Source organism: Cyprinus carpio, chromosome B1, assembly GCF_018340385.1.
Source record: "Cyprinus carpio isolate SPL01 chromosome B1, ASM1834038v1, whole genome shotgun sequence".
Taxonomy (NCBI): domain Eukaryota; kingdom Metazoa; phylum Chordata; class Actinopteri; order Cypriniformes; family Cyprinidae; genus Cyprinus; species Cyprinus carpio.
In genome coordinates, this window is record NC_056597.1 from 19054909 (window position 1) to 19126997 (window position 72089).

Below are 72089 nucleotides of genomic sequence, written 5' to 3' on the forward strand. Positions count from 1 at the left end.
GCTTTAATGAAACACATTTGGTCAGGTGATAATAACAGAATAAGGCTGGAGAATCAGAATCGCGGGTGTGAGATCGTTACCGAAACCAACATGCCCCACACAAAAGGCAGGGGGTCCATTTAAAGAAGTATAGCTCTCTAGTCTAAATAACGACTTACGTATTTAAACATTTTAAATTTGATATACACTAGTTTGATTACAGTTATTAAATGGGATTATCTTATGAGGAGAAAAAAACTGGTGGGGGCGTTGTTGGAGTGCAAAAAGAACCTTGCGTAGGACCTAGAATTTATCATCTTTTATCGCAACGAAACACGCATGGAATTGATTTAATACAAAATCAGACCATACCAGCCGAACATTTCAATTAATGCAAACCTGCAATAGTGTTTGCAATGCATCACATTCGGTGCCTTAATTCAATTTTTTACGATTTAACAGTTTTGACTTTTCCATTATGTTCGACACAATACGTATTTCTTCCATGGCATTTATCAAATAAATAAACAAACAAAATATGGTAATATTAAATAGGCTATATACTGTAGCATATGGGAATATCGTGCCTTTAAGTTAGAATTTGGATCATCTGTTTTAAAGAAATTTATATGATGAATTATTTCAATCGTCTTGACTAAATCTGTCTAGTTTCGTCTCGCTTACAGTAGAGGCTACTACTGTATTTTGTCACTCTTATCACTATCAGGTTTTTATATCACGTTTTTGTGTGAAAATGTAACGTGTGCCTATATGTAACGTTCGATACTGGAAGTGCGGTGTACTGTTGCTACGGTTACAACTTCAGAGGAACGCGATTTCTGTCGCAAAGTTAAACAATGATACTTCTTTTAGGTACAAAAAATTATTTAAAAATGCTATTTTTTTATCTATGTGTAAAATGGGCTTAATGTAAAACCTAAGCTATCATTTTATTATTATTATTATTATTATTATTATTATTATTATTTAGCTAGGCTGTTTTCACTCTGTGTGCTTGATTTGTGTGTATTATAGATTTTTTTTTTTTTTTTTTGTATTAATCCTTTTTTGGCAGATGCATGAAGCGCTTCAGAAGGAAAGTCTCAATAATTTCATCTTGAACAGACAAAAATGAGCTTCTCTGACGCACCTCTATTAGCTACTCTTAATGTTAATTCACATTAGTCAGCCATCTATGAAGGGCATGTTCAAAGCCTTTAGGCTACTTCAAAATATTAAGTGAAACATTCTTCTGTTGCGCATTGAGCGCCAGGCTTGTAGATGAATTGTGACAATTTAATATGATAGCCTACCTGTGCTTTAGGTCCAATTAAACAATGAGGACCCATCCGTGCGCAAATGTGTGTAAGCCTGTGTATTTGCACAGTGACGTTGAATCGATTTGACACCTCGGGATGAGGCAGATCTTATTTTTCACGCTCGTTTCAGGCTGTTGAAAAATAATCTGGTCTCATTAGTCGACCGCCGAACTGGTCTGATTTATCCAGCCTGTCAGTGACCCTGTAGTACCGCGGGTCCCGAATCAATCACCGAGCTTGAACGTCGAAACCTGAGACCAAAACGTGCTTGATTTATCCACCGAATTACCGAGGCCTAAAGACACGACCGAGGAAATTGTGCGCAACTCCCTCAAGCGGTGTACCATCACAGGCCCACCCCCACTCAAAGGATCTCAAAACAAATTGTTGTGTGTCTTACAAAGTACATTAAACAGGCAACTCCCTGTTACATTAAGAACGTTTCAGATGCATTAACAAAAATGTTTCAGAAGTTACCAAAAACATTTAATTTTCCCCTGCTGCTAACCAGACCAAAGTGAAACTGCATTAGTAACCATAGTAACCGTACAACCCTGCAGCACTTTTAGCAACAGATCAGTAGCCTATGGAACGGTAGATCAGTAAGAAGTAACATTATTTACATAATAACATATTTTAACACAGTTATTTCAGGGGAAATCCAAAAGTAAGGGAGAGCAGAGCAGGTTTTGTGTTTGCTCCAATTTGGTGTAAATATGATGCCACATATGCCAGCTTTGAGCCCTATAAAGGCCACTATGTTGTAGATTGGCTTTTGTGCAAGTGGAATGCGTAATTAGTTTTTAAAGTTTGTAGCTGTCATTATTATAATTATGTAACATTTGTAGTTTCATATTTCTATAATTTTATGTTGTCATCGTTTCTAGTTTCATGATTTCATATTTAAAATATTGCTTTTCATAACTTTATTTCTGCAGTTGTAATGTTTTATGCTGCCTCTGTGCATCATTAAACAGTCTGTGTTAATGCGCGTTTTAATGGTATAATTGACAATTTTGGGAGGTTGAGATTCTGAGTAATATTTGTACTTTATGTATACTTAAAAAATAAATACAAAATAAAGTGTGACATTGCACAACTAATTAACTCTTGAAGGTAAATGGCCGATGAAAAACTGACCACATATACACGTTCTTAAGTGTTTTTTCTTAACATAAATATTAAGAAAAAATCTTCATGTCTAGAAAATCATAACATGGACATGTTATGTGTCAACTACCTAAGCTGTCTTGCATACAGCTTCTTTGCCGCCTTTGCAGTGTAAACGCTGCAGTCTGTCCAAAGAAAGCAAGAGCGAGAATAGACGTTGATAATTAACTGTGCAAATGTTTTTCTTTTAAATAAAATTGTGACATGCAATTAAATGAAAAAACTCAACAGCATTAATGAAACTTGATATTCTAGTTTCAAAACACGATGTTGTGGGCCATCATCCACGTTAAGGTTTTAATGGGTGGATTTTAAAAAGACAACTCGGTTGTTCGTTGTCTGTGCGGGCGGCTCTAGGGTGGCAATCCCTCCCGGGAGAAAAGAGGAAATGAGATACGGAGATAGAAGGCTACGGGAGGTGGTAAATTAGCTGCCTGATCCGCACTCATTGGCGCATACACTTCCCCCATTAACTCGCCCTGACAGCCACACGCGCGCTCTCCACCACCCCCTCTCCACTCAGTACCCAGGGCATGGCGGCCTTGTAGATTTATCATGCGGAGAAATGAATGTATGATGATCAGTTAAATTGAAAATCAGCAGCCGGCTGTCGATGAGAAGCAACACCTTCGTAATTAGCAAGAGAAATTGCGGCTTACGGTCAGATAATAGCGTAAAAACAATTTACACTCCTCCATTCTCCGTATATAATGAGTCTCAGGGCTCAAAGTGAAAACTTTTTACTCCCTGAATCTATAAGACGAGTTCATAACGTGCACAAGACTAGATTTCAGCACTGGGGGCCGGACCAGACCTGAGGAGAGCCCGTGGTATCATCAATTCATTTAGTATAAATCAATTCATTGTTTGTCTTAATAAATTATGCCTAGTTCTTGCTGGATTCCCAGTGAGTGGCTGTGCATTGTAATGAGGGATTGTCAGACCTTCAGGATCAACTCATAGAAAATATGCCACTGTAAATAGGCTATACGCTCATTTCTTCCTACATTCATAACTACACTAAAACATTTATGTTTCTCCTCGCTGAAGTAGCACATCCCCCCAGAGATGATCGCTTCTCTCATTATTTTTCCTATAAGCTAGGTCTCATGCAGTGCAAATAGCAGTAACCCGAAATAAGAAATTATGTAAATGTTATTAAGGCTGGAAGATGTCATTCATAGGGTAAAGCTCGAGTCGCTCCGTTTACTTTTCATTTATTTGCAAATGCAGGGGCTCGGTGAAGATGACCGAAGGGTGATGGTTTTACACTTGTATAATACTGCCCACTTGTACAGAATCTAAACTGTGTGTTGAGAAAATCTTTTAGGAAATGTGATAATTAAAGGTTTTGCTTTAAGAAGTATAGGCTAGAAAAAAATCCATTGCAGACCCATGCTTGGTGCGTCTTTCCTTAGACACCCCTCTTTCATTCCGATCACCATATATTTATTAATTCACTTATGCCTGCTAATATTTTCCAGCGCAAATGCTTCAGTGTGCTATTAGTTTTTGACCCTAGGTAACATTATTAGACTAAATTGGTCTAGTGTGTGTGTGTGTGTGTGGAGAGAGGGAGAGAGAGACAGTTGTGTATGTGTATGTGTGTGTGTGTGTGTGAGAGAGAGAGAGAGAGAGAGAGAGAGAGAGAGAAGAGAGAGAGAGAACGAGAAAGAGGGGAGCTGTTCTTTTATAGAGCGACAAATGATCAATAGGCCGATAAGGCAGGAACATCAATGTACGCGACAGAACAATGAGGGATATCATCGAACATCTATCTTAATATTGCCGCCTACGCGTGCCCTGACAGGCCCGTGCGCCTCATGAAAATTCCACCCAGCGAATCACCCAGGCTTGCCTCATGTGCACACACACACACACACACACACACACACACACACACATCCTCACGCGTACGCTCGCAGCTGCCTGGGCTATTATTTCCCCATTTCAATCTGACTCGCCAGCCTTTCATGCTAATTCTATTATTGTTGGAAGTTTATGTGATTTCATATCGCAGGAATCGGTAATGTATAATAACCCTTCAGGCTAACAGAAGGAAAAAAAACCTATCCTCCCAGCCGCCACCGGGAAAATAATTACTTTCATATCAAAACTCCACAGGAGCTGACCGGGTCCTACCGCCCGCGGCGTGAGACCTCATTTTAACTGGAGGTTTTGAATGAATGAATTTGTTAAAGCAATAAACACGAGCCTGCTGAACAGCAGCTTCTCAAAGAGATAAACAAAATAGACATGCTAACTGTAAGCACTGAGGTGGCAATACAAGGTCTTTTCTTTCACAATATTTTATTCTTATTCTTATTATTACTTATCAAAATGTTAGATATATAAATATTTTCGATACTTTATCATTTATACAACGTTTGAGGATGTGTTGTTCTTGTCTGCTGCTCATAGCTAACTGGTTTCCTTCAAGTTCGCAGAGAACTGGAACAGACATTTTAAGCCGACAGTTCCCCTGAATCAAGAATATCCGTTTTTGAAAAGTATATATAAAAAAATGAAATTCAAACAGTCTTGTATACAAAAACGTATGGTTATCAGCTTTGGGATTGTGACAAGTCACTTGGCGCCACTGCTTCTGGCCTATTTACATTTCAGTCCATGTCAACATCCTCTCCATCTGTATTTGTGTCAGCAGAACTGCGGGGTTTCGTGTCTAAATATTCAGACAGGTTAGGAGAGATGCTTTCTTTCTGGCTAGAGTTTGTGACTGTGGACTCGGAGTCGTTTTCAAACTCCTTTTGTGGCGAATTAGATTCTGCATAACATTTCTCTGAGCTTGTGTTTGAAGTTTGCATGGAAGAGTTATTGCTTCCTCTTTGCAGCTCGTCGTTTGTGGCACCGGTGTCTTTACACAAGTAGCTGATATTTTTCTGGTTTGAGGTGTCTGTCGTGGAACAGTTGTGACCCGAGTTTCCTGAATCCTGACTCGGTTTCATCGCTGTCTGTGGCACTATGAAACCCAGCGGCTGGGTAATGGGATACAGAAGGAAATGGCCTTTACCGACCACTGGTCGCTGCGGCGGTAGCTGAGAGAAATCCAGGGTAGTTTTTCTCCTTGGACTTGAGTCGGCTAGTAAACTCTCCACACTAAATGGGTTGAGTTTCTGGAGCGTGGAGGCGCGTGTGATGCCGTTCGCGGCGCACAGTGCAGAGTTCCGCGTGGAGTCCGTGGGCTCCGCTGTGTCGTTGACTGTACCGGCTCTTTGGTGGCGTGGATGTTGGTCACACATATGTTCTGTTTGCTGTCGGTGCGCGCTAGACTGAGGCCCGGTGTGCGGAGTGGACTCGCCATCGGTGCTCTGCGATACTCCACTGTCGCTGTCAGATCCGGGCGTGTGGAAGAGCTCACCTGCTAAGAGCTTGTTCTGAGATTTCAGCAGCTTGCGTTCCTGTTTTCGCTTCTTCTTTTCCAAGCGCTCCAACTCCCGTCGTGCGATCTCCTCTGGGTCCATTGGTTCGCCGCTGCAGGTCGTGGGGTGAGAGTTGTGAGCCGGTCGACCGGGCCCTTTCTTCGTGTTCTCCTTTTTGCGCCATTTAGCTCGCCGGTTTTGAAACCACACCTAAACAGGAAAGGTTGTGAATTCTTTACTCAGTTTCATAACCAGGTAGGGTAACACTTTCTTTTAAGGTGTCCTTGTTACACGTTACGTGGAATTACATGCAAGTAACCCCAAGTTAAACCCTGATCCTAACCCTAACCATATAAGTACATGTAGTTTAATTAATATCATTCAGTACTTAAATGTACACCTTAAAAGAAAGTGTAACCGCAGGTAGGCATATATCAGACTAATGTAGAATAAAGAACATCGATTGGCAAAATTATAATGACAAATTTAAACAAATGTTTGAATAAATGCACCTGAAATCTATAAATACTTCGATTCTTTATCACAATATTATCATGTCAATCACAAAGGATAGAATGGTGTCTTTATATTTAATTGTATGCATTAAATAAAACAGCAATAGCCGATTTCTCATAAGAAAAAGAAAAGTCTGAAAAGTCTGACAAGATGCTAGATTTCTGAAACGTCTTGTGTTTCTATTTGATATGCATCCAAGGTTCTCCAATAATATGCCACGACTTGGACAGGGAAAATGTTTTCATCGAAGCATATTTCATAAAGCCCACAGCCACAGATGCGCTTGTCTTAATTGTCAATTGATTCAATGTAATGGCTCACTCTCAGTCTTTCAATTAAGCCTGGTTCTTGCGTGGCTAATTTGGGCCTGTTCCCCTAAAGTTCATTTAGGCGCGTATAAGCGCTAGGACAGATTTGGCCCAGAAGAGGCAGAGAGCAGCAGGCTCGCACCTCACACCCAGGCCCCTCACATGGCGACTGCCGTCTGTTCAGCGCTGATAACATGAGAGTTAGCATCCACCAGCAGGCTAAGACGCATACTAACATAGAGACATCGAGGCTATACATGACAATAGCTGTGTATACACATAAAATGTTAATGTCGTTAAAATCTGTGAGCACACAAGCCTAACGATAACGCAGGCTAATCTTCCTTAAGAAATAAGAATAATAGAAAGCTAAGCTTTTAACTCCCCAAACAAGACTGCTTCTCATCCAGCGTCGAGTTTCTACAAAAAGAGAAAATGCAGACAAAGGCTGCACGTCCAGCGCTTACACAGTATAATTTACAACCCACTGACCTATTTATGTTTAGTAAGAATTGGTAAAACTGATCACAAGTCATTGTATTAACTACAACGTGAATAAGGGTGTTTTAATATTTATATAAAAAAACTGAATATTAGTATCGTTTTTAAACATCTGTCAGCATTTAGCAGAATGAAATTATTAAATTGTTTATAATAATCTGTTTTAGAATTAATATGCATTTACTGCTCAGCTGGTGATCAGACAGCTTGAATAAAAATGTTATGCAAATCAATCTGTTATATGATCGATTAATGCTTTTAGCAGATGAATTATTGGTTGAACATTTAACATCTAGACCTTACCATTATTTTAAAATAAACATCTACCCTGTTGTCATGCATTTGGAAAAAAAATAATTAGGCCTATTTAAATTTTTAGCATTGCAAATATTACATTTTAAAAAATATAAAGCTAATACTAAAAAAATAAAGTGTATGATACATAAAGCGTGGCTATAGGTAATACTGTGATTAATAATAAATAGGCCATTATAATAAAGGTCAATGAAAGATTTTGTTATGACAAAAACAAACCATCATTTACCTGAACACGTGACTCAACAAGGTCTAGACGTAGCGCGAGAGCCTCGCGCATGAACACGTCCGGATAATGGCTTTCGTTGAACGCTTTTTCTAGTTCCTCCAGCTGCCAGCCAGTAAAATTTGTACGCGTTCGCCTCCGTTTACAGCCAGGGCTTTCCTTGTCGAGGTCTCCGGCATCTAGGACCACAGAGTCTGTCAGAACACGCGCATGCAAAAACATGAACATGCACATACGCACTCCAGCAGTTCTACTTGGAACTGTACACTTACAATTTTGTTGACGTGAATTATTTAAAACATTACTATTTTACAACAATCCAGTTGTTGTCAAATACAATTCTACAATAAAATGTCACACAAGTGCAGTGCCTGATGTACCAACCCGTCAAGTGTAGCCTACTTTTAAAAATATAGGTCACAATATCCTTTTGAATGACAATAATATGATTCTTAAAATACAATGGGATTATTGTTTAATGTCGCATTTTATTTCACAGTATTTTAAGACGTTAATGAAGCAGCTATTTAATAATCCTGATATTTACAAAGACCAGAATTGCAAATAGAATTTACACATAAATCAAACGGACTTGAACACACGAAAATAATCTGTGGTTATCATGAGAAGAATATGACATTTCATTATTATCAGTGTATTATCTGTCCAAGTAAAATCGTCTTACTTTCCAGTTTTCTTGAACTCATGAAAAGTGAAACAAAGCTATTTATAAAGTGTGTGATTTAGGCTGGGGGAAAAAAGCATTTCATGTTTTTTGACGAGAGGCCTCGTGTAAATATATTCCTAAAACTACTGACAAACTGTATAGCCTGCTATATTCTACATGGAATGGATGAAGCGGATAACCATTCACTTACCGCTGAGTTTATACTGGCTATCCCCGTTTACACCACAACCAGATCCGAGCAATGGGTTGGAGTTTGCAACAGACGCCGAGCATGATCCGTTTAGTAATCCGTCTATAGAAAAGGGTACAGCGGCCGCCGACTGTAGCTGGTGTCCGGAGATATCGAAAACATGATGGTGACCGAGGTGATAGGGGAAACCCATTCCAACCATGCCTCCCAAAGAGCCTCCAAACTGGGCATGAGGATGCTCGAGGATCCGGCTATCCATCATTGCATCTCCGGAATCAGGGAAGCGTTTCTCTGGCCAAAACGAGCTCCAACTCTTCTCTCAGAGCGCATGCAGCAGCCGTGAAGGGACGGACGGCGTTGACATGCTTTGCGCTCCCGATTTAGGAATAAGGAGACCGAGGCAGGCGCGCGAGGTTTTCGCTCTCTCCTACTTTGTCAACATCAACTCTCCTCTTGTCCAAATAACTAGCTCTCGCGCTAGGGAATTCGCGACCAATAAGAAACGTTAATCTTCGGTGACGTCAGAGCCACGACACAAACGTTTTCCATATCGATTGCTAATTATACCTGACATCCACCTCAATAAACAATACCAGCGCTGTCACAACACGACATGAGACATCACAACTAGGCGAGAGGGAGGAGGCGAAACCGGCAAATTGACTGATTCCCGACTAAATTCTAAACAGCCGCTACATAAACACACAATGATTCTGTTCCAATAGCTAATTGTTCTGCTCTGAACGTCACATTAGTTCTATAAAAGCAGAATAACACATACTAAAAACCGAAAACGTCAAGTACCCCGTGTCAGCTACTTTTAAAGGAACGTCTGGCGAATGCGTAAAGTGATGTTCTCATATTACGCGGAGGCATCGTGCCCTGAATAGAGTGATCCTAGAACGGACGAAGCATGCATCATCACCCACCCTGTTGCGAGCTGTCAAGATGAATTTAAAACTACAAGCACCTCAGCCTTTCTAATATCTACACGCCAGCGCGCTTCGCATCGTTTCAACTCATTTCCACAGTTCTGATTACTGTGGCCATGATCTTGGCAGGTGTTATGAAAAAATATCTGAAGGTGGAAACAAAAGTGAGTCTGATAGAATATCTGTGAGGGGGAAGCTATATGAAAACAAACGTGTTTTTATAATCTAATTAAATATATTTCATATAAATTAACCCACCACTTAATAAAAAAAAAAGAAAGAAAGAAAAACTGACATCACTGAAATCTTTAAGCCATTTCTTGCAAATAATCAATTATGCTTTTATTCCACTGATCATTTGTATCTAAAAGAGGGAGATGTGGTGTGAGAGGGTCATGTTAATCAATAAAATAAAATTATTCACATTTTAAAGAATAAATGGCTAAAACATTGACTTCTTTTAAATATAAAGGACAATATTTCATATAAGAATGTATGTGAATTATACGGTGTAGCCTACAGAACAATATAAAATGAAAACTAAAAGAAATATATCTTCTTTTATCCGACTGTGATTTTGTAATGATTTTAAACATTTAAGTTGTTATGTATAATGAAGGTCCCCTGCCTCTATAAATGGTAGATGTAAACGCTGTTCAGCACATGTCCACTTTTTTTTCTTTTTTTTTTAGATTTAAAAAGTGTGTGGTGTGTGAACGAGAGAGAGAGAGATGGTTCTGAATACAGGATGGTAATCAATCCTGTTCATGTATAAAGTAAGTACACGGTTCTTTCCCTCTCCCTGCTCTCCTCCTCCATTACCGAGAATTAATTCCACTTTATTTATCCAATTTCTCCAGCTGCCAGAATGTTAATTTGAGTTGAAATTTCTCACCACTCGCTCGCTTGCGCTGACCCTCAGCAGCACCCGGATGGCGTGTAGTAATAACCTAAATCTTTCAACAGAGAGGCACGATAATTGTTACCTTATTAGCATGCAAATTGTTTAATTAATATTATTAAAAAGAAGCATATAATCCGTTCGTCACTTGACCCCGCAGTCTGCTGGCTGGCCGCCTCTCTGCATTTCAATGTGTTCATTTCAAACCAGCACTTTCCAAAAAAAGAAAAGAAAAGAAAAGGAAAAAAAAAAGAAAAAAGGCCTCTCTACAAGCACCAGTCTTTTCAAAGCACACATTCCCTGCGTGAGCGCGCGTTTGATGCTACTTGGTTTGTATCTCTCTCCTCCACTCTTTATCCCCTAAACATTTCATCACTTCGCATACAGGAATTATGGAAATCGTTTCTTTCTGCCCCTCCCCAGACATCTAAGTTCAATAATTGGCTTCTTGTCGTTTGCTTTTTGAAAACCGCTTCTTGAAAGGGCACCCCTCAAGTTCTGAGCAAGCGGTATCCGCTAGACGCACGCGGCTCCTGGGTAGACAACCCTTGACATGCGGCCCCTGCGAAGCGTTGCAAGGCGCCCGTTGTTTTTAATCCGGCAGAGTGAGTGTGTCAGATGTGCAGGCTTTAATTAACTTGATAATAATACGTACGCAAGCCACACAAGGGCCAGGGTTCAGTGCGTTTCCACTTTTATCACATTTTCGCTATCTGTAGGCCTTACGGCGATATTATATAAAAAAAAAAAAAACTGGATATAGAATCAACACGTGTCAAAATTAAATGCAACGCACTTTAATGCTTTTCCTGAAGATTTCATTCGCATGTTTATATGATCTATCCATTCTGCTTATACTGCATTAAGAACACTTAATCTGTGGTCAGAGTAGGCTATAAAATACTTTCATATTTACACGTATGAATAAAAACCATTTTAATAAGTTAAAGGGGTCCGACGTGTTTATATAGTTATATGTAGCCTGTTAAATTCAATACAAAGTTCAGCCAGAAAGATGAGAAGGTTTGGGCTGTTCATAAACTCTCAGCACCCTGAAGCTTGAAACGGGGTATTTTTAAACGATAATCATAAATAACCATTAGGCTCGAATAAAACAGTTTAATTAAAATCAATATACTACTTTTGAAGATCTTAATTACTAAATTAACTTAATGTGAATTCATTTGTAGCTATCAAAACTGAGCTGCACATTAGTCGATGCACAGATAATTAAGAGTGTGAAACGTAAATTAATTGTTGAAAGTCATTTGATCCACAAACGGAACCAATTAAAGTGTAAAATGATTTTCCTTTCTGTGTTTGTGTTTCACTCAAGCACAGAGTTTGGTGTTTTAGTAGGAAATATCCCACCAGGCAAATTTCCTTCTAATCCCGCTCAGCTAATCATGCAATTAAAACTTTCCCGCGCACTAATTATCTGCAATTGTTGGTCTGACTGCAGAGAAAGCAGAAAGTAAAAGCGATTGATTCCGAGTTTTAATTCACTGCGTTCCTGGTTGAGAGAGAGAGAGAGCAAAACCTAGTTCCCCTTCAAATTACCTTATTCAGCCTTAACCTACAATGCCCTTCAGAAATCTTACATTGGTCTGCATTTATGAGGTAGGGCAAAATGGAATACTTTTAATAACAATAACTCAAGCTTCTATTAGAGTAATAATTTCATTTCAATTAAAACTGACTTATCACCTTTTGCTAAAACGTGCTTAATATGCCAAAATTTTTCAATGCTTGACAGACCCCGAGCAGGGGTTGTCTAATTGTAATCAGCGAATCGAAGGTGCTTGTCGCTTCCCTTTGCCTCGCGCTGGTATGCACGGAAATAGAACTAATTTACTTGCGTCCCCGGGGAAATCCACTGAACAGATTAACATTTTCAAAACATAGTAATGATATCATTTGAGCAATGGCGATGACGCCAATTTTTCGGAGCCTTTGTGAGAGTAATTTACATATTTTTACAGTCCACTATTTTCACCCGTTAATCACTTTGAAACTGAAGGACACATTAATGTAGCACTTGCACGTGGGAGTGCGCGCTCCTGTGTGTCTTTGTGCCCATGCGCTCGCGTTCGTGCTAAAAGCGTATTGATTCCATCCATCTCTATGAAAAGTCAGGAAAATGAGCAGAAAAGACCTGTGACACGACTTCATTGATGATCAAGCACACAAGTATAACAGCTGTCAAAAACTTCAGCTGTCATGTGGAAAAAGAAACCATTCCTTTATCGCCACCTAGCGTCTTGTGATTTTATAAAGGATAGCATACCGTACTGGAAAGCGCCAGGGTGTCAAAACGCAAGACAAATAAGGATCTCCAAGACAACAAAAAAGACACACACACGTTTGTTTCTGTAAATTGTGGGGACTTTCCATAGACTTTTATTACTTTTATACTGACCAAACGATATTTTCTATCCCCTAACCCAGGGGTCTCCAACCCTGCTCCTGGAGAGCTACTGTCCTGCAGATTTCAGCTCCAACACCAATCAAACACACCTGAAGCAGCTAATCAAGGTGTTCAGGGCTACTTGATAATTACAGACAGGTGTGTTGGAGCAGGGTTGGAACTGAAGTCTGCAGGATGGTAGCTCTCCAGGAGCAGGGTTGGAGATCCCTGTCCTAACCCAACCCTAAACCTACCCCTTACAGAAAACCTGTTTGCATTGTTAGATAAACATCATATATTATTTCTAATCATTTTTTTCCCTGGTGGGGATCGCAATTTTTAATAATAATAATAATAATAATAATAGAGGTAAGAATAGCCTACATTTTTAAAATGTTATAAAGAGTTAAATGATAAACTTCCCTCTTATATTTTTTTTTATCTGTCTTTGCTGGTTCGTCTGGCCGGAGGAGAACTGGCCCCCCGACTTAGCCTGGTTTCTCCCAAGGTTTTTTTCTCCATTCTGTCACTGATGGAGTTTTGGTTCCTTGCCGCTGTCGCCTCTGGCTTGCTTAGTTGAGGACACTTCATTTCCAGCGATATCGTCGACTTGATTGCACAGATACTATTGAAACTGAAGTGAGCTGGATGATGACATCACTGAATTCAATGATGAACTGCCTTTAACCTAAAATTGTGTGTCTACTATTGTCCTTTTGCATTGACACACTATTTTTCTATTTTGATTCTGTAAAGCTGCTTTGACACAACCTGTATTGTTAAAAGGGTTATAAATAAAGGTGACTTGGCTTGACTCAGTAAGGCTTATTGATGGTTACAAGAATTGCTGGGAGACATAACGAGGTAGACTATTCCAAACAGACAACTCGGGATCACCCATCTCTCGCTCTCTCTAAATAAACAAATCTCCTACGCGTCACGTGACTCGTGTCATCGCCTGGATATCAATCAGGGTCTTGATGTGCACTGACCGCGGTCTTTCGTGAGGGCCCTGAATAGTTAATATCTCTTTGTTATCCACGCTGTTCTAATCCCCCGGTGGCTCGCGGGCTCACGGTTGTTAGGGTCTGGTACAATGAAGCATGGGAGGAGGAGCGTCAACTATTATTTTCGGCCGGCGCGGCCATCTGCTGCGCGCAGGAAACCCAAAACCCCAGAGACGCCCCAGTATCCACACTGTAAACTAGCGAAGATGTTTTAATTAAGGCGAGGCAGGTTAACTCTGCTGCTTAATGAATTGCCTTCGTTGGCCCCTTGTCGTCCAGAAGTGCTTCTTGTCTCGGGCTCCTCTAAAAACACTGTAGAACAAAACTAGTTCTAATCCATGAGTAGCCTACCCCAGAACTGGACATTTGGGGTTCTTCCTTATTTAAGACGCCTTATTTATATAATCATCATAGCATCAGCTCATTACTAGAGGTTCTCAGACCTAAACTTGGGGTGTCCTTGTAGGAGGCACCCAAAATGTGTAAATCATTTTAAAGATTTATTATGTCCAAACTTTATAATACAGTGGGGAAAACTGACAGTAAATTTCACAAATAATCACAAAGAAATGGCAGGTAACACATACAATTAAACATGAAATGTTGAAGAAGACAGGTAGATTTTTTTTTTCTAAAAATCTTATTTTTTAGTGTACCAAATCTTGCTCAGCCTCGCTGCAATAAATGATAATACAAAAGGTGCAACAAATGTTTGCAAATGAGGTGCAAATTGTGCGACAGAATAATTAGATCAATTAAATACATACATAAATTTTTGATTAATTAGGCTACTTGCAGAGGACTCTCATGGTAGTCACAGCGCTTCCTAGTGGTGATCCGAGTTATCCTCCCTAAACTTTACATCGGCCTGTCCAGTAAATTATGATGATACCGCTGATAGACTTTATAGCAAAGCATATGATAATATTGCACACATTTATCCTGCTAAAACGTGACATAAGAATACAATTAGCAGCTGTGGGAGTAAGTATCTTGCCCAAAACTGGTTGAAGCAAATTCTATACCGAAAGTCAAACGTAAAGTTACTTGCAAGTACAGTATTAAGCTTTTTCTTGAACCACCCACTGGTGGATGCATTTGGCCGTCGTGCTCCGATCTAACCGGTTAATTAAAAACAGCTCATGTTTGCTCAAGTTAATAAAAGGACTAAATTATTCACTTTGGGGACCTGAGTCCCAGAGCGCCTTAAATCATCCCGGGACAATATTGTAACTCTCTCTGCGCTCTGATGAAACGCTGAGGGGTCCTGTCACTGGTCGGAACCCCCTCCTCACTTTCCATCTGTCCCTCTTTGTCCTCCCTATAAAGCGTGTGTATTTTAGCTCATTGTCTTTCACACATTTATTGACACCTTTTTTAATTCGGCGCTTCTGTCGGCCTTCTCATGCCGCGGGGCGCCAAACTCTTCCGCTCCATTAGCTCATTGAAACAGGAGTCTGGTTAAACAAAAGAGATGCAATCTGATCCTGTGTCCTCTCTCTCCCTGTCTCTCTCTGAGGCCATACATGTCTCTCTCGCACAACACGGGTTTTCGCGCCCTGTTTGTCAAAGAGACTGGCCCGTTCGTTCGCAAGCCAGCGGGGAGGGGGATCTTATTAGCATTAAAAGCCTACACCGTGAAATTCATTTATAATTGCTAGAGAGAGAGAGAGATAGCGAAAGCATATGCGTCCCGAATTACGTTTGAATAAGTTTGTGATATGTTAACATGGAATGGAATGAGACAGACTGCAATTATGACGCCTTTGTGACTGTCAAATTCGATTCATAAGAGGCTCGTTCCACGGTGAGCGCCCGTAGAGAAGAAGATGAGGTGAATCTTAATGTAGCTAAAGAGAAGGCTTAGAAATCTCCACTGGAGGACCGAACAACAATGTTATAAAGTCGATCAAATGGCCTGCCTTTATTGCCAGTGTTTCCTAATGCTTGTTGAAAATGGCTTGTTGCTTTAAACCGATCTTGTCCATCATTCATATTAGAGAGACAGACACAGTGGTGGTGATGATGAATCAGGTGTGCAACCACAACAAAAAATTTCCTCCCCTCAACAAAAAGGGTTTGAGATGTGCAAAATATACAGTGTTGGACCAGAAAGAACTAGCACTTATATTAAAAAAAAAAAAAAAAAAAAAAAAAAAACACTTCCATAGAAATCCTCATTAAGATGCAGGAAGTGTCTCCACGCATTTCTGTCTATCTGTTGCAAAGCATGACCTCAGGTCCAGATTATCTTTATTATTTAGAATTTAGAACCTGTCAATGTCAGTTTCTCTTTAAAAGTCCCTTTTTTAATTATCCTAAAAAATAACAATTACAACCATTTAAAAGTACTCAATTTGATCTGAAATGCAAAAAGTTAAGTAATTTTCACAGACTTCATCTGTATGTATTCTGACACCCACATCTCAAATTAGCAGTTGAACAAACAATTCCATTCGGTTTTAAGAAATCTGCTGCCATCTACTGGTCACCTTCACAACCAAACAGAAGAGGCTTGACACTAAAAGAGTTTTCTTAAGTAATATGAGTCAAATCAGAAGTCAGTTTTTTCTTCTCTGACCTGGACCAAAATCAGTCTAAACTGAACCATTTTTTTACATGATACAAATATTTATAAAGATTAATAGTTAATAACTTAATTAATATGTAATGGATTATTAAATGTATTATTATTAAGGGTTTTTCTTATTCTTCAAATCGTAAAATTAGAATATTTAAAGACAGAGAGACAGCTTCTTCTGTTTGAGTGAAACAGCATCTTAGACCATAACCACGTCAAACACTACATACAAATACAGTTTATATTGCAGCACATATCCTTATACTTGCAGTGCATGTATTTAGCAGTCTTATCTGTAAGTAGGATATTTAGTGGTGAATGTCTTAAAGGTATGATGAAATGGAATATGGGAATATGTAGTAGGAATATGATGCTGCTAAAAAGAACATTATTTTGTGTATTTGGTGAAATGTGTTTATGCGGTTTAAGGTTAAAAAACACTTTTTTTCCACATACTGTACATTGTAGTTTCTCCTCTATGCCCCGCCTTCTGAAACGAGTCGATTTTTACAAGGCTCATCGTTCTGAAAAGCGAGGTGTGCTCTGATTGGCCAGCTATCCAGCGCGTTGTGATTGGCCGAATGCCTCAAGCGTGTGACGGAAATGTTATGCCTCTTAACCGAGCAGCAACCTCCCGCTCTCTCTCGTGAAGCCAACAACGAAGTGACTAAAACTGCAATTCATCGACTGGCCGCTTGAGGCTGGCTGCAAGAGGGAGTCAGTCCCATAGACTCCCCATGTTAAAATACCCAAATTTACAGCAGAAAAAAACATGTTTATAGCCTGGTTTAAATAATGATTTTGGTCTATATAGCTAATTTTGCCCTTCATGACAACTGTGAGGGGGGTGAATTTTTTTTATAACTCATCCGTTTAAATTATATTAAAACCATAAAGTTCTGCATAATTAAGGGCGTGACCACTTGAGTGACAGGTGGATTGCGCTGCTGACAATGCCGTCAGGCTAGGTGGGCGTGGCTTCAGCAACCAGCTCCTGCCATTTTTGATTGTCCGGGAGAGTCGCACGGTGACGCGATGCCAAGATGGCGACAGCCTGCTCTGCACACTTTGAGCTTCAAAAACACTCTTCAGGAGTCTATGGGTGACGTCACGCACACTACATCCATGTTTTTATACGGTCTATACTCTTAACATATTGTGATGCCTTGTCCGGCTGGAGCGACGAGGCATAAACATAAAACCCATTATAAACGTAATATAAACATGATGTCTAGTCGTGCCTTCTTTTGGAAGACAAAAACAAAGAAGATTCACTTTCTCAGCAAAACAGCGTCACACACCGGCTTGAGTGAGCAGTGTGAGCCGCGGCCGGCTTGAGCGAGTGGAGGCGGGCGGCTTGAGAACAGTGCGGCAGGCGGATTCTACGAAGGAGCGTACCTTGGGCTTGCAGCAACCACATGTGACGACCCCGGGCTGGACTCCGCTTCATCCACGGTGAAAGCCAATTCGCCGATCCACAGTGCAAAGTTGATGTATTTCCTCAGCGACCAGCATGGATCAGCTCCAGGCATGACGAAGCGGATATCATCCTCTTGTGGAAGGCCAAACAAAGTAGTTTCGCTTTCACAGTGAAACACACAGCGTGTATACGACATGGCGGCAGCAGCAACAACAATACTACAAATAGAATAAAAGGTACACCTTCTTTCTTTGCGTGAACATCTGGGTGGCGTTATGCAAATCTTCCCACATAGTGACGTAGATATATGGGGGCGTGATAGAACAAGCCATTTCGGGGGGCCTGGACGAGTGTTAACTTTTATAAAGAATATCTCTTTGGATTTGAGACTTTAGTCTTTGCAACTTCACAGATCTTTATTCACCAAGAGCTTGCAACACCCCAAAGAGAAAGGAAAATTTGAAATCGCATCATATGAACCCTTTAACTTCAATGGCCTACATAAACTGACGGTATCCATTCAGTACCATGGACAGCGCCACTGTGTTGCTTTAGCACGAAAGCACTGCGGACATTGTATAAATCCAAGTAGCGTACAATTAGGCTGTTAGGTTAAGAGCATTACACGATGCCGTGTTGGATACGAGATTTATAATGGAGATATGGCAAATGAGAAAAGGAGGATTTCATAAACTCGGCAGTAACAGTCTATTAGTAAGCTACTGTTCTCCAACCTCACCTGTTAGTATACATCAGTTTAACAGTAAAAACGTGAGACAACAGTACAGTACAATAATCTTCCTTTCCTAATGAAAATTCAGGCGCAGGTTGATGACGACTAAACTGACTAGGCAGTGGTCCGTCCAATGAGAGCAGTGAACAGTGATTTTGGAAATAGTTGTGGGTGTCCATATCAGTGATGAAATTTCTCTAGTAAAAATGTATCGCTACTAATAGAATTGATCGTCAATACTACATCGAATACAAAGGCTTGTGCTCGCCAAGGTGAACCATCGACTAATCCATATTGGAGATACAAACCCACTGTCTCCTATTTGCGCTTTGCATCTGAGAACGACAAGTGCCATGATAACTCGAGCGAATGCTTTATGGAGAATATTCGGCTATCGGCGTGAGAACGGCTGCGCGATTCACCGAGGGCCGCGGAGATAGAATGAAACGAACGCTTTCGAGGAGACTAGATGTGGAGACTTCATCAGAACATGCCATACAAGACAGCATATCAACGATTCACCATTACATGACATGGATAAACATCCGTGGTATGTTTTATTTCTAGCTTTTTCTACAGATGCAGTGTTCATCAGTAGTTTCCCAAACCGGTTCTAGAAGACATTTTGTAAAGCACACAGATATAGCTAACCGTTAGTGCCCCAGCAAGCTTAAACGCTCTAAATTGTATTAAGTCATAAATATTTTGTGCTAAGGTTTTTATCGTACATAGTCAATATGACAGATACAAATATTTCCACCCTACGCCGCAGTTGCGTCATGGCGTAACGTGACGTTTTAAAAAACCTCACTATCACTTTTAATCTGGTATTATATAGTATAGGTTTGACTACAAATTAAACCCCCAAAAAACATGGTTACTATAGTTAAACCATGGTAACCACAAATTAACCATGGTTTTGCTACACTAGTTTAACCACGGTAACTTTATTTGTAGTAAAACTGAGGTTATAAAAGGGCAATCAATACGCCAAAAAACATGGTTACTACACTTTACTAAAATAAAACCATGGTTAATTTTCGTAAGGTATACTTACCAAAAAACATATTAGTAATATGAGCGCCGTTTTAAGACTTTGTACCATTGTGTGCTAACATCTAGCCTACTTTCATATGCGATTTAATTTGTAAAAGCTGTTGATAGTTTCTCGTGAGGTTAAAAAAAATGCTTTCTTCAGTTTTAAACAATTTGCGTATGTTACTTTTTTGGTAGTTGATGTTGGCAAATATGATCAAAAAGGAAAAAAAAAGCCCGACAAATGTAGTGTAAAGTGGTTGTTTATTTTTGTATTTAAACTATGCTTTTGAATCATTTAAAAAACCAAGGTACATTTGGTCAAGTTTCGTTTTCAAAACACGTTATTGATGTTTTTCGTCACCTAAAAAAGAAAAATAGCCTACTCTACAAAAATAACAGCAACCAAAACGTTATATACTTCCCTTCATCGTTACTCCAGACCTGAAAAGGTTTTGTCAGTTGAAACGTGCAAATTGTCAAGTGCAGGCCTCCAGAAGCATGGGATAAACGCTGCGTGCGCTCACGTACCTTTGAAGACTAACACTTATTTCAATTGGCTTCACAGGTTCATAATTAATCAGTCAAACGCGCACCTGTTCGGGAAGAATCGTGGAGTGTTGCTGTCGGTCTGAGCAATGGCCGCTCCAAGAAGAATTCATCTCACCGCACTCTCAAGCAATGCATGCTTTCCTCTTCCCAACGCCAGTGACCAGCCTGTCAAACAGGGCTTACCTGGATCGCCACCACCTCCGCATCCTGCAACAAGAGTGGAATTAAAACTCTTCGAGTCGGATGAACAACGCTGCCCGGAGTTTAGCTACCCGGATTTGATCAGCGCAAAAGTAAACAAGCATTGACACTGATGTATTTTCTGAATTTCACTTGCTGTGTTAATCATGATTTTAAGTCAATATAAGCAACATTTCAAAACTGTTTGCGAGTATGCAAGAACAGAAGTACTGAAAAATATAAATGCTCTGAGTTTGTATTTAACAATTTTCAATGAAAACATTTTTGAATTTCGTGGGGAAATAGTCACAAGTCTAATACTTACATGGAAAATTGCTTTTTCCAGAAGTGTTAACAGTGGTGTCAAAGTAAGCATCTACCTTGTTGTTTAAATTAAGTTTTTAACATGTAGGCCTATATATCGTTATCTAACTGTGAATTCAGCAGCTGATATGTGTATTTTACCAGTAATCAATTAAACTGGTTTTAATTGCTTTTTCAAGTTTTTAGTCAAGTCCTTGAGGATTAAACCAGTTCTGGTGTCTTGTTTTCTCATTTTGGAAACCACTGAGAAAAAGGAACCACAAACATTAGATGAGTTGGTGGAGGACAATGAGCGAGATGAGCTGGAGGCGCTTGCAAAAAAGTTTGACACAAAATACGTGCGTATGAATTCTAACAAGCTTATATTTCTAGCTTGATCATGTTAGTGCTGTGGAGAGTGCAAAGTACATTTCAAAGGTCACATCAAAAGTTCACACACACATAGCAATTAAAAAACACAAAAGTGACGTGACATACAGCCAAGTATGGTGACCCATACTTAGAATTTGTGCTCTGCATTTAACCCATCCAAAGTGCGCACACACAGCAGTGAACACACACACCGTGAGCACACACCCGGAGCAGTGGGTATCCATTTATGCTGCGGTGCCTGGGGAGCAGTTGGGGGTACAGTGCCTCTCTCAAGGACACCTCAGTCGTGGTATTGCCGGCCCGAGACTCGAACCCACAACCATAGGGTTAGGAGTCAATCTCTCCAAACCTTAGGCCACGACTTCCCCATACATGCATATATTAAGCATATATGTAAAAATTTAGTGATTTCTGGTTAAAGCTATTCACTAATATCCACCATTTTCTTGTTTAGGGTGGAGCTGGCAAAAGGAAAACAGACAGGTTACAGGATCTGGTGGATATGGGCTTTGGTTACGATGAATCTGATTCATTCATTGACAACTCTGAGGCTGTAAGTTCAGGCCAGATGATAACACCACCTATATCAAATTATGAATGTTTTACTCAAGTCTTCTTTTTCTCTGCATGCCGCAGTATGATGAGCTTGTCCCAGCTTGTCTCACCACCAGATACGGAGGCTTCTACATCAACTCTGGAACTCTGCAGTTCCGGCCAGCCTCTGAGAACGAGAATGATTTTGAGGACAGTGGTTTTAAACCTAAGGTGTGCCGTGTCCTTTCTTGCAAAAATGGCAGTGCCAGTTTGTGGTGTACAGTTTTTTTTCAGCTGCATGCAAAAGATTGTTTAAGACACCATACATTATTATATCTTATTTGCTCTGATTCCTTTCTCAGAAACGAAAGCTTAAGCAAGGAAAAGACAAGAAGATTGGGAAGAAAAAGAAAGAGGAAGACATGCTCACTAGGGAGGAAGCCAGAAAAAGGTTTTTGCTGCTGGATAGATTACAATGTTTACTACTCTTAATTTTTCACAACATCATCCTTTAGAAATAATCATAGTTTTCATTGATTCTTTCATAAATGCCCTAATTGTTTGCTTTTTCCTTCTTCTCAGCACCCCGCCAGACAAATCATCTGCAAAGAAGAAGAAAAACAAGAAGCCGCTAAGTATCGATAAGATGCTGAAGAAGTTCCACAAGGAAAAGCTTCAGCAGCTGCAGATGTTCAGCGCTAGAGAGAGAGATTCACATGCTCTCAATGACACCGTGCAAGCTGAGGTTCAAGAACCGCCCATGTCAGCTGACCCTCTTCTCACACTCATTGGTTCTGCCAGTGCAGATGACCTCCTTCAGGCGGTCAAAGCAGCAGAGCAAGACTTTGACTTAGACAGACTCTTAGGGGAGCCGCAGAACATCTGCTCTCCAAGCCTGGAAGATAACGGAGAGGCTCTGCTAGTGTCCATCACTGAGAAACCCACTACATTACTTCCTGATGGTCTGCCACCTACATTAGAGCAACAAATGAAGGAACTTTCCCAGGTATTATTTGCTCTTACAACGTTTGAGTAGTTTGCAGGAATATGCAACTTATTCTCATGCATTACTTATGTTGTTTTTTAGGCTGTTAAGAAAATTGAAGGACAAAACAAACTGGAGATATTGTCTTCAGAACTCAACAGTGTTCTACTAGAGTAAGTTACATTACATTTATTATATAACGGGTAACATTTTGCAAAGTATACTTTGTATCTTATATTGATTCTTTCTCTTTGTATATTCAGTGTGGAGGTGCACTCTAAACAGCTTGGTGGGAAAGTGCGCTCCAGAATCTTCTCATACTTGGCATCACAGCTGTCCTGCAGCAAAGGCACTCTGGTTAAAAGAGCCAAAAAACTCCACAGTCTACAGCAGGTCTGTGAACTTAAAAAAAAACTGCATGACCCTTCAGCATACTGATATGACTGTACTTACTTTCTTGTTCCTGGTCTTATTTTACATGATTCATCAGTGCAGTTTAATCCAAAATCTTTAACTTTGATCATAATCAATCAAAATTAATTACAATTTTATAATAGATTTGTTTAAAGGTTTGAGGTCAATAACTTTTTGAAAGAAATTAATACTTTTAGTTAGCAAGGATGCACTGAATTGAAAAGTGAAGTCACAGTACAAAAGTACAAAAAAATACAAGACATTTCTATTTCATATAAATGATGTTCTCTTGAACTTTCTATTCATCAGAGAATCCAGAAAAAACTGTCACATTTCTACAAAAATATTAAGCTGTTTTCAACATCGATAATAATAAGAAATGTTTCTCAAGCAGCAAATCAGCATATTAGAATTCTGAAGGATCATGTTACACTGATAACTGGAGTAAGGATGCTGAAAAACAGCTTATTTTAAATTGTAATGTTATTTCAATATTGTACTGTCTGTCTGTATTTTTGATTAAATATAGCCTTGGTGACCATAAGAGACTTTCAATATTTTTTTTATTCAATATTAAAAATTTAAGTGTGTGTGTAACTGAACTAAAGTTGAATGTCTCTGTAAGCTTAATGTGCTGGTTATGTGTGTTATCAGGATGAACAGCTGCGGGAGCTGCTGAAGAAGCTGGGGAATGCGGTTGCCAGGTCCATGCCAGAACAGATCACCCGTTTCCAGAATCACTGCCAAGCTCACTCTGAAGCCAGAGCTGCCAAGTAATCAGTCATTTTTAAATAATCACTTTCACTGTATCACTGTATTTTTACTGACTTTTTAATTGGTTTGCGGTTTTCTATTAGAATGCAACTTCGGTTTGATTTGTATGTTCTTTTTGTGTTTTAACTCGAGGCTGAGAAAGAGAGAGGGATTGATGGCTCTGATGAAGAAGAAGAGGAGAGGGGTGGAAAACGAGTGTTTGGGCCTCGCAAGAGGTTCAGATGGAATGAAGAGATCAGGTGTGTGTGCACACGATTATTAAAGCTCTCTTGATTGCTTCTAGTAAATGCTGTACATTCTCATTACATAAACATCGAATTTAATGAATACCAGAACTTGTAATAAAATGAAGTATTATTCAATTATGTAAGCACTGGTCATCAGTATAAACAAATATCACTGTATGAACTTTTACAGGGAGTTGCTCTTTGAGATTGTCAATTTGAAGATGATTATTTATGATTCGGAGTCGCCCACATGCTCTAGTTTGGAAGAGTATCTGAAAGCGTTCCTAGAGGCTGATGTTAAACCACTTTGGCCTAAAGGATGGATGCAATCCAGGTATACAAAGCAAATTATTAAAACTTTGAAATTTTGGACATAAGTAAACTCTCTAGGGCCAAGTTAAGTTGTTCATCATTTACATTTACAAGAGACAAGTAATTCACAATAAACTTGTCTGTTGCTCGTAAACACTGAAAGCTGAGTTTTCAGCATCTTCAGTGTCACATGATCCTTCAGAAATCATTCTCATATGCTGATTTGCTGCTCAAGAATTCTTATTATAATTAATGTTAAAAACAGTTGTGCTGCCTAATATTTTGGTGGAAACCATCATACATTTTTTCAGGATTCTGTGAATAGAAAGTTCCAATGAACAGCATTTGTCTACTGTATTTACTGTCACTTTTGATCAATTTAAAGTATTAAAAACTGCATTAAAAATCAGATTGTTTGCTTTTCAGATAAGCAAAAAAAAAAAACTCAACCATCAGTGTTCAGGCCTTAATAGGCATGAAACCTTGCTTGGGGGTTAATCGTTATTAATAATTTTATAAGTTTCTGTCCTGTTCTTAATAGGATTCTGCTTATAGAAACCCGAAAAGCACATGGCCACATCACTGGTGTTGTGTAAGTATGATTCTACACTACTACACATTTCCTAGATACTGTATTTATCCAACCCTTCTGAGGAACATTATTCATAATTATTTCTAACTGTTATCAGAAGTGACAAATTAACGTGTAAACTTAACAAAAGTTTAATTCCCCTTTTTCTTGATTTTACAGGGCAAGGAAGAAGCCAGTAGGTACAACAAAACTAAAAAAGGTACATCAGAAACAAACTGCAAACCCCAGCATTGGAGTACACTCTTGCATGTTGCATTCTTTAGGAAAATATAGGTGGAAGTCTGATCCTAAACCTTGCTCATTCAAATGTTGAATGCACAGGTCAGCGCCGCCCCTGAGGACAGTAAGAATAACCCAGAAATTCAGGGCCCACCAGCACTGAAACGCAAACGCCTGAGTGTACCTGTGAGCATGCAACCTGAAGCCACGCTGAGCACCACTGCCAAAACGCCATCAAACACGCAAGCATCTGACACCTTCTCCACCCATCCATCTAATCAGGACCACAAGGAAGGTAACAAAATTGAGAACCATCATACCAGCACTCAGAGAAGTCCAGTGACGGCAGAGGGAGCTGGGTCAGTCCAGATGATGTGGACCAGGTCTGTTATGGATTCAGATTCAAAGCGGCTCCAGACTGGACAGAGGGCGACTCCCAAACTGACGCTGGTGGCGCCGCCAGATGGTGCTGAGGGTGACTGTCCATCCGTGGTGCAGGGAGTGGCCAGGCTGCTCACTACAACCTCAGTGGGTGACACACCGGTTTCTATGGCAGCAGTAAGTCATTTAAAAGAAAAACGCAAAAAAGACACACATTGGTTGCTTCCTAGATGTAGATCATATCATTTGTGGTAGCATAAAAATCCTTCCTAAATATTTCATCTAAATATGTCCAATATGGGATATTATCTTTTTTAGTTGTAATGCAACTTTGTAATAATAATGATAATAATTATATTTTACATTTATGCATTTAGCAGACGCTTTTATCCAAAGCAACTTACAGTGTATTCAGGCTAACATTTTTATTTTTACCTAACGTGTTCCCTGGGAATCAAACCCACAACCTTTTGTGCTGCTAACGCAAATGCTCTACCACTGAGCCACAGGAACACTATATAAATGTTAGTGCTGTCAAACGATTAATCGCATACAAAATAAAAGTTTTTGTTTACATAATGTGTGTGTACTTTATATATTTATTATGTTTATATAAATACACACACATGCATGTATACATTTAAGAAAAATGTTATGTTTATATATTAAATGTATTTATATATGATATAAATTATATGAATATAAATATATACATGTAAATACTTTCAATAATATAAATATAAATACTTAAATGTAATATTTTTAAAATATATGCTGTATGTGTGTGTATTTATATATACAGTCGTGGCCAAAAGTTTTGAGAATTACATAAATATTAGTTTTCAAAAAGTTTGCTGCTAAACTGCTTTTAGATCTTTGTTTCAGTTGTTTCTGTGATGTACTGAAATATAATTACAAGCACTTCATACTTCAAAGGCTTTTATCGACAATTACATGACATTTATGCAAAGAGTCAGTATTTGCAGTGTTGGCCCTTCTTTTTCAGGACCTCTGCAATTCGACTGGGCATGCTCTCAATCAACTTCTGGGCCAAATCCTGACTGATAGCAACCCATTCTTTAATAATAACTTCTTGGAGTTTGTCAGAATTAGTGGGTTTTTGTTTTTCAACCCGCCTCTTGAGGATTGACCACAAGTTCTCAATGGGATTAAGATCTGGGGAGTTTCCAGGCCATGGACCCAAAATTTCAACATTCTGCTCCCCGAGCCACTTAGTTATCACTTTTGCCTTATGGCACGGTGCTCCATCGTGCTGGAAAATGCATTGTTCTTCACCAAACTGTTGTTGGGTTGTTGGAAGAAGTTGCTGTTGGAGGGTGTTTTGGTACCATTCTTTATTCATGGCTGTGTTTTTTGGGCAGAATTGTGAGTGAGCCCACTCCCTTGGATGAAAAGCAACCCCACACATGAATGGTGTCAGGATGCTTTACTGTTGGCATGACACAGGACTGATGGTAGCGCTCACCTTTTCTTCTCCGGACAAGCCTTTTTCCAGATGCCCCAAACAATCGAAAAGGGGCTTCATCTGAGAATATGACTTTGCCCCAGTCCTTAGCAGTCCATTCACTATACTTTCTGCAGAAGATCAATCTGTCCCTGATGTTTTTTTTTGGAGAGAAGTGGCTTCTTTGCTGCCCTTCTTGACACCAGGCCATCTTCCAAATGTCTTCGCCTCACTGTGCGTGCAGATGCACTCACACCTGCCTGCTGCCATTCCTGAGCAAGCTCTGCACTGGTGGCACTCCGATCCCGCAGCTGAATCCTCTTTAGGAGACGATCCTGGCGCTTGCTGGACTTTCTTGGACACCCTGAAGCCTTCTTTACAAGAATTGAACCTCTTTCCTTGAAGTTCTTGATGAACCTATAAATTGTTGATTTAGGTGCAATCTTAGTAGCCACAATATCCTTGCCTGTGAAGCCATTTTTATGCAACGCAATGATGGCTGCACGCGTTTTTTTGCAGGTCACCATGGTTAACAATGGAAGAACAATGATTTCAAGCATCACCCTCCTTTTAACATGTCAAGTCTGCCATTCTAACCCAATCAGCCTGACATAATGATCTCCAGCCTTGTGCTCGTCAACATTCTCACCTGAGTTAACAAGATGATTACTGAAATGATCTCAGCAGGTCCTTTAATGACAGCAATGAAATGCAGTGGAAAGGTTTTTTTTGGGATTAAGTTAATTTTCATGGCAAAGAAGGACTATGCAATTCATCTGATCGCTCTTCATAACATTCTGGAGTATATGCAAATTGCTATTATAAAAACTTAAGCAGCAACTTTTCCAATTTCCAATATTTATGTAATTCTCAAAACTTTTGGCCACGACTGTACATAATAAATAAATATACACATTACACAATACACGCATTATGTAAACAAACTGTTATTTTGGATGCAATTAATCACGATTGTTAACAGCACTAATATTAATATATATATAATTACAAAAAATACTAATACTATTTTAATATATCTTCTGTATCTTAAAGTGCTATTTTCTGCATCATTACTCAGTCTTCGTTGTCACAGTTCTTCAGAAATCTAATATGCTGATTTGTTGCTAATGGAACATTACTTATCAATGTTGAAAACAGTGCTGCTTAATTTTTTTGTCTTTCATTTTTTAAAACATTCTTTGTAATAAATAGAAAGTTTAAAATAACAAAATTTATTGAAAATCTTATGTAACAAATTTGAAATGTTTACTGTCAGTTTTGTTCAGTTTAATGCATATATTATTATAAATAACAAAAAGTTAATCAATTACTTATGGGCCTAAGAGGGAAAGGATTAGTTTTTAAAGATTTACTTTATAGTTGAACTGAATATTACTTATATTTTTCTTTGCTTGTATTTCAGGCAGCTGGTGAGATCTCCTGTGGAAACCCAGCGCTTCCCACTCCTTCTCTATCTCTCCTTCCATCCTCCTACCCCACCACAGTACAGCCAGGTGTTTTACCGAGCTTTGCCCCCCTGCATGCTCTCCCTTTCCCTGGGCTCAGCCCTGGCACCAAACTCCCTGGACAGCCTCAGGCCTGTAATGGAGCTGTTTTTCCTGGCCAAGCAACTGGAACTTTCCAGCATGGTCTCGCACACGGTGAGCAGATATTGATCCTGAAAATAACCATGGAACTTGGTAAGCATAATCTCCGTTTGTTTAAAGGTAGAGTGTGTTATTTATGCTTCAATTACTGCACAAAACAATTGATTCTGAAACTATTCTAGCATTTCAAAATGACACACTTCACCTTTAACTACATACAGGGGCTTAATAAATTCATAATCTGTCTCATATACACCAAAGATTTTGTATTCTTGAGCTGAAGCACAACTCTTGTGTGATGTTTAAAGCACTTTGCTCCATCGCTGTAATGTTACATTTGTCATCCTGGTGTTTTCTTCTTCCTCATCCTCTCTTTCCTATTTCAGGTAACTCCATGCTGTGCTCTAGCACGCTTCATCTTCTGTCTGTCCCTGTTTCTTCTCCTGCTCCTCTTCATTCTTTAACACCATGGCTCTTTGGTTTAGGTAACTTTACACACCTTTGGGAAAGCCCATAGGGACAGTTGAAACACCCTCACATTGTTTGTGTTCATCTTAATAAGGGCTGCAAAATATATTATTAGAAAAATATATTATAACAAAATTTCTCATTTTAATATTTTATTTATAACAATCTTAATACATTTTTCAAGTTTTTCCAAAAAAAAAAAAAAAATTGTCAGTTTTTCCAATATTGTGCAGCTCTTGTTTTGATGTTTGCTTGCTTTATGTATCTTTTTTTTCTTTAGCTGACTGTTTTGAGTTTATCTTTTTAACTTTATTTGAAGTGTGACCAGTAATGCATGAGTCTGAGTTTTAGTTTAGCTGATCATCTCAGTGTTTCATATACAGTTCCCTCCACTAATATTGGCACTAGGGATATGCCGGTATCAAATTTTCCTGTTGCGATTAATTGATAATGGTTTTGTCACGGCATACGGTATTAACAAGCGGTTTAAGAACTTTGAAAATGATTTAAAACTTGACTTAAAAAGAATTTAAAAATAGAAAATGATTTTACATAAAATATAGTGCAATACATAAAATATAGTGTAATCAGTTCGGACATCGCATAGTGCTCATTCAATAAATGCACAGCTAAACAATGAGCAATAGCTACATTTGCTATAGAAGTTATTAATCTTTGTTAAAAAATACAAGTCTTAGTTAATGTTAGCTCATTAAATAGCACAGTTGCAACTTTCAATTTTAACAATGTGTTATTAAATATTGGAATACCTAAGATTAATGAATGTTCAGAAGAATTTTTCATTGGCAGTGTGTTAACTAAAGAAGCCCTAATGTAAAGTGTGAATGAACAATAAAGAATCAAAACACTTTCAAACAATATCTAGGGCATGTTGTAGTCCAGATTAAATTAAAAAAAAAAGTTTGAAAATAAATAGCCAATTAAGTCTAAATATTAAAGTATTTGGCTCAGTGATGAACACCATAGCAAATCCACAAATCTGAATGGCTATTTACAATTATTTAAAAATGGTTTAGAAAGTAGCAGCTGCTTTATTTATGGGGTTTACAGGGTAAGGGCTGCGATTTAGCGCCATCTGCTGTCAGAGAGTGAATGTGCTTTCATTCAGCGCGTCTCTCACGTGTTCCTCCATGTGCTTCTCTTGCGTGCTTGTTTACATCAGAGCGCATGCTTCTTTCAAGCAGCATACAGCGGTGTTGTGCATTTTGAGCAGTTGATGGGAAAAATATTCTTAAAATGCATTCCAAATTCTGAATAATTTGTAATATATAATTATTCACGGTATTTAGAAGAGCCCACGATAACAATATCGTGCATATTCATCACCGCGATATAGCGCATTACCGAATACCGGCACAAGTCTAATTGGCACCCTTGGTAAATATGAGTAAAGGTGGCTGTGAAAATAAATCTGCATCGTTGATCTTTCTAATCATTCATTCAAAAAATTCTCAAAAATTCTTAACTTCCATTGAAGTAAAACAATTGAAAGTGGGTAAAAAATCTTATGATGAAATAAATGCTTTTCTCCAATGCATGTTGGCCACAATTATTTGCACCCAATTTTCCCAAAGATAACAGCTCTGAGTTTTCTCCTATAATGCCTGAAGAGTTTGGAGAACACCTGATAAGAGATCAGAGACCATTCCTTCATCCAGCATCTCTCCAGATCCTTCAGATTCACAGCTCCATGATGGTGCTCTATGGTCCAGATGATCAGTTATTTTACTTCAATGATAGGTTCGAATTTTGTGAATTTTTTGAATGAAAGATCAAAAGGACAATGCAAATTTTCACAGCCGCCTTTGCTTATATTTATCAAGGGGACAATATTAGTGGAGAGCACTGTAATGTTATAGTTGAGAAATACAAAGAGACACGATTTGGTTAAATAAACCATTCATTTCATTTTATTTTTTTTTTTTTTTTTTTACATGATAAACTAGACTGTATGATGTCATTGTTCTAGTTTTGTAGTGTTTTAAAATCAACATGAAATCCAGATGGACTCCATTTACTTGTAATACGTTTGCATATTTTAATACATGTTCCTGGTTTTACTGTGCCTTATTCATTTTCCAAATTGATAAATTCATTGAATTAATTTAAGCCCTGCCATATTTTAAATTATGAAATCATATGAAGGAATTTTGAATTATAAAAGTAAAATGGGTCATGTGTGTCGTTTCATGTTGATTGGTTAAATTAAGCCAGCATTACATTGAACAATCACATCAGTGTTATTTTGAGAGATAAAATAACATTTTGTTTTTATGACAGATGGAAGCCAGATCCACACAGATGGTCTAAACGCTCGGAGAAAACTACATTAATGGCCATTAGAATGAAATGAAAGATGGCTGTTACCTAAAGCAAAATTTGCTACTTTTTGTAAGATTATAAAGATGGGGCTGATAGAACTGAACATGAGTTTGAATTCTAATTTAAAAGAGCAGATTATGAGACATTTCGTTTGTATATTTTAGAATCAAATCTCTTTCAAAACGAATGTTTGTTTTGGAGAAAAAAACGCACTTATTGAGAATGGACGTAAGGACTATAATGCAAGTCTTTTGTTTTTCACAGTATTGATTATAATTTGAATGATATGACCAGCCATGTGACCTCAGTGCAGTGATGTTCACCCTTACTTTCAACTTCTAAGGCGGATACTTGAGTAAATCCTTCTGTATTCATATACCTTCTCTCTCTCAGAGGTGATCTACCAGTGAAGATCCACAATCCACATAATTTATTTATGAAATGAAACAAATGATATTCAATTCCAGGTGGTGTGGGTTTCCACACTACAGTGTTATTTTCCAAATACATGTTTGCAATGAAAATTTAAAGGAGCTCAGAATCTGTTGTAATAGTCGAAGCTAGAGACTGCACTTTTTCTTGTTTTGTTGTTGGACTGGGTGATGAAAATGATGCCAGTGTAATGATCTCAGGGCTGTTTCAGTACAGTGGCCGAGTTATTGAGTAATGCTGCAATATATGTAGAGAACATGCACTCGCTTTTGTTTTTGAACATATTGAAAAAATATTTGAAGGTATAATGTGGAAATAAAGTTTCCTAAAATATTCTATTGTATTGTTGGAGGTCAGATTTTTTTTGTAGCCCTCTTTTTTTTCCTCTACATTTTTGAACATATGAATGTTGAGAGTGAATACAGTCTTGACAAGCCTCATTTAATGTCTATGCAAAGTTGGGTAAAAGCTCAGCAAAACTGATGTTAAAGTGCTGTTGTTTAATTACCTCTACACAGTATGTGACCTCTGCTGAAGAAATGAGGTGAGATATTGACTGAACTTTATTTGATCTGATAGTTGTATATTGTTTTTACCATATTATTCCTTTTAAAGTGATGCAGTATATCTAAACATTACCATGTACAGCTCTTCTGTAAATCTGTAAAAAAAAAAAAAAAAAAACACTTTCTGAAACTATACAATAGTTGAAAAATTACACCTGAAAAATTATAATGAAAACTTTAAAGACAACTGACCGAAGCAGATGTTTAATGCATTTCCAAGAATCTAATCTGATAAATGAATCCTTAATTAAATATGCAGATATGCTAAAGACTCATAGAAATATTAGCTTCTTCAGTCAAGTAGCATTTAAATGTTAATCTGGCCACTGCGACAAATTGAGCAGAGCTAAAGTTTTAGTATTTCAAATTTAGTTCGAAATACTTAAACTTAGTAAAATATTAGCTTGGGTTATCTTAATTCACTATGGTTGGGCTATTTTTAGAATATAAATTTATGAGTAAAAGTTCTGTGGTTAGTTGTTCAGTTTATTCAGATGTGAACATTAACACACGTAGGCCTACAGCAAGGTCACCAAATCATTAGCAAGCATTACAGATTCTTGAAATCAGTCACCCCCTAATGACTTTAATGTTACCCAGTATTTCAGTATCAGACATACAGCTAACAGTAACACTGACTTTTAATGAACAGTGACCTCTTTTCACAGATTTGTCTAGATCACTGATATTTACAGTCTTAATGGAGTTCAAACTTTAGTGTGACACCTTTGCCATGTGTAGGCCTACTGCAGGGAGAAGGTATTGCTCTCCGTCACCCTCAGACTGTTAGACTTTTATCTCTTTTTGTATTGGTTGTAAACGTACATGTTGCCAAAGTACACACTGATATCACCTATAGACACAAGCCTTATAATGTAGCGCTTCATACATTCTCACACACTCAAGGGTCAGAGAGTCCGTTTCAGCTTCTGAAGGCAGTATAAAGTTGTATGTTACGTTGTGCCTGATCTTGTGCGTGTATTTACACGAAGCTCTGGTGGAGAGCGATTCTGATGCAATCCTCGAGGACAAATACGTTCTAGTGCTGACAAAAAGCAATTTCGAACGAGCTCTTAAACCGCACAACCAGCTATTGTTCCATTTCTGTAAGTATATCTTCTTGCATGTGGGCTTTTATGGCTTTCCTGTCATAAGTCCAGCTCAATCAACAAATCAACACTTCAACTCGAAGTATAACAGTAAGCTACTTTTTTGTAAATGTAATGCTTGTTTTTCTTTATTAAGATTCCTCCGATGGTTCCCAGAGATTTTAACATGAATTGAATAATGGTGGTGTGGTGTTCTGCTTGGATTTAAGGCTGGTAATTGGAAAGTTGCTGGTTCGATTGCCACAAGAAATGAACCGTGAGCTATCACCATTGTGCCTTTGAGCCAATCATTTAACTTAAGGGGGGTTGTTTGTTGCTTTGGATAAAAGTGTCTGATGAATGACTCTTTACTTACTAATGAAGACACATAAGTGCATAAAGAAGACTGGAAGGCAAATTAGAGTCAGCACGTCTGGGACTACAACAAAAGGCCCTTTTGTACATTTATGCGTTTTGCCTGAGCTATTTGCAACAAGGAGTAAACTGTTGCAGCTTTTTCTTGTACCTGCTGTAGATGTGCCTCTTTCTGGACAGTCCCTTGGCGCCATCCTTGAGTTTAGAGAAGCAGCCGGTGCACTGAAGGAAGCAGAGTCTGATGTGAGACTGGGAGGAGTGGATGTGAAAAAGGAAAAAGATCTTGCACAGGAGATCTCCCTTAACGTCACAATAATACCATCACTACAGCTGTTCCTGTCTGGAGATAAGAACAACCCTGTGTACTGTCCTGGTAATGTTGAAATATGTGCACTGACAACTTTCTGTCCTTATTTACTGACCCTTGTGCCTTTCCAAACTCAAATACAGGGATGAGTCCCTTTGAGGATCAGTATTCCATAATGTTTGTTGTGTGACTCCACCCCCAGTGCTTAAGAGCTCCGCCTCCATAATAATGTGGCTTAAAAGAAGAAAAGGGCCAAGCGCTGACATCATCAGTAATCTCACACAGCTGGACATTTTTTATAGGTGAAGATGAGTTTGTAGTGCTGGGATTATTTAAGGTAACTCAGGAATTTATTTTAGTGAATCTGTCATTTTAGTTATTTTCAGTGCATTCATTCAAGTGTTTGCAGAAGTCCTGTAAGGCATCATGTTTTATTTTTGTCATAAAAAATATATATTTCAGTTACATACTGTTGTTTATAATGTTTTTTTCTTACAGTGGAATGGTTTGCAGTTCAAATTGATTAAATTATTTCAGTTAAAATGATTCAGCCATAACTAAAGATGTTTTCTTGACCTGCAGTTCAGTGGTTTTTCATTTAAATAATTGTTGATGTTTTAAAGTGCCAATATAAATTTGTTGCAACAATTAATGAAATCTTATGTATCACGTTTTTCAGTAATTATTCTTGTCAAAAACAGGAGAACAAGCTTTTGTCATCATAACTAAACAAACAATTTGCAAATTTGATAAAAATATTGCAAAATAATAATTTCAATAAAGGAATCATTCATGAATCAGGCTTAACTGAATATTTTAAAGCATTAAAATATCTTGAAAAATGCAAAATCTGATCAAATTATTCGAAAGAATCAGTTCAATGGAAGGACATGTACCACAAAGATGTTCTTTTATATTGTTGTATTACCCAGTATTAATGATGATCCTCATTCTTTATACACTAAAGGATCTTGAGGAAGGCATAGTGAAAGTGTTTTATGAAACGGCCGCTGACATTGCTGACCTGCCCTTTGGAGTTACAGGACATGATGAGATCTTCAGCAATTATGAGATTAGTGGAGATACTGTTCTTCTCATCAGGAAGGTAAGAATTTCACTTCCCCCACATATTGCTAAAATGTACTAAAAACCAGTAAGTTGGCTTCTTTTTACAGCACATAATGAATTGTCTCTCTCGTCCATGTACATGATTTTCTTAAGTCTGAACCTGACGAGCAGTTTGAGATGAAAAGTGGCACAGTGAAGAAAGATCTTGTTCAGTTCATCAGCTTGTGACCGAGTACAATGGCATGGTAACCTTATTTATGTATATTTTAATATATAGGCATTATGACATATAGTAGATGTATAAAAATAAACAAACCTCTTTCCTTTATGGGTTCCTTCCAGACAGCATCTAAGATCCTGAACTCAGAGGTGCTGAATCATTTTCTGTTTATTAATAAAACTGAGGAAGGATTCGAAGAGATATACCAGGCTTTTAAAACCACTGTGGGAAAGCTCAGAGGGAAGGTCAGTGCCCATTTGGCTTAAACCACATAAAATCCAGTACTGCAAAATAAAATAAAATGATGGTACACATTAATGTCAACAATAGAAATATCCACAGGAATGCTGTATGATATTGTTTTTATTAAACTCTCTCGTTAGGTTCTGTCTGTGATGATTGATCTGAGTGAGCTACTGAATGGCCGTGTTATGGAGTATTTCTGTGTGAGGTCAGAAGAGGCTCCTCAGGTCCGTATGGTCAATCTATCAGACAACGTTTAATACCAGCTGCCGTCTGATCAGTGTGACGCACACACTCTTTTAGAGTTCTGTCTGAGTTACCTGGATGAGAAAGCTAAGGTGAGTATAGAGAGATAAATGAAAAAAATATCTTTTTATACTTTCATTTTAACACTGTAATTTAACTTGAATTACACAAAAATTTCTAAAATCAAAATGTAAATAATTTTAATTAAAATAAAATTGACATAATTAAAATTAAAATAGAAATTAATGTAATATTTGTATATACAAATGAAATTTTTGTGAATTATAATTTTGTTTAATGTTTTGTTATTGACATAAAATTGACATTACGGCCAACGATGTAAACCTTCATCTTGGAGAAAAATACTCATCGATCAAATTATTTCCCGCTGTTTATTCAGAGAGGGTAAGCAGTCTCTTACATCTAACTGTTCTCACATATTTGAGATTTAAAATTCCATATTGATTGTAAATCCATATTTAGGACAGCCATGTTATTGTTAAGCTTTGTGCTAAATAAATTAGATATATATTGTATTGTTTAGGACTATCCATGACTTATTAGTAGTATTTTATAGTCATTATACTAAAATGATTACCAGCTAGTGCCATATTCTGGCAAGAGGAAGCTGAAACCTATAGTAACATTCATTAAAAAGGAGATTGAAAAAAAGCCAAGACGGACAAAGCCAAGGTAAGATAGTTCCTTTTCACATTAATAGGCATGGATTGTTTTATTGAATTATTTATTGCGCACACTCATGCTGTGCTTGTGTATATGCCACAGGAGGAGGAACGGAGGAAGAAGTATCTGAATGAACAGAACGCTGCGGTGAAAGAGGAACTCTGATCATTCACTGTCATGGCTAGAACTAAAGCACTTTTATTGATTTGTTTGAAACTAAAATTTTATTTGAACATTTTAGGTATACATTACCATTCAAAAGTTTGGGGTCGAATAGTAGTATCGTATGCTCTCAGGGGCTGCATTTATTTGGTTGGAGATACAGTAAAAATTAATAATTTCAAATATTTTAAAATGTAACTAATACCTGTGATGCAAAGCTGAATTTTCAGCATCACTCCAGTCTCGAGTGTCACATCATCCTTTAGAAATCATTCTAATATGGTGATTTGCTGCTCAAGGAACATTTCTTCTTGAGTTGTGCTGCCTAATATTTTTGTGTGGAAACCATGAAACTTTTTCAGGGATAGAAAGTTCAAAAGAATAGCATTTATTTGAAATCTTTTTGTAACATTATAAATGTATTTACTGTCACTTTTGATCAATTTAATGCATTCTTTTTTAATAAATGTATTAATTTCTTTAAAAAAAAATAATAACTGACCCCAAACCCGTTAATGTACTCTGCACTTATGAATGAATAATTATCTTGAAAAAAAATTCAGTCTTTACTAATTGAAAAATGTAATGCATTGAAAAGAAAATACTGACAGTGACATATTGACGCCACTGTTCCTTCCTTGGAACACTTTTGATAGATGCTGACCACTGCAGACTGGGAACACCCCACAAGAGCTGCGGTTTTGGAGATGCTCCGACCGAGTCGTCTAGCAATCACTTTTTGGCCCCTGTCCCATTGGCCCATTTTTCCTGCTTCGAACACATTAAATTTGAGGACAAAATGTTCACTTGCTACCTAATATATCCCACCCACTAACAGGTGCTGTGATGAAGACATATTCAGTGTTACCCACTTCACCTGTCAGTGAACATCATGTTGATTGTGGCTAGAAGGGGCCTAAAGCTCCAACCGGAAACTAACAATGAAATGTAATTTTATTTCTATTATTATCTTTTTTTTTCTTTACGTCTACACCTACCCTAACCCTAAGGGGTAGGTTACCCCTTACAATAATGCAAAAATAGTAATTATTGTTGTACAGTGTCACCAAAATACGCTATATTGATGTGCGCATGCCCAGTAGCCACAGATGTCTCTCTTCTAGCCTTAACCCATATAATGTTAAGCCTGATCGGGCTGCGTTTACACTTGGCATTAACATGCGATCCGATAAAGCAGATCGGCTCGTCCGTCAATCAGGACACTGCGCGTTTATCTTTATCTGGATAACCGATCGAGTCTCGCAGCCCCGAGGCGAAACTCTGCTTTTTTAGGTAGCAGCACCTAGGTGGCGCTTCGGTCAGTGGACAACAGCACAGATGCACAGAAACAGACAAAATGACAACGAAAGAGAAGTCGAAATGGAATAAAAGAACGCAATGTTCGGCAATCAACTGCAAAAACTATCAGTGCAACAGTACCAATCTTGCCTTTCATCGTTTTCCCAAAGACCCTGACAGGTAATTATTCACAAAGGTGTAAACACAATGTGTGTTTAAAAGTGCTATGCCACTGCGCTTTTTTTGTTTGTTTGTTTGTTTGTTTGTTTGTTTTTAGTAAACTTAACGTTAATTTCTTTTAGAAACTGCAGGTCCGAGCCATAGAAACCACTATAATAATTTATATAGATATGATACTCCGTTAGAATGAGTATTAAATTCATTTATTTATTTCATTGATAACTTAAACACACTGGGAAACGGTCTAACGTTATTATAGCGTTAGATTGAATCATATCACTTCATTCTTACTTGTCCTATTTATTTTTAAAAAGAAATCTAACACTAATGAAATCCTTACACCTCCCTGTCTCAAGTTCCGTGGGGGGGAAGCCTGGTTAATTAGCAACTTCTTTTAACTGCTATAACTTTAACTGTTCAGTGATAAAATAATCACCTAAATTAATTATTCCAGCCTAAAAATGACCTCCCCTGCCCAAGTATTTAAAGTTGACTTTTAATATGTGAACTGCTTATTTGAACATTTTTCTGTTTTCATTGGTAGTTTCCTGTGCTGAACTGTCATTTTCTTAATATATTTTACAATAAGTGCCCACCTTTCTTTTGTGTATGTGTAAATGTTTCTTATGTCGGGGGTTTGGTTACTGTTACAGCATATATGTATTTTCCTTTTTTAATGTCTGGAAACAATAAAAGGTATCTAAAGAGAGAAAAATTACCTCTGTACTGGACCAAATATATGTAATAGTCATCTTTATACTAACTTATTTGAATGATAAAAGATGAGTAAACAAAATCAGTCTTAAAAAGCTTGAGACTAAATATACTGGCTTTAGGCTTGCCTTTCCCCTCTTGTTTTAGAATGAATGTAGGCCTTTCCTGTTTTTTTCTTCGTCCTCTCAGCAGTTCTTGTTCATTTTTTTAGTATTGAAATTGTCATGTTAACCAAACAATTTAAATGAATAAATACATACATACAGTGCTGTCTTTTATAGGTGTGCCATGTGGGTGCAGAATCTCAGGAATGGATCTTTGATGGGGATAAGCTCTCAGCGGCTCCATCACAACTATAGGGTGTGCAGTGCACATTTTCACGCTAGCCAGTTTAAGAGACCATCTGATGTGTATGTATATACTGAAAAAATTGAAATTGCCTTCATAATCATAAAGATGCTTAATATTTGGGGACAAAAAACTTTCGACTGGTACTGTCTTTCTCATTGTACCTTGTAGCCATGCAGGATTGAAATGGGATGCAGTGCCCACAATGGTTAATGACCCTAACCCACCACCCCAATTGGACTTGGAGTTAAAGAGAAAGCCACGAAAGACGTGTCAGGAGTTACCACAAAAGAGACGTAAGATAAATACAGGGATTCTTTGAAATGCCAATCAAAATTTGGAGTGAAAGCTCAGTCACTCTAGGTTTTTTTTAGAGTGTCAGTCTTACATGAAAGTAACACCTCGTTGTTTTGCTGCAATGTGATTTTAGTTCATTTCCAAATTTGTGTTTGTTTTACAGGTAAAAAAAAAAAGTAATATTGTTTACCTGCCAAATACTCCACCCACTGGTTCAGAGACAGATATTACCTCTCCTGATGCTTCAGGAGCAAGACCTTCGATGTCACTGACTCCACTGTTGACCCCAATGTCACTGCCAACAGGCCTTGAAGCGTCTGCCAGGGAACATGCCCTGAAGATGAAGATTAGGAGTCTGAAGGTACAGGTGTGCAAACTGAAGGCAGAAGTGAACAGGCTGAAGAAGACCAGGAAGGCCTGTGTTAATAAGGAGTCAGTGATGAAGCAGTTGAAGAAACTCTTACCAGCAAAAGCATATGCTTTTGTGAGTGAACAGATACATATGTTTCAACGGAAGGCTCATGGTTTTCAGTGGACCACTCAGGACAAAGCTTTCTTCTTGTCTCTGCTACATGCCAGTCCAAAGTGTTACAGGCTGCTGTTTAAAGTGTTTTCTATGCCATCTGTCCGCACACTGCAGAAGCTTATGAAGTCTGTCAATATTGAGAAGAGTATTGGCAAACACAGCTATGCAAGAGTGCCTGCTGACTGTAGAGTAGATGAAACGGGCACCATATATGAAGATCCACCAGTCACTGCCAAAGCTGAACAGGTGGAGCAGCCCATAGACCATACACTTGACAATCAGTTTGATTCCCACCAAATATCTTCTTTTAGTTTTGGAGATCATGGTAAGTGATCTTTGGTTTTTCAGAATTTTTTAGAAAATTCTATGCATTTACACTACAATAACTTGTATTTTATTATTCATCGAGGAGAGCTGATGCACTGCTTTGTGGTCATCCACTCGACTTGTGAGTCAGATAGGTCAAGGAGAGTACTCAGCCAGGACCAGATATTTTCAAGAACAAAAGAGGTCTAGGCAACTCAGAATTGGTTTATTGACAATAATTAAGCATTAACACAAGGAATTTCACTTTGGTTAACAGACTAGAAAATATATATACAGACATGCAAAAACTAACTGTAAAATGAGGTAAGTGAATAGGCTGAAGAAGACCAGGAATATCGGTGTTAAAGGGGTCATGAACTAAGAAACCAAAATTCCCTTGATCTTTCGACATATAAGGGGTCATTGTACTATAAAACGTTCTGTAAGTTTCAGAACTTTTTCATTGGTCTAAAAACAGCTTGTACTGAAGGCAGTCTGCCAAAACGGCAGCTGTTGGTATGTTTACTCTGATGTATGTAATAGTGTGGATAAGCACCACCTCTGCAGAAGATCAACGCCTGCTTCTACATCACTAGAAATGGAGGTGAATGCGCAGGTTTATGCAGAAACCAAGCTGCAAAGACGACTTTGAAGACAACAAGATGTTGTGGAAAAACAGTGTATGCATTGCCTTCTGAACAGGACAAAAAATAGCCTATTCAAAATTGTGATGTTTTTTGATGTAGAATATTGATAACAATGGCACAAAATAAAAACAAAGACAGTTCATGACCCCTTTAATAAGGAGTCAGTGATAACTAAAATATACAGAGGGAAAAATTAAAGGAACACCTGATTAAGAGAATGGAGAAATATATCAGATGCAAACATCTGTAAATAAGCCTGCACTTAATAGTCATAATACGTCTAATTTTATTTGTGACATATATATATAATTAGGTAAACCTTATGATTAACATTTGTATGTATTTTGTTTTTCCAGAACAGTGATGCTGTGCTGAAGTCTGATGTGAGGGTGTCCTACCAAAACATGTCCTGGACCTGCTGAGTGACATGAGATAAGGTCACCAGTTTCAGCAGCATTTGCCTTTGACCGTGATGGAAGTGTACTGGTTTACATAGCTGGGTATATGGCCAGTAAGGTTGTGGGGAAATAAGCTGTCAGTGAAGATTTTCCACTGTAAGGAATGTAAAATCTCGACCACAGATATCCCTGCTGATTCACAGTACACATTCGTCAAAGACAAACTGTATACTGACCTCAACTTAGGAGAGAAGAGCCTTAAAGTGGCCAGCATGGCACTGGTGAATTTAGTCAAAGCTCTGGAGTCTAACTTCCAAAGGAATAAATAAATAAAGATCAGCTCAGTTATCCACACAGTTGGGCTTGGTGGGAAGCTATTTACCAGTAGGATGGTGATTGTGAGTGAGTGCAGGGGAGTAGTGTGTGACACAGAGAAGTGCAAAAAGACACTCACCTACATGGTTAGACTCTTTATACAGATCAGAATCCATCACATCTTGCGCACTCAAAATTGGCAAATCTCACAGCCAAATTAGAGGCACAATAGAAAATTTCTCATCTATAAATTTTATGACACCTAGAGTAAATGTTGTACTGGCTTGTATATGTTTTATTTTATCAGTTGTGGAATCCAACCATTAAGTACTCATTTGAGGTAGGTTTAGCCTACTTTGAGTGTTAACCTTTTAAGCAACTTTACACATTTACTATTACTCCACTAGGTATGAAATCTATATTGAAGTAATTAGACTATATATATATATATATATAAATATAAATACAAGCAATAAAGATGCTTCTTTTAGCCCCAGGCACTTTATACAGGTATAAACTCCAGACACAGCAATAAATGATTACTGCGAATCTCCTAAAATACCACAAAAGTGATAGATCAATATCATTGCCTACAAAAGACTCTCCTGCCTGATGGAAGCTTGTGGGTTATGACATAACTTTGTCCTCACTTCATGAATAACCTATAATGCTCTTATAATCAGGTTTTAATGACAATCTTACTGCATGCAGGAAGACCCTTTACCTCCTGATCCCAAAAAAATAAATAGTTACAGACTGGGTGTGAGAAAGACTACGTGACCTCTTAAAGAGATTAGGTTCTGTAAATTCTAAAATCCTTTAATTGGGAAAACGCTTAGACACGTGTGCATCAGATACACATACTAGTGCTTGACAAGCACTTTGATTTACAGTAACGTACAGAACACTAGGCCTGTCTTTTCAATCTTAAATAACAACGTACACACAACACCATTCCCTTTATTGCAGTCAGTTATGTAGGGATTATGTATTTGAAACTACAATGCCAAGACAATAATTTTTTACCACAAAAGCTGGTTTAATCAATGTGACTAAGACAGATTGGTGGAAAACTCTAATATGCATTATTACTCTAACAATCTCACAGTTCAGCAAGAACTGCAACTACTGCAGTGAATGTTTACATCTCAGTCTGTTACGCAACTCTAAGCTGCAAGTGTTAGGCTTACCTTCTCCAGAGGATCCGCAGATCGTGCCTTTGCCAAGCCCCTTTCCCAACACCCTATAAAGAGCTAATCTATTCCTGCATGCTATTTCTGCAGTGGCTGTGTCTGAAGAAAGAAGTGGATGTTGGGGGCTCTGGAAATAACAGGTAGCCCTAAACATGCAAAAGATCAAGGCCCTTTTCTGTCGCGCTACACCTCCAAAACCGAATTCTTGTCCTACGTGCTGCTCTACCTGGTGAAGATGCCTTTCCCGCCTGTAACAAGACCACGGAGTCTTCCCAGCTCGGGCAAAGAGAAACTTTCAGGACCATCACCTGTCATTCTGATCAAGACCGTGGAAGAGAAAAGTTCTGTGAAGGAACGGCTCAAGAAGCTGAGCAAGAAGGCCACACCACACAAAAGTAAGTTACCTACCAGTCGAGCCCCTTCTGGCTTGAGGATGGAGGGTAAAAGCACTTGGATTATGACTTCAAGACCCGCTGATCCTTCAGGATCCTCGACCCCAACTTCTTCTAAAAGTACTTCTGGCAATAGTACCTCTACAACCAATTTGGTAACAACCTCCTCAGTGAAATCCTCTAGCAAGAAGATGTTTCCTGTCAGCGTTTCAGCAACAAACATTCCCACAAACTCTTCTAGTCCACAGGCTTCATTAGGATCCGGCCATGGACTGAATTGTGAATCTAACTTCTCTCTCAACTTGACTCCTGAGGCCACCTTGCTCCTGCAGAAACGTAGCCGTGAGAAGCAGCTCCGTGCCGTCCGTGGCACCATGACAGCACCACACCAGAAAGACCGTCTGCCTGCCAAGCCAGGTTCTCGATTCAACATCCCACTTGTGAAGATCTCTCTTCTAAACGAGCATCACCGATACGATGATGTGGAATATGAGGAAGATGAACAGTGTGTGGATCAGAGTGTTCTGCTGAAATGTTCTGAATGGTTGCGAGGGGTGAAGAACGCTGCTGGACCTACAGTCCTGGGTAGAGTGGACAAAATTAGCCAGAAGAGCATTTAACAGATCAGACGCTCTGTGTCCTGTTACTTGTGCTTATTTGAGAAAGGTGGTAGTTTTGAGAAGTGGTCAACTGATATGGGTCCTGCAATGGCTGATGTCGATCCCAGCAACTGAAGAGCTGGGTGCCTTATGGCTGATTATTACTTAGTTTAATGGCAGAAAATGGGATGTACATATAATTGCTACACTTACTTTAAACAAATTTGAACGTCCAATGTTTACATTTCACAATGACAGTGAAAACATAATTTGTTGTCAAGGCTATTGGTATATTTTAGACCTGACTCATAGAAAAATAAATGTCCTGTTAATGGACAGAAGTATTGGCTGATGCTGCAGAATATGGCACCAACAAAGCCAAGGTCATAGGGTTTGATTCCCAGCAAATGAATGAATTAAAAATAAAATGCATTGCTTAAATGCAATTTAAATCCCATTTGCCAAATGCATGATGTCATGACATCATTGGCCTGGATAACATATCAGTCTATCATCATTCTTGTAGTATTTTAGGAGTTCTGGACAGATGAACTATTTATAAGTGTACAACTATGACTAAATCAGTATTGGATCTTTCACATTTCAGCTATTGGTTCACAATGGAAGGAACATTCACAACTGTTTTGGGTATGATCGGACCTCTAAATTATACATGTAAGATCATCCAGAGTTTAAGTGAGATATGTAACCTTACAATGTTGTATTTATATTTTTGAATCGTATTGCAAATATTCTCTTGAAAAGAGAGCACACTTTCAATTTTTATGGGGATTTTTTTTCCCCAAAATGCATTCATTAAAAACGCCATCTATAAAGCACTGATCAGACCAGGAATGAAAAGATAATTTGCATCACAACACCATTCAGTGCTGTCTGTAAGAACACATCAAGTCTTAACTCTACAGTCGAAGAGCACACAGGACTTTGCTGTGTTACTGTAAGTGGCTTAAGGGATATGGTTTAGACAGACTTAGCAACTAACAACATCGCTCACTCGTAGCACTTCCTGATCTCATTAACAGAGAGGTACCTTCACTTTTAACCAAACAGCAAACATGGTGGAGGGCACGAGTGGTTATGTTTCTACTACTGCATCAATCCCAAGTACACACGATAGGAAGTTGCTTTAGATAACATTTACTAAAATACTATTTTGCAATATCATTACAATAAAAATATTTTTTACACTATATTTTAAAATGCAATTTATTACTGTGATGGTACGATTCAATAAAATCTTACTGACCCTTGAATGGTAGTCTATGTTAGAATAAAATGTCAAAAGCATGACAACTATTGCAAAAGTTTTTGTTTAAATACTATAACTACATTTCAATTAAAGAAATCATAAAATGTAACTTTTTGGCAAACTCTAACTTGATTATGAATTTGGGGGACATTTAAATAACATTTATGGATGTTATCAAGTGACTGCTATATGAAAAACAAGTAGTCTCGTGATAACATCACAACATTCATTCTGTAGTTTATTTTCTCTGGCAAAGACTAGAAATGACTATTTGCAGCCAAATGGGCAGTTTTGCATGTATTTTACATAGATGTACAGAGTCCAGTGAGCTAAACATCCTTCCCATTACAACTCACGACTCAGAGAGAAGAGATTATTTGATTAACAAAGTAGTTTGAATGCTGCATAACCTCAAAAATAGGTGTGTATCTCAATCTCATTTGTGTAAACCAGAAATTTACAAAAGGGAAAAAAACTAAACACCCTCCTCTTAAGTGGAACAAAGCATTCAACTCAAGCTATTTGCTGGAGGACTCCTGACAATCCTTTCACTTCACTTCTAAGTTACTTAACTTAGCACGGTAGGCCTATTATTTTATATTGAAATAAAATTACCTAGCTAGCATTTACAGAAAATTCAGCTTTGAGACTTGGATGTAACATTAAAACAAACATGATGGATGGTATTTCAGATGGATGAGCTAGATGAGACTCAGCTGAAGAATCATGTGGAAAGTCTGAAGCAGCAGCTACAGTTTAACAGAGAGAAAACATCCGTCGCGATTCCAGAGTGAGTTTCAAATGTAAAAAGTCTACTGCTTTGGTTTATTTCAAACCAGTGATTTCCAACTAGGGGTTTGTAAACCTTTAACAATTGTCATAAAATTATGAAATGTAAAAATAAATACACATTATTATTTTTTATATAATTATCTTTTTTTATGCACACTTAATTTTTTTATTTGTATAAATAATATTCATATATAAATGCAAATCACTGTGTATAAAAATCTGAATACATCGGTTCTTAAAATATTAAAATAATATAAATATAGCATTTAAATATGTATTTTGTGAAGTTCCAAGTTTAGTGAAATAAATTAAGTAAATAAGTCTACAGATATTTTTTGTGTGTGTGTGTTAAGTTCTAGCCTCGTATTATACATTTATTTCCAGGTTAACTAAATGGATCGAGGAGAAAATGAACGAGGATCCATTTCTGAATCCAGATATACTGAAGGACAACCCGTGGGTGGAGACAAGTAAATGTGTTATAATATAGTGCAAGAGCTGTCACTCATCACTATGGCAGCAGGAGTGACTCCACCCACAGTCATGGTTACACTGGCCAACTTTGACTAGGACAGACAAACATGCAAATGTAAATCTGCTTTCTTGTTTATGCTTATCATGCCATGACATTATGAAAAAAAGAAAAAAAAACTGTTGTTATTTAGTGAAAACATGTATTTATAAAAGTGTAAGACAGCTATACAAGAACACAATAAAAAACAACAAAACAAAATGGAACCAGTGCTTTTTCTTTTTCACATATTGTAGATTTGTAGGTTTGTTTTTTAACATTACAGTACAATGTTCAGAACGTTTTTGGCTTTTCGTGTATTGATTTAAGGTGGTAAATTAACATGGGCTTCATCCACTTTCTCGCCCATGTCACTTTAAAGTAACTCCCGAATGTAAACGTTTCTGCGCACTGCATTGGACACACCTTCATTGAAACGAAACCATACATCACTGTTACCCACGGCTTTACCGATATGCACCACTCCGGCTCCTTTGCCATCTTCACCTGCAGAAAGTGAGATCAGTTCATTTTTAGCATTCAAGTTATGCAGAAGACTTGTATTTTGATCTATTACACAACAGTATGAAAAGCATATATATATATATATATATATATATATATATATATATATATATATATATATATATATACATATATATACATATATACACATATATACATATATATATACACATATACATACATATATATATATATATATAATATATATATATATATATATATATATATATATATATATATATATATATATATATATATATATATATATATATATATATATATATATACATATATATACCACAGGCTTCTCCTGGACAAACAACAACAACACACTTGTAGTGGTGACCACAGTCATCACTATTTATACAAACAACAACAACACACTTGTAGTGGTGACCACAGGCTTCTCCTTGGGTACAATGGCTCGACCAAAGAAATCCAATTCAGGCTATAGGATAAGGAAAGGATAAATAAACAAGTCATCATGTGTGAGCACTTCGACCCTGATCCACTATTAACCCAATTAATCTTGGATTATTATGAAGCATAAGTCAAGCAGATGCAAACAGAGCCAGTATGAGGATAATCATATAACATGATGGCACAGAATCACTGTAAAATGGATAAAGGGGAGAATTTACTAAATACTTCAAAGCAAAAACAAACATTCTCTGGTTTGGCATTTTAAATAAGGGTCACAATCAATAATCTAAAACTAGCACTGCAATATGTAAACATTATTGCTCTCTTTATTTTGGCGCATTTGCAATCAGTTTTTTATTGCATATAATATTTTTTTTAATTCTTTCCTTTTTTAAATTTGTAAATATTATCTGCAATAATAAAAAAAACTGATTAATCATAAAAAAGTTTCACACAATGCCAGAATGAAGTTGTGAATCACAGATTCCAGTATTGAATTTGCTATGGTAACATTCAATGGTGGACTGCACTTAAGGAAAATACATTTTAAAATGGGATTTTATGAGTATAGGAGGTTTAGGGACAGATATGAAGGATTTAAGGTGGATTAATATAGATGCTTTACCCTGCTTTCCACCACAGTCTGTTTAACAATGTTCTCCAGCCTCTGCTGATGGTTCCTGCTGGTCTGTTTCTTCACTTCTGTTTTCTTCTCCTCTGGCACCTTATTAACTGCCTCTGTCTGAACTCACAGAACAAATACTTTGCAATCTGCACAATCCTGTTTATGAAATAATTGTCTACAGCTCTGCATATTATACATCGTATAGTTGTAATCTTTGTTGGGGCTTAACATCTATCTAAGTATACATGGCAATACATAAAGGATTAAATACATGTCTTTCACTGCTGTCTAGTGTCCATATTATATAGGTCTGTTAGTCCAACTCCACAAAATATCAGTCTAGTACACCTGTAGTCGAAACGTTCAGAAAAAAACCCTCATATAACAGATTTAATTCACTTTTTAAGTGTGCATATTTGTGCACAGGCTGTGTGAATTTTACCTTGTGTGGGTTTCGTTTCTGCTGGGCTTTCTCCATCTTCCTCATCCTCTCCAGTTCTGTCTCCCTGGCAATCAGCTGCTTCACCTGATAGGTTAACTGTCTCCGGGGAGGCAAACCCAGAAAATGCACCACATCTTCTACATTACTATGGAAACACACACACAGGTCATTTAATGTACAACAAGTCCATGAAAACAGCTAAATATAATGACAGCACAAACCTTTACATAACATTTTAATATTTCATTTTATTATATTTCAAAAAGAACCCAAACAAGGGAATCTCGTGAGGAGGGATATAAATGAAGATGAGATGGTTTAAAGAGTGGAAATCGGGTGAGCTCAATAATCCATCTTACGCAGAAGGTGAAACACTCTTCCAGGAATAGAAGTAAATTAAACAACATGTGCAATACACACAAGCAGATGAAAATCCAAAAGCAGGATTAGTTGTGCGGGGTATTCCTGGTCAAGTACACAAAGTCATTTCTTTAGGACAGTTGGAGAATGTTCTGTGGAGCACTATGGAGCAGTTCACAAGTTTGTGTTTGTTCCCATACATTATGTTGTTATTGCTATTTTCACACTTAATTAAAATAGTTCTTCTATTTCTCCAGAACAGGACAGCAATGAAAGGTTGCCAGTGAAAGCTGGATAAAATCCAGATACTTCAATATCAGAGGGGAAGTCGTGGCCTAATGGTTAGAGAGTTTGTCTCCTAACCATGAGGTTGTGGGTTCGAGTCTCGGGCCGGCAACCCCCAACTGCTCCCCGGGTGCTGCAGCATAAATGGCTGCCCACTGCTCCGGGTGTGTGTTCAGGGTGTGTGTGTGTGTGTTCACTGCTGTGTGTGTGCACTTTGGATGGGTTAAATGCAGAGCACGAATTCTGAGTACTTGGCTGTATGTCACGTCACTTCACGTCTATCTCTATGCTGCTGATATGCCATTGAATCTCACATGAAAACATTAAAAAAAGACGTCACATATATATGGAAATGCTTTCTGTGTATTGGTTGGATTGAGCAATAAAGATTTGGATTAAATTGACAACATGGGCTGTCAAAATGGCACAATAATTACAAAAGCGAGATATGATTGTTTATTCCAATCAGGCCTCCTCTTGGTTTACAATGCTGAACCATTTCTCCTCAATGCAATCAAAATGCAGTTAGCTTTCACTGTCATTCAACATTTGGCATGGGAATTGTACAATCCTCAGTCCGTCTTGTTATTTTCCAGTGGCATGGCTTCAGTGTGGTTACTCAGCGCTTGTTGAAGCAGAGCTCGATAAGAGATGGCAGGAAGATACAGGAAGGCATAAACAAGCAGAAGCAGCAACAGGGCGACCAGCAGAGGAATCCCCCAATCAGAGGTGACCAGCGTCTCCTCGCAGCGGGCCTGCAGGAACGACTGCTGCATGATTCTACCGCACCAATCACAGAGAGAACACAAACACACGTGTATATCAATAAGAAACTTCAGAAACATGTTATGTGTCTGGATTATATTGCCCTATCTTATCTAGACTAGTAGGGTTAGATTCATTTCAATTCAATATTATCAATACACAATTAACCGGCGTATTCATTTGGTTCATTCAGTTTGATAAATTTCCAAAAAGCTACTTTATAGTTATTTTGAACTGTCGGTTTCAATGCAAAACACTGATTCTGGTGTCAGAACAAAAAAATGTGGACAGAAATCTCTACAGCAAAGAACTACGTAAATATTACTCTTTGTTACATACTATTACATTTAGTGTATTTTTAGTGAAAACACTAAAGTTTTAAACTAAAAACAGTAAGAAATGAACAGTAAAGAAATTAATTAGTTTATTCAGAAAGAATGCATTCATTGCATTAAGAATTCTGAAAAAATGCATCATGGTTTCCACAAAAAAAAAAAAAAAAAAATCTTATGTGACACTGAAGACTGGAGTAATGGCTGCTGAAAATTCAGCAGAAATTAAGCTAATAAAATTACAAAATATATCAAAATAGAAAACTGTAATACTCTTTTACAATATTACTATTTTTACTGCATAAATACATGTGGCCTTGGTGAGCGTAAGAGACTTCTTTTAAAAACGTTTAAAAAAAAAAACTTTTTGAACAGTAGTGGATGTATGCATCTACATTTCATTAGACATTAGCCATATCAGAATCAGCCACTAAATAACCAATACCGATCAACCATTACTACTCTATGACGGTCTGTTTTACAGAAATACAAACATTGCAAAAACTTGCTCAGTGAATAAGACGCAAACGTACAAGATGAACAGAGATGCTCTTCTTCTGTTCCAGCTTGAACTCGCCGTCTGAAAACCAATCCAATAGCCCAAATTGTTTCTTTGCTTATCTTCTCACTCCTGGTTTTTATCCACCTTTAGCTCCATCAAGAAGACTTTTAAAGGTTCAGCAGCAAGTGCTCCACACATGACTGTCAAAGCTTGTTTGTGAACATTGTCAGCATCACTCCCATCAATCAGTGTGAGTGGTTGGACACAGTAAGCCACAGAGAGGATTGTAGGTCTTTTTAAATACTTGAGTGATGAACATGTGCATCCATGCATGAGGCAAGTAACAAAAACCTCCAAGTTCTCATCTGAGAGAATCGCCAAAGTGAAACAGTGGACGGAGAATAATAACAAAGGGGAAGAGTAGGGGAGGGAGAGACAATAATCTGGAAACGCAGCCTAATCTCTCATAAATCGTGATGAACAGGTAAACACATACAGAATCTCTAGCGCGGTGTGTGTTATTGTGTATTCTTGTGTTGAAGTCTGAGTTGCATAACTTAAGTGTCAACAGAACAATATGTCTGTAGATCAGGGTAATGTTGTTTGTGTATGTGCATGTACTCACGGCTCCAGAACAAGTGTACTGTCCCTCTGGTGTGCGGTCCTGTCTATAGGTCAGGTTATAGTTGATCATGGTGTCAATCAAATCATAGAGCTATTGCTTCTCCCTAGTGCTGTAAAGCTGAGGGTTGACCTGTAAGAAACACATCACGATTCACCAAGGCTGCATTTATTTAAAAAAAAAAAAAAAAATACAGTAAAACTAACTTTTTTTTACACTGCAGTCACTCTGCACCTTTTGCACGATGCAATTTATAAAATATATATAAAAAAAAGTTTTTGTAGACTTTTACCAGTCTGTATTGGATTCAGTGTGCAGCTAGCCACCTTTTTGTTCTTTTACACTGCAGACTTTAAAATCACTCACCGGCCGCAGTTTGGGGGAGATGAGCTCCAGGAGAAGGCTGAGGATGTCCAAACAGAGACTGCTCATAGAAATTCGGCTCTGTACAGCGGGTGGGATGTCATTCAACATGGCGAGCAGGGCGTTCTTGGTGTGCTGACTTTTGGTAAAAGCCTAGAAATGAATTTATATTAATTTATACAAAATTTATCACCACTTTCATTTTACAATAAAAACGATAAATGTTAAGAGTTTATTATCGTTATATAAAGACGTCATCCTATCTGATATCAGCAGACCCAGACACACAAAATCATTTACTGTATTAGAGTGTTTCTGATTGGCTAGATATCTGAATGTGCTGAAAAATTGGCCCATTTCTTTTCTTTTTTACTTTCTTTTCTTCCTAGAATATTTGAGATGACTGACTGTCTTTAAAGGGCATGACTTTGGTATATGATGGAAACTTGCAAAATGGCTCAAGTTAACAATTTAACTGCTGCATCTTTAACTTTTTAAATAAAGGAGTTCATAAGCATATTCGTATTTGCTGCCATATCAAAATTGATATTGAAAACTGCTAAACTGCGGTCAACACCAATCATGGTACATATGATATGCAATTCATTTTAGCATTGAAATAAAGAGTATTCGTACCGTAAATGAAATGAATTGAACGAAATGAAATTAAAGGACTTTTTAAGCACTTTTTTTTTTTGGTTTTCAAGGACTACAATCAGAAATGTAATTTATCTAACAAATTATATTTTAAAATCTACAAATGGTAAATAGCTAAATATACTAATAAAACAAAAAAGGTACAAATAAAGCACATGTTAAGTATGCAATGACTGTGGCAACTTTAACAAAGTGGAACATCAACAAAGCCTAATAACTTCTGCATAGAACAGCATGTGCAAAGAAGTCATAAATGTCTTACAAATGTTTATAAAAAAAAAAACATTAAATTTGTAAAATCATACTGTAAAGCATAACATCTTTTGTAGAGCACTGTAACTAGTTACAAAGTCATTTCAGGATTCTCTGATGAATGGAAAGTTCAAAAGAAATGTCTTCACGGTAACATTTCATCAGTTTTGAATGAATGAATGAATGAATCCATGCTGAATATATATAAAAAAAAAACAGATGCTCAATGGCATAACATCATAGCCAATGGAAACACATGAGGGCTGTGTTTTGAGGGTTTATGGTCAAGTGTGTAACTGGGACAGAGTGCTTTCATTTGATGAAAGGTAGACAGGGAACGACAGGACATTAGGGTATTAAGGATAAGGGCGGATAGACAGCATGTGTTCTCGCTGTCTATTGCATTCTCTCACCTCGTAGTGACTGTGTGGATAATTGATGCGTGGGACTGAGTTTGCGGCATATAGGTGGTGGAAGGCAGCAGGCAGGAAAGGGAAATAGCGCATGAGCGAATAGTTCTGTCCGTGTAACACACACTCATTCAACAGGTCAGAGAAACACATCCAGTCAAGACCTGCGCACACACCCAGCATCCCAGGGTCCTTCAGCTTCATGCTGAGGAAGTTATCGTACAGCCCCTATGGAAGAGAGAATGTGAATAATTTTGGCTGAAACCACTCTTCTACATGGATTTTACAGGATATTCAAAGAAAGAAAGAAAGAAAGAAAGAAAACTTTTCAAATAAAGAAATTTGTGAGGTTTTAAATAACAAAACAAATATAATTGTCAACTTAAAATAAAACTTTCTGGTTGTCAAATATTATAGAAACGTGACCATATTTATTTGTGATAAAGTACTTTGACATTTTGGTATCTTAAGCAAATAAATTCAAGCCTTTTAAGTGTGATTTGATGTGTGTCTGATTGTTTTTTTGTGGCCACAATTCAAGTTTTTCACACTCTTTCCCCAATGAAGCCCAAAAAGAGCAAGTCCATCATTACCTGAGTGAGTTTCTCATGCTCTCCATTAGATGAGACCAAATGTAAGATGTGCTGAAGCCTTTGTGTGCCATCTTTAGGTCCCTCCTCATCAAAACCACCAAAAGTATCTCCACCAATCCGCTTCCTAAATCACCACAATAGTAAACAATTACAGAGGTCATAAACTGAAGGATGCAGTAATTAGTGACACAATCTGATAAAACATAACATTTAAAAACACCAGCTGACACTGGTTGACCCCCAACTTAATTCTTTCGTATCTCTTTTAATGTTTAATATGAATGGAATGAAAATTTTTCACATTGTCTCCCAAAAATCAGACAAAAAAAAAGAAGAAAAAATCATACTATTTGTGATAAAGAAAATAGAAAAATCCAGTTTTAGGATTTACTATACACTTTTTTGAATTGGGAAATAATTGAAAAAAAAAAAAAAATCTAATCTGCATAAAGGTGGTATAATAAATATGAACATGTTATGTAAACTATTTACAATTTAAATAATGTAATTTTTTGCATTTGTTAAATTCGATTTTTTAAATTGAGAATTACACTTAAATATTGTCCTGTGCTATGACAAGTTAATTTTTAAAAACACACACATATATATACCATTACAAATTTTACAACTAATCCATGTAGTTTTTCCATCAATACAAGGTCATAAATAAGCTAGATCAATCAATGTTAAAGAATTTAAAAGATTCTGTTTAAAACAGTAACATAATATCATGCTTTTATTAAGATAATTCATTCAAAGATTTAAAAGCGAGGGCTGTGTGAAAAGAGCATGTGCTTGAGTATGGCATATTTTGTTTCACAGTACCTTTTCAGTCGAGGAAGCTGAAAGATTTCCTGCCAAACTGAGAAAAGTCCCTTGTTTTGGTCTTTCAATCCCACGGAGACTGAACTGACACTGCGCTGATCCAAGTGCTTCTGTCCACTAAAAACTGCACACAAAAAACTTGAGCAAACCCATATTTTAACCAATTGGCATAAGCAAACCCAGATTTTAATTCTGGCATTTTTTTAGCACACATCTCTCTCACCTGTAACGTGTTGATGCAAGCACGGATGTCATTGTCAGTTTTCTCACACAAGGCCATTAGAGTGCCAGTATCTGCTTTCATACCCTGCTGCTTTGTGATCTGCAAACAGAAACAACAGCATGCATGGGTCCACATTTGTGCATTTACAAAATCATATTGTAGATATGTGAGTGTATGTGCATGTCACCTCTGCTAGTCTTTGAGCTAAGCGGGAGGGCAGTGTCTGGGGAAAGGCCAATAGGAAAGCTTGCTGTCTCAGCGGCCTCAACGCTGGAACATACCTGACAAGAGTACAAGTAAATAGATTACATTTTTTCCTTTCATCAAAGTAAACTTTTCACATGAAAATACAGCATTTTTTGTATTGGTCTTCCAGTCGTAGTTTAAATTATGAAGGTGATGCATAACAAAAATCAACATTTGTTAGACATTTTTTGTACATTTTCTGAAAGTTAAACAGTTCACTGAAAAAATTTGAAAAAATATGTAAAACATACCAAATTGTTGACTTAAAATGCCACTTAAACATAGGACTTACAGGTCATTGCAGATGCAGATGATTGGTCTAAGAAGCACAGATTGCTTCTTCTTTTTCTTTTTCAAGGCATTAACACCTGACTCCTCTCCTTCTCTGTTATCCTTCCGGTTCAACGTCGCTAATAAGATATTAATGGCAGCCTGAGTCGATAAGAAAAAAAAGTGAGAAGCAGCTTCTATCAGACAGGCCAATGAATCAATAAAATTAAAAGCAGGTCTTACAGCAGGAGATCCATCAATTTCATCAATAATAAGGCAGTTGGGCTTTTCATTGGCTCCCAGGACTGACTTCATCTGTGTTGCGGTATCAATACGTTTCTGGAAGAGCTCTGCACTGCGGTCATCACTAAGAAGAGAATAGCGCTGTCAGCTTGTGAGTGTCAACATTTATATGTGGATATTTCTACTTCAAGATTCATTACAATCAGGGCTTGCATCCTCTTACCTAGCGTTGATTTCTACTACATTGTAACCAGCATGCTTTGCGATAATATGTGCTAGCGTGGTTTTCCCCAGTCCAGGAGGACCTGATAACAGTGCCACCGGTGTAGTATGACACACACAGTTAAAAAACGTATGTTTAACATGGTAAAAATAAGAATTACACACCTCTTGGCATTACATTCACTACTTCTCTGATGGTGAAACCATGTATCATGCAGCTCATGTTCATATTTTACAATGAAAATCACCCATTTACCGTCAAACGTCAAATCAAATAATTTGATACATTTAATGACCTAAACTTCGAAATTTAAAATACTTATCTAAATTTGAATTTTAAGAATTTGCATATTTATTAGCTTATAAATCTGTTTTAAAAACTTAAATATAAATATGTATAAATATATTTTGTATTTTAATATATAAACATAACATTACATAATTAAAATATATAATTTAAATCTTATAAGAATATCTACACAAAAACATATAAAAATAAAAACCATTAAATCTAAAGCTTGTAAATAATTCCAAATGTAAAACTCAAGTACAAATAGAAAAAGCTTCATTTATACAAATCTAGACTTATTATAAATTTAATAAATCTGTTGTGACTGCTTAGTTTTACTCGCCTTAAATTTAGTTATTTTGTATTGGTCGAGCTCAGCCTCTAGAATCTCTTCTGTCATTTGGGACTTGGTTTTGAAACGCTGGGACTGGTTCTGGTTTTGAGCATTTGTGAAATTCGCTCTGATGTCTGCAGGGGCCGAACGGGGTTTCCTCTCTCGCCCGAAGACCACAGTGTCCCAGAGTTTCAGCCACTTCAGCAGACAGTGATTAGTAAACTGCAGATACAAACATAAATAATTACAAGGAAAATTCATGCCAGTATCCTTTATCTTAAATTACAGAGGTTAGCTTTCAAATGAACATCGTGTCTATGACTCACATCATCACTGAGTAGATCAGTGTAGTGGTGTGGTGAGAACTGATCCACCCACAGCCGCGAGGACGAGCCTTCATCTTCCCCACTTTCACCATCCATGCCAGAGTCTGTTTGCTCTTCTGCAAGAAGCTCGGAACCTACACCACTAAAACGTCATTAAGAGTAAAAGGAATAGTTCAGCCAAATATGAAGATTTGCTGAAAATGTACTCACCCTCAGGCCATCCAAGATGTAGATTATTTTTTTTATAGGACCAGATTTGGAGCAATAGCCTGAGGCTGAGTGACTGATACAATAAAAACTAAAATGTCACCCATTCATGAGCTCTGTCAATCTTTGGGACTCCTCCACCAGATTCCCTGGAGATTCCCTCCTCCAACAGATTCCCTCCAAATCATTCATTTAAGCTTTTTTTGCATGTGCACACATATTCTTACTCTCTCTGCAATTTGTTCTTTCAACACTTCTATGGGAATCGTTAACAGTCCTAGCCCATTCAGCGAGTTACGGAAGGCTCTAGGCTCCGGTGCCTGAGAATAAGGATTAGAAAAGTCAATAAATAAACTTCACGCATTGTATTCCAGCAAGCTGTAAAGTAAAACTGCTTGTGAGGTCCAAAACCTTCTCCTTGTCCTCTTTCTTGTTAAGGTAGACCCTGTTTCCCATGGAGTCTGTGACAGTTATGTAATCTCCGACTGCAGGGGGCCGTTTCTGGGCATGGCGTCTTGCTGCAGTAACCCGCTTCGGCGACTCCTGCAATGCAGTCATTCCACTAATATCTAACACACTGGTTGTTATTTCTGTGGCTGCTTCTCTATCTGGACTCAGAGACAGAGAAAATCCAGGCCTGCAAAAAGATTAAAATGTTAAAAATGTTTAAAAACCTTAACACTCAACAATCAATGACTGTAATGTTATGATGTGAAATGTGTTCCATGCAGCAGTACAGTTTAACTGTGATGTGCATAAACTTTTACCCATCTCTTGCTGGTCTGTCGTAAACCTCTGGGGAAGATGGAGGGGTGATATCATCACCATTTTCAACACCTAACTCCAGCTTTTTTTGCCACATCTTGTCTCTTTTTCTTAGGTTTAGGAGCTTTAAGAAACCGCAAAACTCATTAGACGCTGCAGTACATTTTACACTCTAATTTCACAAAGTTGAAGTATACGCTACCGTTCACATGTTTGGGGTAAGATTGTTTTGTTTTTAAGAAATGAACACTTTTATCCAGCAATGATGCATTAAATTGACAAAAAGTTAGAATAAAAATATATAACATTACAAAAAATATTTTTATTCATCATAGAATCCTGAAAAAGACATCTCATGGTTTCCACAAAATATTATGCAGCACAACTGTTTTCAACACTGATAATAATAAATGTTAGGTCTACTTAAGCCCCAAATCAGCATACCGGAATGATTTCTGAAGGATCATGTGACATTGAAGACTGGAGTAATTCAGCTTTGCCATCACATGAATAAATGCCATATTAAAATATATTAAAATAGAAAAGTTATTTAAAATTGTAATAGTCTTGGTGAGCATACAAGACTTTCAAAACCAAGAAAAAAAAACTTACTGACATCAAACTTTTGAACAATAGTGTAGCTCTGAATTATTGTTTTATTACATGAAAATTCAATGTAATGCACTCACTCAGAGATTCCTCCTCCTCACATACCGGAGGTGAGATGCTCTCAGGACACTGTTTATTTACTGATTTTCTCAACGGCACATCACCGGACACAATGGCTTCCTCAAACGTCTGTGGAATCAGCTTCTTATTGCGGAACTCAGACACTTTTGCACTTGAAGGATGTTCGCCTACACACATACAGAAACATTTAAGCGTTCAAAATTAACAAACTGTTTTAATTCTGTCAAGTGATTATTCAAAATTGAATGACATAATATAGCTCATAGCTTAAAATGTAAAAACTAATTGAATAATAATTTTCCAACAATGTTTGGTAAATTCACATTTATATTTACTTACACACACACACACACACACACATATATATATATATATACATACATATATATATATATATATATATGTATGTATGTATGTATATATAAATATATATGTATATGTATGTGTGTGTGCATGTATATATGTGTATGTATGTATGTATGTATATGTATTTATGTGTATGTATATATATATATGTATATATATATATATGTGTATATATATATATATATATATATATATATATATAGTACAGGTCAAAAGTTTGGAAACATTAGTATTTTTAATGTTTTTGAAAGAAGTTTCTTCTGCTCATCAAGCCTGCATTTATTTGATCAAAAATACAGAAAAAACAGTAATATTGTGAAATATTATTACAACTTAAAATAATAGTTTTCTATTTGAATATACTTTAAAAAATAATTTATTCCTGTGATGCAAAGCTGAATTTTCAGCATCATTACTCCAGCCTTCAGTGTCACATGTAACATCCAGTCTATCACATGATCATTTAGAAATCATTCTAATATTCTGATTTATTATGAGTGTTGGAAACAGTTCTGCTGTATAATATATTTGATGAATAAAAGGTTAAAAAGAACTGCATTTATTCAAAATAAAAAAAAAATTCTAATAATATATATTCTAATAATATATTTTTCTTTACTATCACTTTTTATCAATTTAACACATCCTTGCTGAATAAAAGTATTGATTTTATTTTAAAAAAAAAGAAAGAAAAAAAAATTACTGACCCCAGATTACTGACCAGTAGTGTATATTATTTTTACAAAATATTTATATTTTAAAAACATAGCTTCTTTTTTTTTTTTTTTTTTTTTTTTACTTTTTATTCATCAAAGTATCCTAAAAAAAGTATCACATGTTCTGAAAAAATATTAAGCAACTGAACTGTTTCCAACTTTGATAATGAATCATCATATTAGAATGATTTCTAAAGGATCATGTGATAATGATCCTAAAAATTCAGCTTTGCATCACAGAAATAAATGATAATTTAAAGTATAATAAATTTAAAAACAATTATTTTAAAATTGTAATAATATATCACCATATTAAATTTTTTTTCTGTATTTTTGATCAAATAAATGCAGGCTTGATGAGCAGAAGAAACTTCTTTCAAAAACATTAAAAATAGTAATGTTTCCAAACTTTTGACCTGTACTGTATGTATATATATATATATATATATATATATATAAATATATATTATATATATATATATATATATATATATATATATATATATTTCTAGTGCCCTCCAGAAGTATTGGAACAGTAAAGACAAAATTGCTCTGTTTGCTGTATCTATGGGTCGCAGTCTAAATGATGGCTTTTAATCTTTTACATTTGCCAACTGTTCCAATACTTATGCTCACATCTAAAAGTGGGATGAAAGTGTTGATCTTCTTAAATACGACAATTTGTAGTTTTGTCTCATATTCATCTTTAAACATATTTACAGACTTCTTGACTCCACACAAATAAGAATAAACATATATCAAATAACCCCCATATGTTGGAGGGCACTGTATAAATATTTGTATTTATATTTATATGTAGGCCACACACACCCACACACAGACACACACACGCTTTTCTGACACTAAGACAGAGCAATGGCATTCAGATATTCTATTCTCCAGAGAATACCGTGGTACTACTATGGTATATATATATATTAGACATAACAAACAAAAAAAAATGCGTTGTAAACTTTATTTAAATACTTTTAGGGGGAGCAATCAGTCGTTATACCATCAGAGAGAGAGAGTTAAGATAGATATTAACATAACTTGACGTTATATGTCTAACTTACGTTCCATTTCAGCCATGACTTCCAATTCATCCGCAAACTGTTGTTCAAAATCATCCTCAATCCCGTACATTTCATCATATTCGTTCATGTTTGCGGTCTCTTGAATGTTTTGACAGGAAGTTTACATGTAAACTGACATATGAATAAACAAGCAGTAGAGCGCACATACATAGACAACAGAAATTTTCGCGCAACATTTTTGGGTACGTAAATGTACTTCCGGTTCCATTGCAAGCCCTACATCCGCTCGATAAAAGTCCTGGATGGACATGGTAAATTAAATAAACAAAGGAGAATACAACAATTTAACATTTATATTAGAAAATAGCCTGTTTGAAAACTCTACCATAAGCCTTTTTTTAACTGTCCTTTTCCAATGTATTATAATTGCAAATTTACAATAGATTAAATAATGTAAACTCCTAAATAATGTATGCACTGAAATAATTATGCATGCATGATAAACAGCCTTTAATTTATTTTTAATCAAATCTGTCGTTCCTCATTTCCATTGTTTCTGATTTGCAGACAAACGAAGGGGGCGGGAATTATGTAAATAACGACAAACAGAACTATCCAATCATGTCGCTAGAACGCAAATGTTTTGCATACGTCCCAGGACGCTCGCACAGAAGGGGAGTAAACCCTCTTAAAATTTGAATTTTTATTATTTTTAATGTACTCCAGATTTCCTCTGTACCGCTCTACCATATAGCAAACTTGTTATATAATTCATTTGTTGTCTAAACTTTTTGTTACCATCATGTGCTTTAATAACCAATATCTGAACTGTATATTCTGGCATGTTCCTCCGTATAATCGTGTTGTTTGTAACAACACATATACTAAAATTGGATCGATACAGAGAAGATTAGCATGGTCCCTTGCGCAAAGATGACACGCATAATCGTGAAGCGTATCCAATATTTTGGAATTTGCTATATTTTGTTGTACATAAGTGCTTTCAATCGTTTCTAAAACCTTCATCCACATCACCAAAGTCCATTTTAGTAGCTCCTATAGTCCTTGATATTACAGCGAATACAAAAAACAACAATTAGGTGAGACAAGTCTTTCTACAGCTTGTTGCAAAGACAAACACCAATTTTTAATACACATATATAGGTTATATTTTACACACACACACACACACACACACAATTATTCAGGTGTCTTTAAACTGTATCAGTGGGCTCATTTTAAGAATATCATTTGGTGGGTTTGACGCTAAAAATCTTGCACAAGAGGGCAACAAATCTCATGGTATGTACATATATGGTACAGCAATTGCTCCGCATTTGACCGCAAAGCACTCCAGCGAGTGGTGAAAACTGCTCAACGGATCACCGGCACCCAGTTAACTTCCATTGAGAACATCTATCAGAAGCGCTGTCTGGGCAGGGCAAGAAACATCATCAAGGATGCCTCTCACCCTAACCATGGACTTTTCACTCTCTCCTTCCATCCGGCAGACGTTACAGGAGCCTACGCTCTCGGACTAGCAGGCTCAGGAAGAGCTTCTTCCCCGAGGCCGTGACCCTTCTGAACGCCACACCCCCAATCTAACCGGCACCTACTGTACTTTATTACTGCACTGGTCAAAGTACTTTACATACATGTATTTGCACTACTCATATTTTGCACATACTGCACACTGTTCTAGTTATCGCACTGTAAACTAGTTGTTACTGTACAAAGCACAGTAAACTATTCTATAAAAAATATAATTGCACTACTGTTTTTGCATAGAATTCATTTTAACAATACTTTTGCACACTCATCCAACTGTATTTATTACCACTGTTCTCACGTTGCTGCTGTTCATAATGTGTATATATAATCCTACATTGCTCTGTTCATAATGTACATGCAATCCTACACTGCATTCCTATTTATATTCTGTATATACTCTGCTCAATACTGTATATAGCAACCCCACTGTACATTCTGTAAATCATAGCTTCAAATTATGAGGTTACATCAAATTTTATTAAAACACATTTAATTGTTTTAAATGTTCTCCATGGTTTAATTGCATAATTTATTGGCCATAATAATGTTATGGTATTTTTGTTACCTTGCACATCCTTGTTATTTAGTTTTGTTTTATTTATTTATGTATTTGTTTGTTGTTTTATTTATTTATTTATTTTTGCCAGAGCTAATGTATCTACAGAGAAGTTACATTCACTAGCTTTCTATTTTCTTCTATTCTATCTACTTGTTTTTCTTTGTGTGTGTGTGTCTGTGTGTGTGTGTGTGTGTGTGTGTGTGTGTGTGTGTGTGTGTGGTTGTGTGTGTGTGTGTGTGTGTGTCTGTGTGTCTGTGTGGTTGTGTGTGTATGTGTGTATGCGTGTGTGTGCGTGTGCGTGTGCGTATGTGTCTGTGTGGTTGTGTGTGTGTGTGTGTGTGTGTGTGTGTGTGTGTCTGTTCACCTGTGTGTCTGTGTGTGTGTGTGTGTGTGTGTGTGTGTGTGTGTGTGTGTGTGTGTGTGTGTGTGTGTGTCTGTGTCTGTGTGTGTGTGTCTGTGTGTGTGTGTGTGTGTGTGTGTGTGTGTGTATACCTTGCTACGTGTACTGCGTTAGACTAACCGAGACTTGTCATGTGCACTTACATGTCACTCTTTTGTTAGTTTTGATTGCTTCTATTGTGCTCATTTGTAAGTCACTTTGGATAAAAGCGTCTAAATGACTAAATGTAAATGTAAATGTCGAGAGACAGCTAGCTCAGATTACATTATTACCCATGTTGCAGTCAGTTTAGTTATACAGTTTGGTAGAATGTTATAATTCTTATGCTTTAAATAACTATGTTGAGAAAACGACTGAGCATAAAAAGTCATACATGTTTCTTAATTTTAATTAAGTAATAAAACATTACTTGTCCCGATGGCACAAAAACTGCAGAAAAGTTTATTTTGCCCACTTAATAATCAGAGAGAATATTCTACGTTGAATGTAAAAGGGGAAAAAAAGACAGAACGGGTCGTGTTGTCATCAATTGTCAGGGCCAAACTGTTATTGTTCCACGCGTTTTAAAATGACGTGCAGTTTTCTCGAAACTCCGCCTTTCAAGTCAAGCGCAGCGAGACGCTATTGGTCAGCCGCGCTGTCAATCAAACAAACATGGCCGTGCCTTCTAATTTTCTACGGTAGGCTCGTTTTGATTTGAGTGACATCACCAGTTCCGTCCCAACGCGGAAATGTGCAATATTTGTTATTATAATATAGGATCAGTTGTCTGTCATGTTACAGACATATGCTGAACCGCAGCAGTACTGTAAGCGATTGAGTATGCCGCTGTGAAGTTTTTCCAATACTTTGTGATTATGGCGTTTTGTTGGAGGAGTTTGGAACCCCTTCGACCTTAGTATATATTCACTGACACGGACCTGGAACACGCCGCAACTTCAACCACAGACACATCTGTCAGATTCAGGGAGAAATGATGGACTGGAGACATTTGCTGCTGTTGTTGCTCAGCTTGGCTGGAAACGTGTCACAGGTAAATACGGGGAAATGGGTCGCATGTGTTTACCACTGTATGTTGCTGGTCACCATAGGGAGTGCACGGGGACAGGGATATGTGTTCGTCTATTTTTGGCTACGCAGAGGCGGGGTGCTCTGAGCTGAGGTTCCTGGAAAGATAGGCTAAATAAAATAATTAACAAGAATAGTACAGCCATCCTATATCATAATTATTTGATATTGGTATACTATTGTATTATAAATAAAAAGTAATATAGTGAATTTATTATTAATAATGAATAAAGTGTGCGAGTCGGATTCATTTTGGCGAATCGGTTCATTTGAACGAACGTCTTCAACAATCCGATTCACAGATTCTTTAGTTATTATCACTCAAAAGCGTTCCTTCGCTGATTTTAACATTCATTTTGTAGTGAACTAGTTGGTGTTTTATATTGTGGTTTTGATAAGGTACCATAGGTTTAATGTTTTTTTCTGTATTACATGCCATTTTTGCGGAAAATGCATTTTTGTAACGTTTTATAATGGTATTTATAATACTTAAAAATCAATTAAATTAAATGATAATTATATTACTATTATTTGTCCTTATATTGTTAACTGCATTATATCAACCTCACAGCTTAATTCCTAAACAGAATTATACAGTACGTTACAGTCGAGTGCTTTGACGATTTATGACTCGTTTCGACCGGATCATTGAAATTAATCTGCTCAAAAGACCGATTCGTTCATTATGTGAGCGATTCAAGCAACACTTTTGGAAGAAGCTGGAAACACATCCCTATTAACAGAGTTGTTAAAGCTAATTTCAATTCGCATTCTTACAATAGTGTCATATTACCTGAGCCTGAGCACGAGACCTGCATAGGTGCGCGCGCGCTTAATAGGCTTTGTACTGGAGAGCTCGCGCAATCCATGATGCATTGTTCCCAGAGCGGGTGCATGTGTACTATAACAAGAGTTCCCATTAATGTGTGAGAAGCAGAGTAGTGAGTTTTAAGGTATGCGGTGCTATATGATAATTTCTTTTAATCACTTACTGGCCCATAATGTTTGTAGGCAGAGCTTCAGGTTTAGTTTGACCCGAGGTAATAAAACCACTGTTATCAATGCCCTCAGGATGAATTTATTGAAAATGTAAAACATTGTATCCCCTCAATGACTGTATGCTTTATTTAAATAACAGCCTAATTGTCATCCTACATGTAAATTTGATATATTTTTTACTGGTGTACTTTAGTGGAGCAAGACTAATGTTTCTGCAAGATATACACAGTGAACTTTATTATACATTAGGCCTACAGGGTGGATGTGGAGTCAGAAGGGGGTCAGATAAATATCTTACAGCAGTGAACTGAATATGTGACCAGATTCAAAAATATTATTCAAAACCAATGCAAAAATAAAAATAAAAATTGCATAATACTGTTGAGTGATATTGACTCATTCAAAGTTGTTATTCTCAGTCATATAATGTCAGGCAGTTTTTTGGTAAATATAGGAGTGGCGTTACAAATAAGGATATCCTGGTCAATAGTCGTTGACTGTTAACCATGCTCTCTAACACAAACACACACAAACCTCTAAGGCTATGTCAGTGAGGACCTCGTATAGACGAAATAACATATTTGCTATACACTCCCCATGAATCTGACTCTTACAGACATGTTGTTGGTATTAGATTTAAAACTAAAAATGTTGACCTACACAAGTACACACACACACACACACTCAGAGAACAGACTGTGGGTATTTCCGGATGCATATCAGGTAGCGATTAGTTTTAAATAGTCTGATATCTGCAGTGTGGTGTGTGAAATGGTGTTTTACTGGTTTCTCTTTCAGTGTGAGGGAGGAAGTTCAGTCTCTCTCCCAGAATCCCTGCTCTTTGTTTCTACACTGGATGGAAGTCTGCATGCCGTCAGTAAACAGACAGGAGACATCAAATGGACACTAAAGGAAGGTGTGTGTGTATCTGCATGCATGTATGTGCAATATGACAAATGATAAAAAAGAACGTTATCATGTTGTAGTGCTGTTTTGTCGCATTAAGACAAACATCTTGTTGTCATAAAATTGTTATTCCATGACATATTTTTAAGAGTAGTGTAATTACTATTATTATCTGCCAGACAACTTCCATAATCATTTCACTCTCTCTTTTCTAGATCCCATCATACAGGTTCCTACCTATTTCCAAGAGTAAGTGTGTAACAGCTTCAGAAACTAAATTAATGTACTGTACACTACTATACGTTTAGGGTCGGTAAGATTTTTAAAAATGTTTTTAAATGTCACTTATGCTCACCAAAAAAATACAGTGAAACACATTATTAACAGTAATATTGTGAAATATTATTACTGTTTAAAATAAACATTTACCGTTTTACTTTGAATTTAAAATATGTTTAAAAAATCAATTGAAATGTAATTTGTTATATAAGTTCAGAAGAGCAGCATTTATTTGAAATATAAATCTTTGGTAACATTATAAATGCTGTTTTTGTCATTTTCAAACAGTTTAATGCATCCTTGCTAAATAAAAGTAAATATAAAATGAAATATTAATTTAAAAAATAAAATAACATCTTACAGACCCCATACATTTGAAAGATAGTATTTTGGTCAAAATATAATAACTTTCTTTTTCTCTGAAACAACATTCTTTTATAAATAACATCACTTAAGTCATGCAGGCTATTGGATACTATTACCAATAGCAATAATAATAATAATAATAATAATAATAATAATAATAATAATTTAGTGATTGTTTTAAAAATGCATTCAGGTCTGACACGTTTCTTGTATGTAATGCCCATTTTTATGATTCGATTTTAAAGTTGTCTGTTTCCTCTTGTAGGCCAGGCTTTTTACCGGATCCCAATGATGGCAGTCTGTATTTACTAGGAGGCAAGCGCAAAGAGGGTCTGATGGTGAGTGTCATGGGAAGGGGTGCGAGTGTGTTTGTCAGAGAGTCCCAGCTCAGTCATTGATATGAATCTTCTCTGCAGAAACTCCCGTTCACTATTCCAGAACTGGTCCAGTCTTCTCCCTGCAGGAGCTCTGATGGGGTGCTCTACACAGGTACTGTATATATGTCAGACATGTTTGGTTGAACGTTTTTGGTGAAATCAGTGTTTGATATATGTATTTTGTGGTGCTTTTGAAAAAAAAAAAAAGTGATTTCCAGCTCAGTGAGATCTTTTAAAATTTGTGAAAATTAATAAAATTGTAAAAAGTCATATACTAGTTTTGCTGAGCGAAACCCTGATAGCCTGAACATACAATGATCTGTGAAAAGCTCCAGGGCCTTGCACACTCTCATTTATTGTATTGTGTGTTTTCCCAGGTAAAAAACAGGACACTTGGTTTGTGGTTGATCCTCAGACAGGTGAAAAACAGACGAGTCTAAGCACCTCCTCTTCAGACTCCATCTGCCCTTCTGCCCCTCTGCTGTACATTGGTCGCACAGGTCCGAACACACATACATGAACCTTCTCTTTATTATAACACCCTGACTCATTCTGTAATACACACACATTTTTTTGAAAGAAAGAAATACTTTTATTTAGCAAAAATGCATTGAATTGATCAAAAGTGAGAGTAAAGACAAAAATGTTAAAAGAAAAATATCAGAACATTTTCTTGTTTTTGAATTAAGTGTTTGTTAAACAACATGTTTTTTTTTTCAACATTAGTAATAATAAGAAATATTTCATGAGCAGCAAATCAACATATTAGATTAATTTCTAAAGGATCATGTGACACTGAAGACTGGAGTAATGATGCTGAAAACTCACTTTGTAAATTGAAGAGTTTATTTGCAAAAACAGATAACTCAGGTTTTTAAAATTTTCAAAAAATGTTTTTTTTTATGATGTTATCATGTTTTGTATTGTGTTTTATTGTGTTAGTTAGCTGTTTAATTTTTTAAGTTCTTTTTACTTAATCAAAATAACCCAACTGCAGTTTGATTGAGATTAATTGGAATTCACAGTGAAAAAACATGATTTTTGAAAATTGTTAAAAAACGAGTTATCTGTTTTTGCAAATTAACTTTTCAATTACTTTTTAAATTCTATCAAAATCAAAAATAGAAATAAAATATAAATCTATATATAAAATATTTTTTTAAATTGTAATTATATTTCACAATATTACTGTTTTATTAAATTAATGCAGCCATGGTGAGCATAAAATACTTTTTTCAAAAACTAAAAAATCTTACCGAACCCAAATTTTGATTGGTTGGTTATGTGATGCATGTGTCCATGTGTGTGTCTGCAGAATATATGATCACCATGTATGATACAAAGACTCAGGAACTCCGCTGGAATGCCACCTACAACGACTACTCCGCGCCTCTCTATGACGACAAAAAATATGAATATAGTAGGTCCTTCATCACGCATACACAGATTTTACAAGCCAGTCTGTTGAATTTGTGAATGCGTAAGTATGTTGTTTTTGGAATTCATCACATTTGAGTGTGTCTGTGAATCACAGAGATGTCACACTTTGCGTCCAGCGGGGACGGTCTGGTGGTTACAGTGGATCGGGACTCTGGTGAGGTGTTGTGGATGCAGAAGTTTGATTCTCCAGTGGCAGGGTTTTATTTATGGAGTCAGGACAGTCTGCGGCGAGCTCCTCATCTGACGGTCGCAACAGAAACCCTGCGTTACCTTACCTTCACTGCAGAAAACACACAGTCCCACACCATGAAGTGGACCTACCAGTTCACAGAGGAGAACCACAGCACTAAGACTCAGCTAGTGTAAGACATTAGTCTTTAAAAACCCATTTATTTAAAGGGATAATTCACCACCCATCATTTTGTCATCATTTACTCACCCTTGCGTGCCAAACCTGTATGCCTTAAAAGGCAATTAACTATAAACCAAATCAAGTGATGATTAACTAATTATAAAGAAATATTTTAAAGTAATTATGTATTCATGTGTACATATTTTGATAGTCCTGCTCTCTATGTTGGCAAGACGGACTCTCATCTGTATGCTTCTACCTCTCTTGTGCACCAAGGTGTGGCAATAGTGGTAAGTTCTGCTATCCATTTTTCAAAACCAACAGTAAAACTTCCTTCTTAATAACTATATGCTGTTCCCATGGCAGCCAAAAGGTCTTACACTTGCACGCATTGAGGGGCCAATCACCGCTGGCGTCACAATGGGTAATGGGCGGCCCGAGTGTGAGATCACGCCCAGCACTGACGTGAAATATCCACCAGGAAGCAGCAATTCCCTGCAGAATCAGTGGCTGCTGATTGGTACAGTCAACACTTTTACACATTTATCTTCATATATGTACAGACACTCTAAATTTTGCTCATTTACATTATTATGTGTCCATCAAGATACATGCATGCATATGCAATGCTACAACTCCCACAGTTTAAGTTCTAGTTCAGTAGTTTCAGAACTGAAGTTTGTACAGTATATTAGAGAAAAATATGCCCTAAAACTGTTCTAAAACTAAAACTGCTTTAAAACGATAAATGGTTAATATTTTTTAATTCAAAAACATATTTAAATTTTATATTATATTATATTATATTATATTATATTATATTATATTATATTATATTATATTATATTATATTATATTATAATCAATATTTAATTTAAAAACAATCCATAAATAAAAAAAAACTATTCATTAAAAAACATTTATATTATATTATATTATAAAAAATGGTTTAAAATTAAATTATAAAGAAAGTGCATTTCTTAATGTTTATTCAATCAATATCAGTTATGTTTTTAGAAAGACTGTATTATATTTCTGCATATGTAGCTTTATCTCAGGTGTGTCAAACTCAAATCCTGGAGGGCCGGAGCCCTGCAGAGTTTAGATTCAACCCTAAATAAACACACCTGATCCAACTAAACAAGTCCTTCAGGCTTATTTGAAAGTTATATGCTATGTGTGTTGGAGCACGGTTGGACCAAACCCTACGGGGCTCCGGCCCTCCAGGAATTGAATTTGACACCCCTGCTTTATCTGTATGTGTGTGTGTGTGAGTAGGTCATCATGAAGTGCCTCCTTTGGCTCACACCACCATGTTGAGAGATTTCCCAGAGAACCTGCAGCGCTCTGGTGATGTCATCCCACCCCGAGGTTCTTTCTCCTCTCCCCTCTCCCCCTCACACACAGAGACCACAGCACAAAACACACACAAAAAAAAAAAACTCCCACATATACACACCCATGTTGTTCAAAGCCTTCATTATGGTATTTATTTTGTTAAAACACATAAAGTGATATGTTGCATGATGTTTACACTGCTATTTTTCACAGAATGTCAAAAAAGGTAATAATACCATAAAAGTACCATAGAAGTAATCTATGCAACTTTTGCCATGCCTTACATTCATATTTAATTGTATGCATTTAGCAGATGCCTTTATCCAGAGCAACCTACAAAATAAAAACAAAGACAATTTATCAAGGACCCAACAATATTCGTTACATGCAATGGCAGTTTTATTTGACAACTACATAAGGAGGCAGTTTAGGGAAGAAATGCAGAGTTAATTTTTTTTTTCAGTGTGTGTAAGCACATAAGTGCATTATTTTAAGTGTGTGGGGTGGTTAAGTACTTGCAGTGGAGGTGTGTTATTTACAAAAACCTTACATAGCTCTGACACCTTGATATTGTGATTGATAGTTTTTATAATGGCTGTTTCCATGTAGCAGACTATACTGAGGAAAGTACTGTATTAAACTAAGTGAGAGATTAACAGACGTTAATTTGTGAGCTATACTGCACATTCTTCAATAAAATTGTTAAATAAATCGAGATTCGGTAGACGGCGTCTATAGCAACTTTATAATTGGAAGGTGGCCGTTGAAAATCTCATGCATGATGAAATTGTAAGCGTTACGAACAGCCAAGCACAAACTTGTCAACTTGTGTTTACAGTTGCCACCGGTAACAAAGCACAGCTCCTCCACTGTGTTGCCAGACTCCTTGACCTCTGACCCCATGACCGTGCTGGTGATGACGCTGCTGCTTGGAGCGTGGATTGCCTTCCTGCTAACACACAAAAGGGTTTGTAGTAGAGAATGTATTTTGAATATTTATAATACACATATTCAAATCTATGTATATATATATAAATAAAAATATGTACTGTATATAATATTTATATATGTATGTAATATGAATAAACAGGCATAGAAACTGTTTGATTTTCCCTTTTGTTTAATCAGCCAGTCAAAACATCCCAGCGATTGGAAGATCCAGTGGACTCTAACCCTCTGCCAGTGTTGACCAATCAGAGCGCTAACACAGAACCCAGTGCTCCGCCCTCAACCTCATCTTACAGCAACAACAGCCATTCAGAGAAGAGCAGTTCTGTTGCATCCAATCAAACTCGGCCATTCTCAAGCAAAGACTCCGCCCCAATAACGACAGCTGGCCAATCACAGAGTACGGAAACTATCTATCTCCATATCAACTGTTGAGCCTTATTCATGAAACACAAAAACACATTTCTGTGTAAATCCAAACTTTTCTTAGCCAACCTGTTGCTTTTACAACTGATTATAGGAATGATTAATGAGTTCTGCTTATATCTCATGAATGAGGCCCACTATTTTTTTTCTTTTATCTAAATAAGCTTTTTATTTCATTTACAAACCTAAATGCTGTTCACTATAATTTAAGCCTTTAGATATTTGTGTTTTTTTTAAATTGTGTTTAACTCGCATTCTTCAGGTGATCAGCCTGATGTTGTGGGAGTTGGTAAAATCTCTTTCAGTCCTGCTGAGGTGCTGGGTCATGGGACAGAGGGGACCTTCGTGTTCCGGTGGGTTATTATGGATTGTAATAATAGTTTGCTTGGTTGTTCTTTACCTTTTTAATACACTGGTGTTATACATGCAGGGGTCATTTTGACGATCGGCGTGTGGCGGTAAAGCGTATTCTTCCAGAGTGTGTGGAGTTTGCAGAGCGAGAGGTTCAGCTCCTCCGTGAATCAGACGAGCATCCCAATGTCATCCGTTACTTCTGCACAGAGCGGGACAGACAGTTCACTTACATTGCCATAGAGCTGTGTGCTGCTACACTCCAGCAGGTGTGTTTCT

General features: G+C 37.1%; 4 protein-coding genes, 1 non-coding gene and 2 pseudogenes across 11 annotated transcripts in view; 5 read left to right on the plus strand and 2 right to left on the minus strand.

Annotated features, from left to right (window-relative positions):
* Positions 1–4748: 4748 nt before the first annotated feature.
* Positions 4749–9745, minus strand: uncx4.1 (Unc4.1 homeobox (C. elegans)). Of its 2 annotated transcripts, none has more exons than XM_019108753.2 (3): positions 8593–9745; positions 7718–7908; positions 4749–6058 (listed from the first exon to the last, which is right to left on the minus strand). In XM_019108753.2, exons 1-3 carry the CDS (start codon positions 8852–8854, stop codon positions 5090–5092), a joined length of 1422 nt encoding a protein of 473 aa, XP_018964298.2. In that variant the 5' UTR covers positions 8855–9745; the 3' UTR covers positions 4749–5089. The 2 variants fall into 2 exon arrangements, with proteins under 2 accessions (XP_018964298.2, XP_042572857.1); XM_042716923.1 differs by having other exon boundaries at positions 4752–6058; positions 7718–7893; positions 8593–9741.
* Positions 9746–18718: 8973 nt separating this feature from the next.
* On the plus strand, positions 18719–32127 carry ubn1 (ubinuclein 1). Of its 5 annotated transcripts, XM_042716922.1 has the most exons (19): positions 18719–19123; positions 20177–20453; positions 20901–21002; positions 21491–21589; positions 21673–21801; positions 21933–22021; positions 22153–22576; positions 22658–22728; positions 22819–22948; positions 23624–23741; positions 23868–23982; positions 24161–24304; positions 24803–24874; positions 25034–25073; positions 25196–25388; positions 25494–25651; positions 28363–28600; positions 28933–29031; positions 31316–32127. In XM_042716922.1, exons 2-19 carry the CDS (start codon positions 20247–20249, stop codon positions 31366–31368), a joined length of 2481 nt encoding a protein of 826 aa, XP_042572856.1. In that variant the 5' UTR covers positions 18719–19123; positions 20177–20246; the 3' UTR covers positions 31369–32127. The 5 variants fall into 5 exon arrangements, with proteins under 5 accessions (XP_042572856.1, XP_042572852.1, XP_042572854.1 ...); XM_042716918.1 differs by having other exon boundaries at positions 25196–25651; XM_042716919.1 differs by having other exon boundaries at positions 18720–19123; positions 24824–24874; positions 25196–25651.
* Positions 32128–32328: 201 nt separating this feature from the next.
* Positions 32329–36999, plus strand: LOC109094859 (annotated as a pseudogene).
* An 8444-nt stretch (positions 37000–45443) lies between these two features.
* On the plus strand, positions 45444–46747 carry gng13a (guanine nucleotide binding protein (G protein), gamma 13a). Of its 2 annotated transcripts, XM_019084563.2 has the most exons (3): positions 45444–45813; positions 45925–46022; positions 46409–46747. In XM_019084563.2, the coding sequence occupies exons 2-3, from the start codon at positions 45925–45927 to the stop codon at positions 46512–46514; spliced, it is 204 nt and encodes a 67-aa protein (XP_018940108.1). In that variant the 5' UTR covers positions 45444–45813; the 3' UTR covers positions 46515–46747. The 2 variants fall into 2 exon arrangements, with proteins under 2 accessions (XP_018940108.1, XP_042572858.1); XM_042716924.1 differs by lacking the exon at positions 45444–45813 and having other exon boundaries at positions 45863–46022.
* Positions 46732–60729, minus strand: LOC109094758 (annotated as a pseudogene).
* A 581-nt stretch (positions 60730–61310) lies between these two features.
* Positions 61311–61418, plus strand: LOC122136103. Its single transcript, XR_006153926.1, has one exon. It is a non-coding gene; the product is annotated as a U6 spliceosomal RNA (small nuclear RNA).
* Positions 61419–63643: 2225 nt separating this feature from the next.
* The window catches only part of LOC109094661 (serine/threonine-protein kinase/endoribonuclease IRE1-like), a 13608-nt gene continuing 5162 nt past the window's right edge, over positions 63644–72089 (plus strand). The window contains exons 1-15 of the mRNA XM_042716926.1: positions 63644–63993; positions 65826–65943; positions 66149–66182; positions 66844–66916; positions 66995–67067; positions 67333–67455; positions 68271–68375; positions 68490–68757; positions 68959–69037; positions 69114–69267; positions 70026–70162; positions 70924–71052; positions 71214–71433; positions 71722–71812; positions 71890–72079. Coding sequence (XP_042572860.1) covers positions 63934–63993; positions 65826–65943; positions 66149–66182; positions 66844–66916; positions 66995–67067; positions 67333–67455; positions 68271–68375; positions 68490–68757; positions 68959–69037; positions 69114–69267; positions 70026–70162; positions 70924–71052; positions 71214–71433; positions 71722–71812; positions 71890–72079 — 1854 coding nt within the window. The 5' untranslated portion in view covers positions 63644–63933. The remainder of the gene's footprint in view (positions 63994–65825; positions 65944–66148; positions 66183–66843; positions 66917–66994; positions 67068–67332; positions 67456–68270; positions 68376–68489; positions 68758–68958; positions 69038–69113; positions 69268–70025; positions 70163–70923; positions 71053–71213; positions 71434–71721; positions 71813–71889; positions 72080–72089) is intronic.

What these genes read in the sequence shown, in the direction of transcription:
- uncx4.1 (XM_019108753.2), bottom strand. Translation starts at nt 8,854, where the DNA reads ATGATGGATAGCCGGATCCTCGAGCATCCTCATGCCCAGTTTGGAGGC. An exon ending in TAGCCAGTATAAACTCAGCG is followed by an intron (nt 7,909 to 8,592) that starts GTAAGTGAATGG and finishes GTGTTCTGACAG; the next exon opens with ACTCTGTGGTCCTAGATGCC. An exon ending in TTGTTGAGTCACGTGTTCAG is followed by an intron (nt 6,059 to 7,717) that starts GTAAATGATGGT and finishes TTTCCTGTTTAG; the next exon opens with GTGTGGTTTCAAAACCGGCG.
- ubn1 (XM_042716918.1), top strand. Translation starts at nt 20,247, where the DNA reads ATGGCCGCTCCAAGAAGAATTCATCTCACCGCACTCTCAAGCAATGCA. An exon ending in AAAAGTTTGACACAAAATAC is followed by an intron (nt 21,003 to 21,490) that starts GTGCGTATGAAT and finishes TTTCTTGTTTAG; the next exon opens with GGTGGAGCTGGCAAAAGGAA. An exon ending in CACCGGTTTCTATGGCAGCA is followed by an intron (nt 25,652 to 28,362) that starts GTAAGTCATTTA and finishes CTTGTATTTCAG; the next exon opens with GCAGCTGGTGAGATCTCCTG.
- gng13a (XM_042716924.1), top strand. Translation starts at nt 45,913, where the DNA reads ATGGTATTTCAGATGGATGAGCTAGATGAGACTCAGCTGAAGAATCAT. An exon ending in ACATCCGTCGCGATTCCAGA is followed by an intron (nt 46,023 to 46,408) that starts GTGAGTTTCAAA and finishes ATTTATTTCCAG; the next exon opens with GTTAACTAAATGGATCGAGG.